This window comes from Microtus oregoni, unplaced genomic scaffold (assembly GCF_018167655.1).
Source record: "Microtus oregoni isolate MIOR12 unplaced genomic scaffold, Mior012 000056F_ref0000123, whole genome shotgun sequence".
In the NCBI taxonomy this organism is placed as follows: domain Eukaryota; kingdom Metazoa; phylum Chordata; class Mammalia; order Rodentia; family Cricetidae; genus Microtus; species Microtus oregoni.
In genome coordinates this window covers 10,730,353-10,800,941 of record NW_024543832.1, presented here as the reverse complement: position 1 = coordinate 10,800,941, position 70,589 = coordinate 10,730,353, and the positions used below count along the sequence as shown (strand labels likewise).

At 48.3% G+C, this 70,589-nt stretch overlaps 1 protein-coding gene and 1 long non-coding RNA gene across 3 annotated transcripts; one reads left to right on the top strand and one right to left on the bottom strand.

The window, feature by feature from the left end:
- The first annotated feature begins 12,251 nt into the window (after positions 1 to 12,251).
- Kcnk5 (potassium two pore domain channel subfamily K member 5) lies at positions 12,252 to 54,060 on the top strand. 2 transcript variants are annotated; one of them, XM_041638974.1, is made up of 6 exons: positions 45,625 to 46,080; positions 46,206 to 46,248; positions 47,189 to 47,300; positions 48,810 to 48,976; positions 49,133 to 49,301; positions 51,578 to 54,060. In XM_041638974.1, the coding sequence occupies exons 1-6, from the start codon at positions 46,031 to 46,033 to the stop codon at positions 52,441 to 52,443; spliced, it is 1,407 nt and encodes a 468-aa protein (XP_041494908.1). In that variant the 5' UTR covers positions 45,625 to 46,030; the 3' UTR covers positions 52,444 to 54,060. The 2 variants fall into 2 exon arrangements, with proteins under 2 accessions (XP_041494907.1, XP_041494908.1); XM_041638973.1 differs by lacking the exons at positions 45,625 to 46,080; positions 46,206 to 46,248 and adding an exon at positions 12,252 to 12,765.
- On the bottom strand, positions 40,778 to 43,750 carry LOC121438638. The gene is made up of 3 exons (XR_005973102.1): positions 43,552 to 43,750; positions 43,168 to 43,388; positions 40,778 to 41,557 (listed from the first exon to the last, which is right to left on the bottom strand). It is a non-coding gene; the product is annotated as an uncharacterized LOC121438638 (long non-coding RNA).
- Positions 54,061 to 70,589: the final 16,529 nt, after the last annotated feature.

Here is a 70,589-nt window from a genome sequence, read left to right as displayed (position 1 = left end):
TCCAACACTGAACATCCCCTGTAGTAGCAAGCTTCTCTTGTAAGCTCTTGCAAAGAAAGGCACTTCTGCTCAGAGGGTTTCACGCGTCCCGGGACTCCAGGGCCAAAGTCCTATGCGTGCCAAGTTCTGTTTATTGCCCTGCTTCTTCATGGATGTTGGCAAAGGAGGCAGAAATTCCAGAAATCTCAATTCCTCTTTCCTCTTGGCACCTCTTCATCCTCCTCCCTTCCCCACCTTCATCTTAACCCGTTCTCAGGCCTTTGCCCTGCTGGTAGACAAGTGGCCAATTGTCTCCAGGATCTTCTGCACTAGGCCAGAAGAGGCTGCCACAGGCTTTGAATGTGGAACTCAGTGAGGCTTGCTGGGTGCTGGTTGTAGCCAGGAACCCGCAGGGCAGGAGAGGCAAACTGAGGGAGAGACCCAGGTATGAGCAGAAGGTTCTGCAGAGGGGTAGAGGCACATGGCCATTGCCACTACACTCCAGAAGGCAGTTGGTTCTGCACCACAGCACAAAGCTACAAAGCGAAAACAAGAAGGCCCCAAAGCAGAAACCCCACAATCTTCTCAGCAGCCTCCAAGTGACTTTGTCTCATGCCTTCCTTCTGGGGTTCTGCATGTTGCTCCTGATCCGTTGTCACCCATTCTAAAGGACCTTTGCTGGCTGGAAGCTACCGTGATCAGAACACTTGCCTGCTTAAACTCTTCCAGGCAGAATTTTTAAAATTAGTTTTCTTATGTGCTCCCCATCTGGCAGTCTTGGTGAAACTACAGATTTCTCCTGGGTATCATGGTTTTAAAGACATGAAATAAAAGACACCAGCATTAGAAAGGCTACCAGTTATGCTAAGCTACAAATTAAGCTATCACAAATTTCCAGGCTGGACATAGGGATGTAGCTCAGTTGGTAGAGAGCTTGCCCTGTGTGCAGGAAGCACTGGGCTTGATTTCCAACACTGCATAAACCAGTGTGCCTCTGGTGAATGCCTGTAATCCCAAAACTCAAGTGGAGGCTGCAGAATTGGAAGTTCAAGGTTATCCCCAGCTACATAGTGAGGCCAGCCTGGGATACAGGAAATCCTGTCTCAAAACATTTTTTTCAGAGTTTATGCTTCAGTTGATAAAGCATTTGTTTAGTACATGCAGAGCACAATGTTAAATGACTGGTACTGGCAAAACGTTTTCTTACATACTTTATTTCTGATTTTCTAAAGGAGACAAGAAGAAACTGGCCTCAAATAGAGGGCAGTGTGAAAACGCATTCTGAAAAGTTGTCCTCTGCTGGGTGTGCTGGTGTATACTTTAATACCAGGACTGGAGAGGCAGAGGCAAGAGGATTTTTGTGAGTTTGAAGTCAGCCTATTTCAATAAAAAATTAAAAATAAAAAAGTATTTCTCTGACCTCCACACTTACACCATGGTATGTGTGCATCTCATACACGTAAAATAAATTTTAAAAATTGAAATATACAATGCACCATAAACAGTTGTTACCAAAGAACGGTTCTCCTTACAGAATGCCTTCTTGTCCTTAGCACATCTATTCTCACTGATGGCTACTGCCAAAGAGACTCAATTGACAGGGACAGGCGGGACAGGCTATCTTTAAAAGAGATGGCTCGTGTTACAGAAAAAAACTGCTCTCAGCAGGGCAGGGAGCCAAGAAAGATGTTCCTAAGAACTGCCACCCCACCTGATACTGAAAGGAGGAGGGGCGGGGCCAGTGTGTTGCAGGAAACAGGAGGCTTCCAGGGAGTAGAGAGGCCACAGGGAAGGACAGTAGAGACGGTGGATGATCCACGGCAGAGAAGAGCCAAGGGCTTTGTGCTCGCCACAAATACCTTGAGCAAGCTGTTTCCTCTTCCTAAACCTCAGTTTCCTTATCTGTAAAATATCTTATGATAGGAACAGACAAATTGTGTTCATTTGAATTCACCCCCATAGTCAACCCTTTTCTTCATTTCCGTTTCTTCCATCTGAGGCAGTACATTCCACTGTCTTCCCTGCCAAAGGTCTCTGTAGAATCTTCCAGTTAGAACCAATCTTGCAAGGGCTCAGAGTGGGAGAAGAGAATAGGAATCTTGTGGACTTCAGAAACGGTGTGAAATTCTAACGTGCAGGCTCACAGGTACACTGCCCTCCCTGGAGCAGTGGCTGTAGATTCACGAAGTACTCATGAAAACAGACAGAGCACAGACATACAACTTATCATGTCTTATTGTTACATCCTTGTCTGGGTTTGAAGTCTTAGTGGGGAGGCAATATTTCAAAGAAATTACTTTTAAATGGATGGGATTCAGGAATCAGTGGCCCCTGGGGACAGAGGCTTTGGGTTGGGGGCTCCAGCCATGCCCTGTCAGGTACAGAACCTTCTTCAGGTGCTTCTGAATCCGTCATACTGGAGTGGGGTGCTCTTGGAACTGAGCTGCTTCTTCCTGTTGGTAGAAATTGTAGGTGAAATTCTGCTATTTTCTGTCTAAGGGACAGACTTTGAGGGACTGGGAGATGGTTTAGTGGATAAGGTTGAGGATGAGGGTTCAAATCCCTAGAGCTATTTATTATAAAACCAGTGGGCATAGTAGTCAACCTGTAATCGCAGCTCTTGCAGGGCAGAGATGGGATTCTTAGGGCTAGCTGGACTATCCAAATTTGGCAAGTTCTGGGTTCGAGAGCCCTTGCCTCAATAAACAAAGTGAAGAGAGAATGAGGAAGACAGCCAGTGTCAGGCTCTGACCTCCACACCCACATCCACACTCGTGGACCCACACGTGAATGTGTATATGTATATATGTATATGTATATATGTATGTATGTATGTATGCTTATATGTAGACATGCACACCACATAAATGGACACACAAAAAAAAGGGGTGGTGGGGACCTACGTGAAGTCTTCAAACACCAATCCTTCTGGACTGGTGCTTGGCTCTCCTTTGGACTGCAGTAGCTTGAGTTGCTCTCAGAGCAAAGGGCATGTAGCTTTGCCACTCAGAGCAGCTGAAACCCTGCCAAGACAATGCTTACTTCATTTAATCACTGCCCCTTAGCCACATTGTTCTCCTCTATGCCTGACTGATTCTTGAAACTTCCAATGTCTTACAGCGAATTTGTAATGTCTATTATTCCTGGCTTTGAAGTCTTGTGGGTATTGAACAGGAACGCAGAAAGTGGGCATCCTTGTCTTGATGCTGGTTTATGTGGGCTTGTTGCATATTGCCTTCTTTATGTTGATATAAGTCTCCCTTTCTCCCTAGATTCCTCAGGACTTTATCATGAAGGGGTATTAGATTTTGTCAAAGGCCTCTTCTGCATCGAATGAGAGAATCATGTGGTTCCCGCCTTTGAACCTGTTTATATGGTGATTTACATTTACTGATTTACATCCATTAACTTGTCTCTGTATTTCCCTGATAAAGCCTGGTTGACCGCAGTAGATCTTTTTGATGTGTTTTTGAGTCAGTTTGCAAGTATTTTATTGAGAACTTTTGCTTCTATGTTCATTTGAGAGATCGGCCAATAATTTTCTCCTTTCTCCTTCCTTCCTTCCTTCCTTCCTTCCTTCCTCCCTCCCTCCCTCCCTCCCTCCCTTCCTCCTCCCTCCCTCCATCCTTCCTAGCTTCTTTCTTCCTCTTTCCTTCCTTCTTTTGGGTTGGATCTTTGTCTGGTTTTGGTGTCAGGGTAATATTAGCTTCATAAACAGAGCGCTCCTTTCTTTCCTATTTTATAAAATGGTTTGAGGAGTATTGGTGTTCAAACATTTTTTTTAAATGTATGTATATGGATGGTTTGTGTGTGCTGAATATATGTCTGTGCAACATGTGCATTTAGTGTCCTCAGAGGTCAGAAGAGAGTGTCGGGTCCCTTGGAACTGGAGTTTCAGATGTCTGAGAGCCATCATATGGAATCATTTGGGATTCAAACTTAGGTCCATTGGAAGAGCAATCAATATTCTTAATTACTGAACCATCTCTCCAGCCCAGTTTTTCTTTGAAGATCTTCAGATTCTAAAACACCTAAACATGAACTGGGGAGATGGTTTAGTGGGTAAAGTGCTTGCTGTTCAAACATGAAGAGCTGAGTTCATATGAGAATCTGTATAAAGGCCTGGGCATGTTGGCATGTGACTGTAATCACAACACAGGGTGGGAAGGTGATGCAGGAGGGTCCTCAAGAGCTGATCCAGCTCCTCCGGCTGAAACAGTGAGGTACAATGAGAGACCCTTGTCTCAAAAACCACGGCAGAGAAAGATAGAGGAAGACACCACATATTGAGCTCTGGTCTCCACAGAAACACGTGTATGTATGTATATTCATGAACGTGTACACAGGTATACAACATACACACACAAATACATAACAGAAAAATTAGCATAGCGGGTTAGGGGTGTGGCTTAGTGATAGAACATTTGCTTAGTACATGAGAAGCCCTGGGTTTGATTCCCAAGTGCACACACACACACACACACACACACACACACTATCATCGCCACCAGTGGCTTTCTGTGTTTTGTGATGCTCAGGAGCTCTAGGTCTTTAGAATTTTATCACATTGTAAGAAGCCTTATTCTCACTCACATTCACCACGTCGCAGTCACCGCTCTCTCTGCTCAGCCCTAGATGACCACTTTTTACTTTCTAAGTGCTTGGTTACTTTTAAAAAAATCCAAAAAACATTCATATGATTGGAGTTGTGCAGGATTTGTTTCTGGATTGGCTTATTTCACTTGATATAGCATTATCAAGGTCAGGATCTCCCTTTTGGAAAACTTGATAATATTCCATATGTGTGCATAACATTGTTTTTCTACTTATATTGCTTGTTGATGCTGTTGGAGACAAGATTTCCCTGTGAGACCAAGCTGGCCTCAAACTCGCCATCTTCTTGCCTCAACCTTCCCAGATTATAGGCATGCATCCCATGTGTGGTTGCTATTTTGTTTGTCTTTGACGCAGGATCTCTGGAGGTCAGGTTATCTGCGAACTCTTTCTACAGACAAAGGTGACCTCAACTTATTGCCATCCTCTTGCTTCTGCTTCCCATGTGCCAGGTTACAAGTAGGTGCCACCATGCCTGTCTAACTTTTCTTTCTTTCTTTCCTTCTCCCCCTCCTTTCTAAAAACTGTAACTTTATTGCTATTTGTGAGTTTTGTAATGGTGAATCTAAAACAAGAAGTGTGCCACTTGGTCCTGAACTCACAGCTGAAAAGTGATTCTAATTGACAAAGGGGGTGGGGAAAAGAATATTTTGCAGGAGCCCTCGGCCACAAGGTTTTTCAGTGATCTATGAGAAACAGAGTAAGTTCGTCACTGATAATTTCACAACGTGAGTGATTTCATAAGTCATTGATATTGCTCCAATCCAACAAGAACGAAAGTAAGATAAATGTATTGCTTATTGACCTTCTGAACTGAGAGCAATGGGGTCATTGTTTTCCTTGTCTGTTTGAGACATGGCCTCTTTCTCGCCCAGCTATCCTGAACTATCTGCACAGCCCAAGCTAGTTTAAACTTTGCAACTTTCCTGCCTCAGTTGAGCAGCTGCCCTGTTTGTTTTTTGCTTTCTGTGATAAAACACTGACCAAAAGCACCCTGGAGAGGAGAGGGCTTATTTCATCTTAGAACTAATAGTCCATTGTGAAGGGAAGTCCGAGAAAGAACCTGGGACAGAACCAATGCAGGAACACTGCTCACTGGCTTGTTTTCATGAGTTGCTCAGCCTGCTTCTTTTAAACAGCCCTGGACCACTTGCCCAAGGAGGTCATCATGCATGGTAATCTGGGCCCTCCACACCAATCAATAATCCAAGAAAATGCCCCCCCCCCAGACTTGCCTACAGGCCAATCTGTAGAGGCATTATCTCAGTTAAGCCTCTCCTTCCCAGAATAATCTAGCTTGTGTCAAATTGACAAAAACAAAGGTACAGGCCAACAGACACAAAGCAAGTGTGGGTTTTTATCTTTCTGCAGGAGCAGTTGTTGTTTATTATGTTTATTTGTGTCTGGGGTGTGGGTTTGTTTGCTGTGGCCTGCTCCTCTCACTGTATGGGACCTAGGAACTGAGTTTAGACTGTCAGGCTTGGCAGTAACTCTTTGATCCACTGGTCTGTCTTTCTGTACTTGTTTGTTTGTTTGTTGCTTGTTTTTTAGGACATAAGTTTTTGGTGATATAATTTCTTTTTTTAAGGTAAAGTAAACATGTTACTGAATCATTTTACATTTTTCATGACTTTTTCTACATCTATTTTGGTCAGACTTGCTTCTCAGTGGGAAATTAGTAGACACACCAATCTTAAATAAATAGGTGGTTGGACTTGCTGGTTCTTTCACTTGACAGCAGTGTAGAAGCAGCAAGTGCTTTATTACTTTTATTATAATGTAATAAAATACAACAAATATAAATTATTCTTATTTAGCAAGTGTTACATTTCCAGTTTAGATCCACAGTCCTCTCCTTGGTTCTGACTTGCAGCTAGCCACAGCTCCTTTTATCAACACTGGGGCCCGATGGGAAACCACAGATCCATCCTGGTGCTCAGGACTACCGTGTTCCGTTCCTGTGCTCTGCAGGCGAAGGGCTGTAAATGTACCTTTAGACATCTTCAGGCCACAGTGGGCTCCTTAGTGGTTGTGGGCAGAGAAGGGGGAGCCGGAGAACAGTAATAAAAGGATTATCAAGTGTTTGTTTTTATCCAGTTGCCTAATTGTAATGAGGAAAAAAACAAAACTGGGAGTAGATACTTCTGTGGCCAGAGCCTGCCACGACCATAGGCTGTGCAACTGTTCACTCTGCCAACTCCTCCAAGGGGGACTCGGGCACATCTTGTGGTCTGAATTGCTGTCATCTCGACTCCATTCTCAAAGCCCATCTGCATTTTAGGAGATGGTACTCTCAAGTGACGATTAGTATAATAAGGGCCAGCAAGATGGCTCAGTGGATGAAGCTTCTTGCCGCCAAGCCTGACAACCTGAGTTCAGTCTCTGGGATTCACATGGTGGAAGGCAAGAACCAACTTCCGGAAGCTGTCTCTTGAACTCTTCATGAGCGTGCGATGGCTAAAGAAACTGCATTTTGTGTTGGTCATCCATCTAATAGCGGTTTATCTCTGATTCAAGTTCCTAAAAGATGAGTTTCCTATAACTTTGATTTCTTGACAATCACCCAGAATATACAGCCATGACCATTTGCTTGTTAGGACGTGACTAACTACTGATTTGGGCTTTTGTAACCTCTTTATGCAGATACTCAAAGTCTTCTTGTGAAATGTACAAGTGGAGACTGTGGGTAGATGGGCTATAATAAAATGAAACTTTTATAAAAAAAAAAGTCTTCTTGTGGTTTTTTCCTTTAAAAACCCTTCCCTCATTTCTCTTCTCAAGGCACATCTTGGCTTAGAGACTGTACCCCTGCTGGCAGTTTTAATAAATTAATATGTAAGAGTCAGCCAATAAGAAGCTAGAGCTAATGGGCCGAGCAGTGATACACTTAATACAATTTCTGTGTGATTATTTTGGGTCTAAATGGCTGGGAACCAACAAGTGCTCTCTCCTTCTACAATCACATCTTTATAACTTGCAAGTACTCATCTTAATAACTTGTACTTGTATTTTGTTGAAATTTATTTGGTGAGGCTGTCCTTTTAAACTTGCAAAACCTCTCAGCTATCAAACTGCATCAGAGATCTTTGAGAAGGATAAAATTTTACTTGAGTTATTGATTTAAAAATGACAGAGAACTTACTTGGTTGGCACCTAGAGCTACTCCTCATGGTCCTCCATGGTTGATAAGGATTTTATTTTTCTTTTCCTGTTTAGCGCAGGGCCTGCCAGGCTCCAGAAGATCCTGTGGGCTGAGAGATCTGTAGGAAGACAAGCCTACCTTCACCTGAGGAGCTAGGCTGTCGATTTTACTGATTCTGTCCACGTCTGGAGACCTTCAGTTTAGATGAAAGGCAGTTTTTTCAGTGGTCAGTGCTTGGCAGGTGAAGCAAACTGAGGATGGATGTTTTGTGCCCATTTTTCTTCTGTCTTCTTTGGAGGAAGTAGAGTGCTGCTGCTAGGAGCCAACTTGTCTCTTTTTATTATAAAAACGTTTTTAATAATTAAGCATTTAAATGCCATATTCCCCAGATCTCTGAGTAGATGAAGGCTGTTTGCCGGGTATAGATAAGTTATAACTATAGCATAGAATCTGCCTGGAGAGCTGAGACGGAGCTTGACCTTACTGGCTCTCAACTTAACAGGTAAAGCAGGGTTGGATTAAACATATAGTATTTTATGTAAGAGACTTAAAAGCACATACCAATTTAAAACATGAGACCCATAGCCATGAAGGCTGTTGTTGGGGGCTGGAAGGGGAGAACTCACCACCAAAGCTGCTGGTGTGTGGAGAGGTCACTGTTGAGGCAGATAGAATGCAGAGCTGTTGTAAAGAAACCTGGTTCCCCAGCCCAGGGTTCCACGAGTCCTCAGCTGGCCCATCTGTGGGCGAGAGGGAACATGGAGAGCCTAGCCGAGTCACCAAGTACCAATGTTACAGTTTAAATTAAAACTCTGCACTGTACCCGAGTGGCAGCAGTGGGCAGTGGGCAGCGGGTCCCAAGACCATGGCAGGCTACAAAGGCAGCTGGGTCCCAGGAAGGGAGCCCCCGAGTGGCCCACAGGCCATGAGGGCCAGCAGGTCATAGGCATGAGCTGCATGGTAGGTAAGAGACTGAGACAGATAGACATGCCATGTAGAATGAGGTTGGATATTTATTTAGTGGGTTATGGAAGAGAGAGAGAGAGAGACACTGAGGGGGGGGGAAAGGCGCCACAGCAACAGTTACCTTTTTCGGGGGAGAGAAGGAAAGGAAGAAGCTTGAGCTGCAAGCAGGAAGGAAGGAAGATTTGCAGTGGATGGGGGTGGTGGTGGGGGTGAGGAATGGGGGTGGAGGGGAGTAGGGGAACTTGTCTCTTAAAGGGACAGGACAGAACAGGTGCCCTACTGTTTAGAGAACAGACACAGCTCGTGTTAGCAGTGTCCATGCTCCTGGTATCCTGGGGAAAGCATGATATAAATGAGACCAGGAAGAGAAAAAAGAGCGGAAAAATACATTCAAGTGGGAAAGAGACAAACTAGAGAGCAAGAGGCAGGAGAAGAGAAGCCAAGAAGAGGAGTGTGGGGAGATACAGAAAGGTGAAGGCTGGAACCACAGAGGAAGATGGACAGATAACATCCTGGACACAGGGAAGGTCAGAGAGAAAAATGTAACAGGAGATGGCGGCGGGAGAGAAAGGGAAGAGAAACTCAAAATGAAAACATTTTGAATAATGGAGCTGGAGAAACAGCTTTCAGTTGGAGAGGCGTTTGCTGCATAAGCACGAGGCCCTGGTGTCAACACCCGGTACCTGCATCTAAAGGAGAAGCAGAGGGTGGCAGTGTGCTTGGATCCCAGTAAGAGAGGGTGATCTCCAGGGGGCTCCTAGGCCAGTCAGTCTAACCTAATTGGCCAGCTTCAGGTCAGTGAGAGAGACTGTCTCAAAAAAGTGAAACTGGGGGCTGGAGTGATGGTTCAAAGGTTGAGAGTGCACGCTGCTCTAGCAGAGGACCTGAGTTCAGTTCCCAGCACTTATATGGGGGCTTAGGGTTGCTTGTTCCAGGGGATCCAATGCACTTTCTGGCCTCTGCGGGCTCCTGCATCCACGTGGTACATATAAATTCATAAAGGTTCTCACTGACATATAAATAAAAAATAAGCAATATTAAAAATCTAGAAAGTAGCTAAGGAATTACACTTGAGGCTGACATCTTACCTCCATGCATGTATGTGCCCTCCGAGAGGGAGGGAGGGAGGGAGAGAGAGAGAGAGAGAGAGAGAGAGAGAGAGAGAACTTTGAATAAAGATCAGTTCGACCCAGTGTATGCAGCAGCGTTTTTGTAAGGCAGTGAAGTGGAAATAAGAGAGGCCCCTTTCCTTCCCAGGAGGAGAGTACAGCTGCCAGGGCAGACAGAAATGGTAGATAATTTTCTGGAGGGTCAGGTGACCTGTGCTTACCATAAACTGGTTGAAGTGTTCACATCCCACGCAGCTCCTGACTTTATCACAATGAGGGTGAGCTCTAGCCCTGGAGAGTTCTGGGCACACCTGCGACAGACATCTGGTCTCCATAGCCAGTTGAGGTCTGGAGAGTGAGGCTGTGAGATTGGGGTTCAGACTACATGAGGGATGTTGGAGGGTTCGGTGTTAGAAAGAGTAGAGAAGAGAAACCTGCTTAGGATAGGAAGGGGTCCTCTGGAGAAGTGTCTCCCTAAGGCCAGGTCCAGGGTTAGCCTAGTTCAAAGGAAACAGACAGGCACTGTAGGTCTCTGGGATGCAAAATTATGAAGCCTGGGTTTTCCTTTTTTTTTATTTACTTAATTTATTTATTCAATGTGTGTGTGTGTGTGTGTGTGTGTGTGTGTGTGTGTGTGTATGAAACCACCCAGGTCAGAGGAGAACATTGGACCCCCTGGAACTGGAGTTACAGGCTGTTGTGAACTGCAACTTATTTGCTAGAAACTGAGTCTGGGTCCTCTGTAGTAGCAATAAATCTCTTAACTGCAAAGTCATGTCTCCTGCCCTGGAAGCCTGGGTTTTCTCTATTTCCTGTTTAGGCTTCTCCCTCAGGACATGCCCTGAATCTACAAACAAGATCTAAAAACGCCAGGGCCTCCATGCCAGGCATGGTGGCAACATCTTTAATCCCAGCTTTTGGGAAGCAGAGGCAGGTGGATCTTTGTGAGTTTGAGTCTAGCTTGGTCTACATGGTGAGTTCCAGGACAGCAAGAGCTACATACTGAGACTCTGTCTTAACAAAACAAAACAGAACAAAACAAAAGTTAATGATTGATCAGCAATGTAGATATATCCTTAGTCCTTCAGCAGCAGCAAGATTTGGAGATCCACATATAAACCTCCTTGCAACTCTTGCCTGTGAAGATTAATCATCTGTCTCCACAAAAAGAAAAGGACAGTGCTAGGGAGGTTGGCCTCTGCTGCAACTGCCTCCACAGAGGTCTGAGGTGAGACAGTTTGTGGTTCCAGCACTTCCAACCTCTGACTTGTCCTTATGGGGACTGCACAAACTATTCTGCCAGGGCTTCTATTTCTTTACTGGGAAGTGGCTCTAACAACAAACCCAAACATGAAATCTGTCCAGAAAAGCAAGCAAAGTGAGAAATAACCCAGATTTTTTTTTGACATATGTTCTCACACCTTTATTGTACTTATTATCAAGTGTTTATTATTTCTGAGGCAAGGGTTTACTGTGTAGCCCTGGTTGGCCCGGACCTTTCTTTGTAGACCAGGCTAGCCAAGAACTCGTAGAAATATGCTTGCGTCTGCCTCCTGAGTGCTGGGATTAAAGGTGAGAACCGCCACGATTGTTGTTTATTTTTGAGCTAGGGTTTCACTATGTAGCTCTGGCTGGCCTGGAACTGGCTGTGTAGACAAAGTTGGCCTCAAGTGCACAGAGATTCACCTGCCTCTAGTTGGGACTAAAGGTGCACGCCATCACTACATCTGACTGAGTGTTTATTACTAGTTGTTACCTGTTGGTTTGTGGATAGACGCATCATTGAGCAGAAGACATTTCTAGCCTCTCCGAGAGTTGGTATTTCAGTTGTGGTAGGGAGGTGGGGCGCGGAGTCGGGGGGGGGGGGGGGGGGAGGTGTTGTAATTTTAAGTAGACTTGGGGGTAAGGCGCTAGCAATGTGGGTGTGGCTGCCTGCTGTCTTTCTCAGATGCTGAGAGAACACAGACCATCTGGTCGGGTTCTTCGCCTGTCTGTAGTTGAGATTAGTTTCCGGTAATCCTAATTTAAATAGGTTCCCTTTACTCTAGACTGGTAGGTAAGTGTGTGAGCCCCAGGAATAGGTGAGGAACTTAAGATCTCTGGGAAGAGATATCTGTACATGAGAGTAACACTAGCAATGTATTTCTGACCGCGGCAGTAAGGTGCACGGCCGTTTTAGCTAATTATATCAATTGCTAATACACAACTGGACTCCTGTAGACCGTAAACTGTGCGACGATACGGGTCGTGGAGGTCTGGGCGAACCACTCAGCCTTGACCTGCACACAGGCGCCTGGAGCTTGGAGAGCTCGGTGCCTGGGGCAGGGACTTCAGGCGTTCTCTGGGCGGGGAGAAGGGCGGGGCCTGAGCTGGGCCACACCCACTTCAGGGTCTGGCGCGGGCGGGCTGAGCACTGCTTAAAGAGCGGTGCGGAGGCGCGCTCACCATACTGTCGCGCGCACAGGGCAGCACACGTGTCTACCGGTGTGGGTCCTGAGTTTCACCCTGTCGCTCAGAATCGAGAGATTGTGGGTGGCCCCAGACCCCTTTTGGTGTACGCTCACCCTGGCTTGCGTGAGCGTGATCCACGCAGTTCACTGCGCTCACGGAGCCAACTTGGTCAAGCAATTGTCCCGGGAGCGGCGCGCGGGGGGCACCGGGCACTGCGCATGCGGAGCTCCAAATTCAAACAGCTGTGTCAGGGCTGTTGGACTGGTGGACCGCTGTAACTAGGGGACTCGTTCACTAGGAGGTGGCCACTGAAGAGCCATGGTGGACCGGGGTCCCCTGCTCACCTCGGCCATCATTTTCTACCTGGCCATCGGGGCGGCGATCTTCGAAGTGCTGGAGGAGCCGCACTGGAAGGAGGCCAAGAAAAACTACTATACACAGAAACTGCTTCTACTGAAAGAGTTTCCGTGCCTGAGCCAGGAAGGCCTGGACAAGATCCTACAGGTGAGCCGTCGGTCGCCTGAATCCCCCACATGCCCCTGAAACATTTGGGGCTACAGCGGCGTTTTAGTGGAGATTCCCCCTCCTACGACTTCAGATGACACCCTCCCAGCCCCAACGAGAGGTCCCGGGTGGTGAGAAAATTCCCCATTAGGTGTCTGGTTGAAAAGATCTGTGTCTCTAGGCTAGAGACAAGGGGATTCCCCACGCGCGTAGACTTGGTCAGAACCTAGTACGTTCCGAGAAATTTTGGGGTTGAATCCAGGGTGAACTGGGCCCTGTGGTGGCTCTGTGGGTGTGCGGGTGCCTCCCTCTACGGAGGGAGGCTGTGGGACGGATAAAGGCGTTTATCTTTCCTTGGAGACTCTCCCGGAGTACGGGAGCACGGCCGGGTGCCACCCCTCGCGTCTCCACCTCCTGCTTCAGGGCGGTTGCCGCTCCCGCTCCTTTCTTAAGAAGCCCCCAGAGCCGTCGCGGGCAAAGACTTAAACCCGCGGGTCGCTGTTCTCAAGAGTTGGGCAGGGGGCTCTGACTTGTCCTGAGTGCCCCGGAGGAAGGTCTGTGGCTGGAATGCTGCGGACGCTCCCAGTCTTCCGGGAAGTCTTCTCAAGTTAAGACGTCCCACGAAGACGCGGAGTTAAACTTTGTCAAAGTAGCAGGTTGCACAAACGAACACAAACCCAGGGAGTCCCTTTTCTGGGAGGGAGAAGAGTGCGGGTGAGAGGAAGTTTCTTCAGTGTTGGTTTGTGGAGTCTTTTATCTGAAAATGCACACACCCAGGAAGGAAGGCATTGACCTTACCGTGGTAAACTTGGCTGACCATCTCAACCAGAACGTTGAGCCAACTTGGGGTCAGAGGTCTCTCAGTACCTGTTTCTTGAGGGCTCAGCCCTACCATCCATTCCTGTGTGGATGGCCCCCTATCAGTAATGGTAGGATTAGATTGGAGCAGGGATAGATTGTCTAAGCTATTGTAGATCTGATCAGACATCACCTCCCGAATTATTTCCACCTGCCCTGTCTCTCACTTTCTGGGCTCAGTTTCCTGTTTTGTCAAATGAGAACAAACACAACTTCATCATTGTCCTACCCTGGACTGTTGAAAACTTTTGAGAAAACCTGAACACATCTTACTGGTATTAACCTCCTTTTTTATCTCCAGTTTGCAGATAGACATTCACAGAGATAGACTTGTAGGCTGGTTTACACTACCAGGTGGGGTGTTGCGTTTGAATAAGGTCATCTGTCCCACACACAGTTTCTGGGGGTGAGTTTTAAAAGACGTTTGGTCTTTCAAGGGGTTCTGGAAAGACCCAAGTACTCCCTGCTGGGGGCCTGCTGTGTCTGGGTGTGTTGAAGGAAGAGGGTGGTCAGTTTATGGTTTCCCTGGAGGAAACAATATCTCTGGGGGAGACTTTTTGTGTAGTTTGCCCTTAGGGCTTTGTTTAGAGGGGGGAGGGGCAGGGGAGGATTAAGGGGCTTGAGCTGCCTTTAAAGTGCCCCCCTCCCTGTTGCTCCCTTGCCGTGGCGGGGGGAAGGAAGGAAAGAATTCAAGGCTAAATGTGGGAAAATAAACTTCAAAACACAAGGAGAAGGGAGGGGAGTAGGGTTTGCGCAGCCGGGTACATCTGGTGGTGGTAGCTTTACAAGCTGGGCGGCTTCCGTAGGGTGTTTGATAAAACAAAATGCCCTTTATTTTGAGGTCTGTCAGTGGTACCTCCACCCCCAAAGTGGACAGGTAACTTTCAGAAGAAAGGATTTGAGCAACATCAGGCCAGTGTGATTTGGAACAGATTCTAGATGCTTGCTTAAATGAATGAAGACAGCCCTGTCACCAGCCCCCAAAAAGCCTTGTCAACTCCAACTGGGCAAGTCCCTCCTTTGAAAGGAAAAACCCAAGATATGAAGGATCAGTGAAAGCATTTGCCAGCCTCTCACGGCTTTCTGATCTGTGAGTTGGGGTGCTGCCCTCAGGCCTCAGGAAATTGGTTTAAGGAAAAAACGAAAACTCGAAAATCTTCCTTCCCATCTGGCTGCCTATGGCTGCCTGGGTATTTTCCACCTGAATTACTGGGTTTAGCTGGTCTGAGTTGCCCTGGTCATCACAAAGCCCCTTAGTTGACAATTCCTGGGGTGGGAGCAGGAGGTAGCTATGCTTGGGTGGGGTTGTTACCGGGGTCAGACCTTCCCTTCCCTGCTCCTGCTGAGGGTGAGCTGTGCCTTCCAAGTGCCCTGCACCCACCACCAGCCTGGACCCTGTGGCTGCTCTCTTTGCCTTCCTACTTTCTGGACTCTCACTCTAGTGATAATGGCACCTCATTATTATTGTTATTTTTTAAGGCAGAGTCTAAGAAGCTCGCGCTGGCCTAGACCTTCTCCGCAGCTGAGGATGACCTTGAATTCAATCCCCCTGCCTTCACCTCTCATACTTACTAAACCACTTGTGTGCTGCAGGTGCGGGATGGGGTAGAGCTCGTGGCAATTGTACCCTGTGCAAGCACTCTACCCACTGAGACGGATCTCCAGCTCTGGTTTTAGTTTATTGGCTTCCTGATTGGTTGAGTAGGATCTTACTAGGTAGCTCTGGCTGTCCTGTTCATTATGTAGAGCAGGCTGGCATCAAAATTGGTTCATTTATATGGTCTTATTTATTTATTTTTTATTTGAGACAGGGTTTCTCTGTGTAGCTTTGGAACTTGCTTTGTAGACCAGGCTGACCTCAAACTCACAGAGATCCCCCTGCCTCTGCCTCCCAAGTGCTGGGATTAAAGGTGTGAGCCAACACCGTCCAGCTAGTTTTTTGAGATATAGGGTCCTGGTTTGTTAGTCCAGGTTGCCCGTGGATCATCCTGCCTGATCCCCTTGGATACTGAGATTATAAGCATGGACCTCCGTGTTTTTTTTCTAGCTGTTTGTTAAGTGTAATCTTTTCCTTTTTTTTTTTTTTTAAAACCCAGCAAGGGGAATTAGCATTGATAGTACATCTACTGTATTGGAGACTGGACACTGGTTAAAATCGTCCTCATTGGAAAGGCACAAGCTGGTATTGCCTCCTGGCTAAGCCGTTTCCTCATCAAACCAGTTAACTTACTTTAGTCTCAATTTCCTCACCTTCAAAATGAGCAGTTTGGTGAGGCTCCAGGAAAGAAGGGAGGACTGGAAGTAAGCAGGCTCTTGCCGCTAACATTTATTGAGTTTTATGGAGCTCTCCCTGAGTAGGGCATCCTGCCAAGTACTTTACCTGCTTGCTTCAGGTGCTTATAGTGACCTCATGCATTAAGATAAGGCAACCGACACTCATTTAGGGTGGAAGTTAAAGTGGTCACAAGGACAGAACCTTGGGATCATCCCCAGGCAGTACCACCTTTGCCAGCCCACCTCAGGGGTGTTGCTTTAAGTGAGCTGAGTTAATTGGTTCAGCTTGACTTTGGACAGCTGGGAAGTTCTATTTTGTGTTTCCTCTGGAACAGGCATTGGCACACAGGCTTCTCCGGTGTGGCTGCCTGGCTGACCTGGCACTTGTGCTTTGGTTTGCCCTTCGCTTGGCACGGCTTAATTGGGAAGCCCCTCTTCCCTTTCCCTCCCCCAAAGTAGAAAACTGGGTTGAATAGGCAGGCTGACAATCCATCTCAGTCTTTAGGGAGAAGGTTAAACAAGCCATCAGGCATCCCTGCAGAGGGTTCTCAGAGGCGACTTAATATGGAATCTAGTCAGGGATTATAGGAGGGAAGCTCAAGCCAGAGTGGGACCTGGACTAGGGGGAGAGAGAGCTCTAACTCTGTGTGTGTGTGTGTGTGTGTCCCCGTCCATCCGTCCGTGTCCGTGCGTGTCCCCCTCCTAGCAAGGAAGGGTCACCAGGCTTCTTGCTGGCAATCTCATGTCTCCTGGGACTGGGATAGAGTGGCAATTGGTCTTGTTTTCTGCTCTGGTATTCCAGACTGAGCCCTGGGTTTCCTTGGACAGCTGATATGACTGACCCATTGTGAAAAAGTTGTAGATCTTTCCCACCTAAATTTCAAAATTTGCTTTTTGGTTTTTGTTTGTTATGGCACTTGAGATGGACCAGAAGGCCACCTGCATGCTGTGCACGTTCTCCCCAACCCCTCCAAGCTTATCATATTCTAGGGATTTCCATGTACACTCCCTTTTCATTTCTAAACCCTTGAATTCTCCACACATATTCAACAGAAGTAACATATCCTAGTCTTGGAATTCTGACACCATTATTAACACCTGCCCTCCCCAAATTATAAAAAACAAAACTGTGGACTCTGTCATAATGACTTCTGACCAAAATGTTTAAAATGAGGCGTATTGTGGGGCTTGAAGAAAAAGTTCTCTGGGCTCAGTTTAGGGGAACAGAGGGCTAAAATGAATGCAGGTGGACACTGAGGCTCATGACTGTCTTCACCCACCTTTGCTAGAGAAACACAGTAAGTCTTTTGAGTCTTGGTTTTGGAGGTCTCCACATCCTCTAGCTCTGCTCGAATTCTCACAGCCTGGGGCTGCAGAGGTGGAAAGTGGGTACATTTCTTCCTCCCTCCCTCCCTCCCTCCCTCCCTCCTTCCCTCCCTCCCTTTATTTACTTACTGGTTTTCCGAGACTGGATTTCTCTGTGTAGTCCTTGCTGTCCTGGAACTCACTCTGTAGGTCAGCTTGGTCTCCCAGAGATTCGACTGTTGGCGTTAAAGGTGTGAGCCACCAATGCTCGGCAGCCAATCCTTTCTGATGGCTTGCTTTCTCAAGTTGCATTTAAGTTAAAGACTGAAAACAAAACAAAAAACCAAAACCACTACCTCAAATACCTAAGTCTGCCTTAGTTAACGGTACAGGTTAGAGTTTTACCAGTTAAAGTAAGTTTTTATTAGCTGCCTTGAGAGTTTTAATGGAGCCTTTGGGATGCTCATATGACACTGTCATGGAGAACCGTCCCGGGGTAGACATTTATTTGCACGTGTTGAAAGGTTGAACGTGGGGTAGCAGAAGCTTCCAGGAGGGGCCTAGAGGAGGTGATGATTGTCACTTCTAAGTATTTTTTCTGGGACTTTGCCCTATTTATAGACTGGTGTTTAAAAGAAACACGATCCCCTGGTTTTGGGTGCTGCGCTTGGCTAACCCTGACCTGGGGCCAAAGGCTTTCATATTGAATTTGACTGTTTGCTGTTAAATTGAGCTCAGCCTCTGAACTCTGTGTGAGGTTGTGCTTGGAGAGGGGTACGTGGGAGGGAAGAGAAACGTGGAAGTTTTGGGGAGCAGAAGAGCCAGGCTTCTGAGAAAGAACCCATCGAGAAGTGAGGTGGGTGACCCGCCAGGAAGCATGGGAACAGCTATCTCTTTCCATTGTTTGCTGAGTCCAGTCCCCAGTTTCTCTGACTTGTCTGTGTCCATCCCTCCCTGGCCCTGCTCCTGTCTCACCTCCTCCCCGCTCCTAGAATAAGGTGGAGAAGGTAGGTAGACTGAGTCTAAGCTGCCCTAATCAGAGATCTTTCTCTGCGTCATCATAGGCAGCTGGCTGCTTGCACACGTTAGAGCGTAGCCTATAGTACATTCTTGCTCAGAGCTGGCCTCAGTCACAGATGTCATTGCCCAACCAGGGTGTTTGGGATCAAAAGTGATTTGGATTTTCACAGATTTGGAGTGTCTGCAGCTATATGACCAGCTCGAGAAAAGGGCCCAAGTCAAAACATGAAACTTGTTTCTTGTGCAAGCTGTACACGTGCTCCACACAAGCTGCACACGTGCTCCACACAGGCTCAGTGTGCTCCACACAGGCTGCACGCATGCTCCACACAAGCTGCACACGTGCTCCACACAAGCTGTACGCATGCTCCACAAGGCTGTATGTGTGCTCCACACAAGCTGTACACGTGCTCCACACAGGCTCAGTGTGCTCCACACAAGCTGCACACGTGCTCCACACAGGCTGCGCCCGTGCTCCACACAGGCTGTACACGTGCTCCACACAGGCTGTATGCGTGCTCCACACAAGCTGCACACGTGCTCCACACAGGCTGCGCGCATGCTCCACACAAGCTGTGCACGTGCTCCACACAAGCTGCACACGTGCTCCACACAAGCTGTTCCAAACAGGCTGCGCCCGTGCTCCACACAGGCTGCTCCACACAGGCTGCGCGTGTGCTCCACACAAGCTGCACACGTGCTCCACACAGGCTGTTCCATACAGGCTGTACACGTGCTCCACACAGGCTGCACGCATGCTCCACACAGGCTGCGCACGTGCTCCACACAGGCTGCGCGCATGCTCCACACAAGCTGCACACGTGCTCCACACAGGCTGCGCACGTGTTCCACACAAGCTGTGCACGTGCTCCACACAAGCTGCACACGTGCTCCACACAAGCTGTTCCAAACAGGCTGCGCCCGTGCTCCACACAGGCTGCTCCACACAGGCTGCGCGTGTGCTCCACACAGGCTGCACACGTGCTCCACACAGGCTGCTCCACACAGGCTGCTCCACACAGGCTGCTCCACACAGGCTGCTCCACACAGGCTGCGCGTGTGCTCCACACAAGCTGCACACGTGCAAGCTGCACATGTGCTCTACACAGGCTGTGCACGCAGCCGGAGGGTGATTTTTATGGACTGTAGAGCATCTGTGTTTTGATTCAACCTATAAAGTTGGGTATAGGACTTTCCACTTGTACTTTTAGTACTCAAAGTTTTGAATTTAGATTTTCAGAGGGAGGGTAGCCAGCCTATTCAGGACAAAAACTCCCAGATCTTCTGCCATGGAGTGTTCCATGCACAGACATAGTGAACTTCTAAATGGTATTTTAAAGAATCAAAAGGTCTTGTACATTATTTTATGTGTATGTATGTGGGTGCACACGAGTATGTATGCTATGACCACATGGCTGAGGTCAGAGGGCAGCTGATCCCATTTGTCTACCATGTGCATCCCAGGGATCAAGCCAAGGTTGTCAGGCTTGGCAGCAAGGTATCTGTACCCACGGAGCCATCTCACTGACCCAAGACTTCCTAGAGCACACAGGAGGACCTCATGCATCTTAGGCACACATGCCGTGCCACTGAGCAGCTTCCTCAGTCCTGAATTTTTATAATTTTAATTATAAAATTTTAATAATTTAAATTAAAAGAAAAAAATAGGGTCTGAAGAGATGACTCAGCAGTTAAGAGCAAGAATTGTTCTGGTAGAAGACCCACGTTCAGTTCTCAGCACACATGGAGCTTACAACAAACTATAAACTGTAACTCCAGTTCCAGGGAATCCTTGCTTTTTCTAGCTCCCAAGGGTTACTGCACTCATGTGCACCCGACCCCCTGGGATGTAATCAAAACACTATAAGTAAATATTAAAAAAATAAACAGATATCAGATTGTACTATCTTCACAGGTTTTTGTGTATTATTCAGTGATGATAGCTAGGTTCACACTGCTGGGATTCAGATCTGTGTTAATAACCTTCTTTTCTTTTTGTAGAACTGAAACTTCCTACCTAATGTATTTTCCCACCTTTTCTACCCTGCCACAGTAACCACCATTATGCTTTCTGTTTCTGTGGATTCGCGGCCCTCAGATGTGTTGGGTAGACTGGATGGTGCGGTGTTTGTCTTTTGGTGTGGAATATGGCACAGCCATCAGAAAACAGTAGGGAGGCTCTTTAAGGAGTTAAAGATAGCCCTGCCATATAACGTGGTCTGAACTGCCACTGAGCCGCATCCCAACTGTCAACTGAGTATTTTATTTTATTGTTATTTTGTGTGGGTGTGCAGGTGTTTTAACTGCTTGTATATCTGTGCACTGTGTGTGTGAGTGGTGAATGAGGAGACCAGGAGAGGACCTTGGGTTCCTTGGAACTGAGATGGTTGTGAGGTGCTGTGTGGCTGCCGGGAGTTGAATCCTGGTCTTCAGGGCTCTCAGTTGAATGTTAAAGAGCTGGATGAGAGGCTGTGGAGAGGGGATGGTGGATCTCCCTTTCCATATCCCCTAGAGGATAGTGCTTGGGCTGCAGCCACAGCCTAGGGAGGTGAGGGTCAGATGACAAAGCCTTGTGAGCTTAGCCCAAGAATTTGAACTCCATCAAATGTTTGCTGTTTTCAAGGAGGGGAGTGGACAATGTTACAAAAAGTTCTTTCCTTCACAGCCATTTACAACTTGCAAATAGTGGAATATTCTGACTGAAATTAAATTTCCGTAGGCCGAGCCATTCACCTCGTGAGTATTCTGATAAGGACGCCTCCTCCTTCCTTTCCACTTGTGGTGAGATGGAGTGTGGTTTTTCCCAGAAAGCCACACTTCAGCCTTTTTTTTCAGCCTCCAGTTAAGGTGCCTCTTACCCTGCTATGGGCCTGTCCCTGTGGAAGTCCAGGTCTGGGATAGTCTACCCAGACATGCCACTTTCTGCACGTGCCCTTTGTGTTCTTGAGAGGAGGGAATATTGAGCTCTGCACTGCTTCTTGAAGTCTATAGGCTTTTGTGGGGCTTAACCCCAAGCCACCGGAAACCTTAAAGGGACAGAGAAGGTGCCCTCTCTTGCTGGTCAGTATTTCTGTGCAGAGGAACCTCAGAATCTGGAGGGTCTTTGAGCCCTTGAGCTCAATCTTGCTGGGGAGAGGAAATTTACTGGGGTGTTGAAGTGAGGGGAAATGCAGGCTGAGGTGCTGAGTGATGGGTAGCACATGGTGGAGGCTGGAGCAGGGGTTAGGGTTGCGGGGCCTTGGAGATTTCGGTTCCCATGTCCAGAACCCTGTAAAAGAACCCCTTCTCTGGGAGAATCAGGCTCTGAGCAAAACCCAGCCTCTTTCCTCAGAGACATCCTGGTCTGTAGGAGGAAGAGCAAGGAGCCTCTGGGAGGCTGGTGTTGTTGGTGAGTGTGCCTGGAGCATCCAGTTGAGGATTGTGGACACATGGGTTTATTCTCTGATTCAAGAAGAGAGAGTGGTGAGTTGGTGTGTTGGCTAACAGGACTTTGAGTGTTCCGTGTGCTCTTACCATCTATGCCGGGCACGGGACTGGCACACTTTCTATATTTCCAGAACTGGCCTAGGAGTTACTGCTCTTTTCCTTGCCCAAACGGATAGAGCAAGGGAAAAGGCTGAGGTTCTCTCTCCTGTCAACTGAACCTTGGTCTCGCCCATGCATGGGAGAGCCAGTGGCTGCAGCATGGGCAGGGGCCAGGAGGAGACCTTTACTGTCCTTTGTCTATGAACTGAGAGAACCACGGCCTTGCAGAGTCTCACTGAGTCTTTGTCCTGTGGCTTTCTGACAACAGGAACAGAATAGATCACTGATGGCCTTCATGTCAACTTGGCTGGCTTTAGAGTCACCATGGAAATATACCTCTAGGTATGTCTGAAAGAGTGTTTCCAGAAAGGCCTAACTGATCAGGGAAGACACACCTTGATAAAGTCGGTATCATCATGCTGGGGCCCAGACTGATGGAAAAGGAAAAAGTGAGCTGGACCCCAGCCTTCGTCTCTGCTTCCTGACAAAGGACAAAATAGGAACAGCTGCTTCATGCTTCCGCTGTCCTGTTTCCCTTGCTGTGTACCCTCAAACTGAGCTACAGTGAGCCCCTTTAAAGTTATCTCTATTTTTATATGGGCACAATTTTTTATTTGCATGTATAGTATGTGCACCACATGACTGTCTGGTGCCCTGTCCACAGAGGTCAGAAGAGGGCTTCAGATCCCCTAGAACCATGGCTGCGAGCCACCATGTCAGTGCTTGGAACTGAGCCTGGGTCCTCTGTACAAGCAACAATTGCTCTTAACCACTGAGCCATCTCTCCAGCCCCGACCCTTCCTTTTTCAAGTTGTTTTATTGGACACAGCGGTGAGAAAGATAAATGGGTACCAGGAATTGAGGGTAGTTTCTGGAGGTCTTTGAAACTGGTATGTGTGAGAAGCCCCAGAACACTGGCTGTAATAGAGCTTATGGGCCAGAGTGCACACGCCTTCCCCACCATGACAGCCTCCTGTTGCTCGCGACCTGTGGCAAGAAGAGTAACCAAGACAACTACAGAGGCTGTAGTTTATCTATGGCCTCGCAATAAGAATGAGGAAGACTGACACCTAGCCCTCAAGCTTGGAACATTCGCTGTACATTCTGTTGTGTTGATAGTGGAAGAAACAAGGAGGAAGGTTAAGAAATGGAGAAATGCCACGTTTGCCTGGGTGGGGTCTTCAGAATCTTTCAGTGCTGGGGCTAGGCATCCAGGGTGTTGATGGCTATGAGTGTGAGCAAGTTGTCTCCTCCTTAGACGGGACCATAGCGCATCACTGTCTTCAGGCTCAGCCACTGTATCAAGGTACTTATACTAAACAGCAGGTGACCTAAGTATCAGCTGCTCTCCCTACCCCCTTTCTCTGGGCATCTTGTCTCTGATCCCGCCCCACAGGCCTCACCATACACTGGGTTCTGAATGTAGAGATTGGTAGCAAGGAGGATGGTGAAACCCAACCAGCCCGTGTTCTTTGTGTCACCCACCATTTCCCATTCCTTTCAAATTAACTCACAGTTTACTCCATGATGGGTATAATCAATGCTTGAAAGTGTGGTTTCTCCCTTCCAGTCTCAAGCCTTGGTTAAATCTTTCCTCCCAGAGAATCCTGGGTCCAGGTGACCTCAGGACTGTCTTTCCTAGGTGTTGGCCATGCAGGGTTGGAGGCTACATTGAGCCCTCCCTAGAGGCAAAACAGTACCAACACTTCTGGGGCTCTCTTGGTGGCCAGGGCTCTTTGATTAGCTTTGCAATATGCCTTTTTTTTTCCTCTCATCCATCTAAATATTTAGGCTTCCTGCTGAAATATTTAGGAAGGAATGTGTACTTCCCTGGCTATTGTCACCCACTCCCACATGCCCTACTGTAATCTAACTGCAGCTGTTTAACCAGTTCCTTCCTGCAAGGGGGATACTTGTCCGGAGTCCAGGAGAACCTGTGTAACTTGGAGGCTGGCCTGTGGGCCACCAGGAATCATCAGCCTTGTCTGGAGGACTGTGCACCCCATGGCTCCTCCACTTGTCTGAGCCAGCCTATACTTGGGGATGGTGAAAGGAAACCATTTGAGCCGTTGTGAAGACAAAAACCAGTCATAACTGGAGTCTTAATCTTGCCTACATACTCGTTTGTTCTGTGTGACCCCCATCAGATTTTATTTACCACTCCATGTTCACCCATTTATTGAAGGATTGGAGTGCCTTTAAATTTGACCATATAAGAGCTGAACATTTTTCTGTCTCCAGTCTTGTGCGACCAGGTCCAGTTCTCAAGATGTCCAGCATGAAGGTAAGTACTCGCTTCAAGTTCTGTCATGCCCAGGTGCCCAGTGGCATACACCTTCCCATGAAAGTCTGATGAGGATCTTGCCTCTTGCAAGATCAAAGCCAGGTAATTCCAGCCAGATAAAGCTGTACTCCTTGCCTTGGTCTCACAAGTGTGGAGGGATGTGATCGATGTTTATGGGTAGTGAGATGGCCCAGCAATGAAGGTGCTTACTCCTGAAAGTTGTCCTCTGACCTCTACATGTGTGTCGTGACTTGCACATATACACAATAAAAAAATTTAAAGGCAATAAAAAGTTTATTTCTGTGCTGGATAGTTTTATGTTAACTTGATATAATCTAGAACCATTTGGGAAGAGGGAACTTCAACTGGAAAAAATGTCCCCACCAGACTGGCCTGGGAGCGAGTCTTTGACGCATTGTCTTGATTGATGGTTGATGTGGGAAGGCACTGTGGATGGTGCCACCCCTGGCCTGGTGGTACTATGTTCTATAAGAAAGCAGGCTGATCCAGCCGTGGAACAAGCTAGTAAGCAGTGCTCCTTTGCATCAGCTCCTGCTTCCAGGTCCTCCCTCTCCAACTTCCTTCAATGATCAACAGTGGTGTAGAAGTATAAACCAAGTAACCTTTCATCCCCAGATTGTTTTTGATTGCGGTGTTTTATCACAGCAGTATAAACCCTAACTAAGACAATTCCCACCCCACCCTGCTCCTTCAAACTACATCTGGGGGCACTGGGTAAGAACAGACTCATTTTTTTTAAGTTGTATATGTGTGTGCATACAGTATGATAATTCAGTAAGGGTGCGTGATGTGGGATAGCAAAGAAGGGTAACAATGCTTCATACCCTTTGCGTTTCTTTCCACTTGGAGCCTTCAGTAATAAATTGTAAATTCTAGTCACACATGAGCCATGCAACCTAGACCACTATTCTACTTTTTTGTTGTTGGTTGGTTGGTTTTGGTTTTTTGAGACAGGGTTTCTCTGTGGCTTTGGAGTCTCACTCTGTAGACCAGGCTGGCCTTGAACTCACAGATGCACCCGCCTCTAACCCCCCCCCCCCAAAGCTGGGATTAAAGGCCTGTGCCACCACCGCTGGCTGTGGTTTCTACTCAAGAAACTTGAGAGCACGTGTGTCCAGACCCTCCTGCAGCAGTTAAGAAGCACACAGGGGTGTGTGACTGGATCTCTTTAAGGAAGTAATGCCTAGTCCTGATCCTTCCTGCAATTTCGGTACTGCCTTTAAGGCTGTATTGTGGGGAAATTGGGATGGGCTGGGGTGGGCCAACTGTCTGTGTGCATGCCCCTGCCCTTGTTTAATCTTCAGAGCCTTGCAAGGAGGGGCTCTGAGAAGGCCAGGACTGTTTGCCTGGGAGGAGGAGGCTCTCTAGCTGATAGTCTGGTGTGACAGAGTTGAGCAGCCACACTGGGCTTTTCCACCCCCTGGCCTACCTACACAGGGAGGGAGTAGAAGTGTTTGCAGGGTGTTTCCTTACCTTTTCCAAGGGTCTGCAGAACCATTCATTTGATTCTTCCATTCTGCCTCCTTCATGGGCCTTACACTGGCAGGGAATCTCTTTCCCCATAGCTAAATATTCTATCCCATTTGTTGGATTGGAAACCAGGGCCTGGGAAGGAGTAACTAAAGGTGGTGGCAAAACTGTCTTGCATGGTGTCTAGCATGTTCACATTACATGGCATTATAATCTGCAGCTGTATTGGGCTGTATGCGTAGCTATACTGGGATGTGTGTGACCTGTGGGCTGAAGGTTGATGTTTTGGGTAGAGAGGCAAGTTCAGGTTAGTCATGCAGTACTGATTGTGGGCCTTTCTTCATAGAGATAACTCTTATCCCTGTTTTTTCTCTCTCTCTCTCTCTCTCTCTCTCTCACACACACACACACACACACACACACACACACACACACACACGCCCGTTTATGTCTGCATGCTTGTGTGTGCGCGGGTGTGTGCCTGCCATGGTGCAGCACGGACGGTCAGTCCTCTCATTGTTTCACCTGACTTGAGACCCGGTCTCTGCTGCTTCGCACAGGAGGCTAGCCTAGCTTGACCCTGGATTTCTGTCTCTGCCTCCCATCTCACTTCAGAGAGTGTTGAGATTAGGGTGGCCTTGTCAGGCGTGACTTGGTTACTGGGGATCTGAACTGAGGTCTTTACACTGCAACAGCCATTTTTGTAGCCCACCCACATCCTTATAGCATTGCCTGGAAGTCGCAAACGCAAAGGTGTTGATTGTATTTGGGGGTGCAGAGCCTGCTTCACTTCTTGTCCTAACCTGCCCAGCACACCCTTCCCTGAGATGCGGGGGGGGGGGGGGGGGGGGGTGGGGGGTGGGGGTGGGGGGGTGGCTAGCTTCCCTGCTGATGGGAGGAAAGGTAACTGTTGCTCCTGTGGGAAGCTCCCAGAGGTGTAGAGGAGACAGAGTCTGGGGCAGAAGGGACCTGTCTGAAACCTACTCCCAGCCTCTACCCTACTCTCCTGGGGACTTCTCCAGCATGGGACTCTGCATCCCAGGAGCTATGGACTGGTGTTTCCAGCCCGTCCTAGAGGTTGCAGGAGGTGATTCACATTGAGGGCACCAGGCTGGAGGAACCTAGGAGTTATTTAACCAGCCTCCTGGAGCCAAGGCCCAACCCTTTAGGGAAAGTTACACAACTTGGTCTAAGACAACTGCTTACCCGGGGGTGGGGACCTGCAATGAGGAGCAATTAGAGCTGGGGGGCAGGCAATTAAGGAAGGGCTTCTTGGGAACAGCGGCCTCAGAGGGCAGGTCAGGCAGTCAAAGGTGATGACCACACCTGCTCTCCTGGTCACCGCCCCAGCAGCCTGGTGGTATTTTGGCCCCCAAACTGGAAAAGCCTTAGGCCACTCCTCCCTCACAGTGGCCTGGGGCCTGGGTGGAGTAAGGAGGTGGACTGTTGATCTTGAGATTTCAGAATTCTTTCTGCTGATCCTGGTGGGCTTTGGTGCAGACAGGAGTGGAAATTGACCTTCCGTGGGAGGAGAGGTTTTCTGCAGCCCTGCACGCCTGTGGCACGAGGCCCCTCAATTGGCAAAGACCTTTGAGGTTTGTGTTGTTGTTATTCCTTTTTAAGACACTGTGTAGCCCTGGCTGGCCTGGAACTCACTGAGATCCTTCTGCCTCTGCCTCAGGAGTTCTGGAGTTAAAAGGCCTGTGCCACAAGGCCTGGTGGTGACCTTTGGTGACCTTGAGATCCACTGTTAACTACAGGTGACTTGAGGGAGGCGTGTGCAGAGAGGCGTGGCGTGGTTTGAGGTGAGATAAGGATTCTTGCACACGAGTTGAATAATTGAGCCAGGATCGTCCAGCTAATTATCTGCTCTGCACACAGGCTGGAGTCTGGAGCCAGAGCACTGCTGCAAAGCTGCGCTGTATTTTTAGAGACTCGCTCCTCTTTCTCTTCTCTTCTCTTCTCTCTCTCTCTCTCTCTCTCTCTCCTTTCTCTCTCTCTCTCCTTTCTCTCTCTCCTCTCTCCTTTGTCTCTCTCTCTTTCTTTCTTTCTTTCTTTCTTTCTTTTCCCTCCCTTTCTTCCCTTCCTCCTTCCCTCCCTCCCTCCCTCCCTCCCTCCCTCCCTCCCTCCCTCCCCCTTCCTTCCAAAGAGTCTCTGGTAGCCCAGGCTGACCTTTAACTAAGGATGACCTTGAGTCTCTACCTCCAGAGTGCTGGCAGCGCAGACAAGTAAACCACCACGACCATTCTCATTCAGTGCTGGTCATGGAGCCCAAAGCTTCATACATGCTAGGCAAGCATTCTAACTGAACTGCATCCCCAGTTCTCAGACCCTTGTGTTCTCCACACTTCCTAGATGCTCCTGGCTTTAGGAATTGCGCTGAGCATTGCTGTTGGTAGCCTTTGGGGTTCTGATATCCCAGGTACAACTTTGTTATGCCCAAATAGACCATATATGCAGGCTTGTTTACCATATTAGGCATAAAAACTTTTAAATCAGGAAAACTTAGGTTATACCAGAGCTGTCAACAGTGCCCCTGCCTCCAGCCTGTTCCCCACCCCTCTTACCAATGTCCTTAAGGGGCCCTTGGACTCAGTGCACTACCTCGGCCTCCTATCCTTTGGCCAGACTATGGGCCAGGGGACCCCCAGAAAGGACCCCACAAGAGAGAATTAAGGAGTTGGAGGAGAGATGTACTCGCTTAGTTGTAAGATGTCACCTGTTACCTCTCTGTCAGCTAGAGCCACACTTGTGATAGGCACCTCCACTTGACTTCCCCGGGGTTAGTGATGCCCACCCTCACGCTGCTTAGCACTTGGTAGAGAATCTTGTCTTTCCTTCCTCCGATGGTTCACATGCCACCCAGACACAGCTCTGCTAGGGACAGCTAGGTTGCTTGTTGTATGCTGAGGGCTGGGTAGGGGAAGAAGAGAGCTGATGGGTGTTTGTTTTGCCCAGGGTGGCCTTTGTATCCTTACTGCTCCTGTGCCCCTTTCCTCGTGCAGGATAGAAGTAGGCACCTGTCCATGGACCTTGGAGTAGAAGGAACGTCAGACCCATTCCTCCCTATCACTGCTGTTCAAATAAAACTCATGTCCCCTGGGCTGTGGAATGCATTCTGCCAATGTTGGCTTTGGAAAGATGCCTTTCCTCTCCCGGCATCCCTGCCCCCTCCAGAGCTGCCAAGTGAGCAGGCTAAGTGGAGCAGGCTGGTGCGGGAGTGTCTTGTCAGCACCCCCAGTGTAGGTAACAGGAAGAAGGAAGGTGTCCTGATGAATAGCTTTTCAACACACCCCCTGCCCAACTTCTAAACTCTGGTCCCAGCCCTATGTCCCTTGGAATGACTGGCCCAGTGAGTGGGACTAGCTAAACTATAATGGGGAGCCTCAGAAGATTCAGTGTGTGACGGGGCTGTTGCACCTTTCTGAGCCAAAGGTTTGTTCACCAAGGCCATTTGAACAGGGGGTTCCAGTTGTAGACTCAGTACTGGTTTGAAGGGCAGTGGGAATGAAGAGAAATACTATATGCCATGTATCTCCCTTTGAAGTGGGTGGGGTTAGTGTGTGTTGTGGTGGTGCTATACAGTGCTCAGAGGTAGGTACAAGCATAGCATATTGTCACCACCCTAGGTTCTCCCAGTAAGCAAATGAATGTAGGTCGGGATGCTATGGTATGCCCTGATTGATGCTGAGTCTGGGGGTTGGCTTTCTTTGAACCTCATCTCTCAGTACACTGCTCTGGGGTTTGTCATGTCCACTCTTTCTTTCTCACTGCTCTACACGGGACTCTTGACTTGTGCCCTGTTGCATCCAAAACTGAGGACCCTATAGGAGGGTAATCATTCATGAACAATCATCAATGAATGGCTGGAGCCAAGCGAATTTGGTCTCCTGCCTCTTCACTGCCTGCAGCCTCCAGGCCTAGAGGCAGCACTGTCCCAGGCTTCCCTTGGCAAATTTCACTGTGCCCACCTCCAACCCAGAAGATGGTTTAAGCAGGCCCTTCCATCCAGCAAACTCCCTGGGGGGCTGCCAGCACTCTTGGCCAGGACACCAGTCCATGAGGCAGGTCCACAGGTTGCTGGAGAGAGGACTTCAGCACCTCCCTAAGAGTTTGCCTGGCTGTGCCCTCCCACCCCTACCAGGGCAAGTGCAGCTCTAGAGTTGTGGAGGGCACTTCTGGGTACTATTCTAGAAAGTTCCTATTGCTACACAGTATACTGAAGACTAACAGAGATGTGTTTTGACAGTCTTGTCTTTAGAGTGCCAGGGACTGAAGCTTCATGTCATCAGTTCCCCTGCTTGTTCTGTTGGGGGTCCTTATGTATCCTTGGGTATCCTGTCCCCCAGCTGTCCCCCAGCCCTTTGTTCCTGTACCTTAAAATTTCTCAGGACACTAAGCTTCCTGAAACCAGTTTATCTGTCCTCATACTATTGTACATCCCGCCCTGGTGGCTCTGCTTTTGCAGGTTGCCTTTGTTGATCAGAGTGGTGTGTTTCAGCCCGGGGCGTAGGTGGCCCCTACCCAGATGGTATGGAAACCCTGATGCCTGAGCTGCTTGGTCCATGGTGGTTTTCACTGAGAGGTTTTAAAAGCAGGTTTGAGGTTCTAGGCATACTTGAGATTTTCAAAAACAAGCCAGGGGGTGTAAAGTTTAGCACTGAGTCACAGAAATTCAATTTAAAAAACAGAAGCTAGGCTGGGCCAAGCTTTAGAGACTGGATTGTTGATGACTTTTTCTCTTTCTGCCTCGTGCATTTTCTGTAATGCAGTTGTATTGTGTTTATAACAAAGAACTTAATTTTTTTATGGCATGAAATGCATGCATGTGCTGTTCACCAGTTGCACATTGGTTGTTCTTAATGTGTGGGGAACACAAAGCCAGTGTTCTTTAGTAGTCAGTGGACAGTGGGCATGAGTGTAACCTGCTGGGGAGTCAGTGCTCAGGATGACAAGAACTTTCTAGAAAGCCTGATGAATAATAGTGCCAGGGACTGGAGGAAACAGGTGTGGAGGTTTGAGATCAGGCTGTAGAGGTGGCTCCGTCATCTTACCTGAGTTTAGATTTTCACACTATGTAAAAAGCCGGCCATAGCAGTGTGTGCCTCTAATTCCAGGACTGAGGAAGTAGACAAGAGAATACATGGGGTTTGTTGACCATCCCTACTAGCCAGTCATTGAGCTCTGGGTTTATTGAGAGAACCATCTGAACAAATAAAGAGAAAATGATTGAGGAAGACACCCCAAATCAACTTTGACATGTGTGCTCGTGTACACATACATACATACCCCCCACGCACACACACTCACAAGGTGTAAGACTGGTCAACTGGCCTGACATGGGCCAAGAAAGGCGTATAATTTCATCCATTGTACTTCCAGGTGGCTGTTCCCCGGGGTTGGTTGGTGTCTTGGAGGAGTGGGTGTGGGGAGCACTCTTCTGGAGGAGTGGGTGTGGGGAGCACTCTTCTGGAGGTCTATGAACAAGTGAAGTCCTGACCTCTATACAACTCCAACCCTGCCACCTTCCTTGGGGCCCAAGGAGTCTCATCCTGTGTTTGAGATTAACAGGAAACAAGATCCCAGGCAAGGCATGAATTAGATTACGATGGACAGTCCAGGGGAGATGCAGGTCAGGTATGCTTGATATAGATTCTATGAATGGGATATGCCAAGATGTGCTTTTATTTCTTAATATGATATTGCTCATTGAAGGTGTTTAAACGAATAAAAGATCACATTACTGAGGCATTGACAAGTTTCAGGTGCTCAGTAGCCACACCAGACCGCACAGATGAGAGGATCTCAACGTGCAGAGTTCTGTTGGACTGCACGCTGGGCTGTTTTCTGTTGCTCATAGTGCAATATCACAGATGACTTCGTAAGTTGCGAAGAAAAGAGGTTTATTTTGGCCCGCCACCAAGGGCCTCTATCTGAAGATGGGTTTCTTGCTGGCAGTATTCTGAAGTGGTGCATTATAGCACGTGTTTAAAACAAGTACCAGAGTGCGAGACTGATGTGGAGTGTGTGCGTGCACACTCTTATAAAGCTACTAGGATTCAGTCATAGGGCTCCACCCTGATGACCTTATCCAGTCCTGATCCCCTCCCTAAGGCCCAACTCAGAACACCGAATTGGATTAAATTTCCACAATTTCTACCCTCTTAACAATTCACCACGGGGATTAAATTTCATCCCATAATCCCTTGGGGGCTCCCACATCATATCTAAGCCACAGGAGTACAATACGAAGGTGCTAGCAATCCCACATACCTGTGTGTGCCTAGTCATCCTGTGTTCCTGCTCTAAGGAGGGCTGGCAGCATGTGCAAGATTAGAAGACCCTAAAGTGGGGAGAGAAAAAGGGAGGCGAGATTAGTTTATTCCTGTCTGGTTTGCTTTGTTTTATTTTTGAGACAAATTCTTACCATGTAGCCGAGGCTAGCTTTGGACTTGTGAACCTCCTGGAGGCTTTGGCCTCTTGAGTGTTAGGATACCAGGTGTGTGCTGCTTTGCCTAGTTGCCTTTGCTGTCTTTGTACTTTTTGCTTATTCTTTAAGGGGCCAGTGTGGGCCCTAGGAACTGTCCTAGCCTCAGTGTTCATGTTCTCTGTCCTCTCAAGGAACCTTTTTGCATAACTCTTCCATCCACCAGCTTGGCCTCTGCTTAGGCTACTGATCCTCCTAGGCAGGCAGTAGCTTGCCCTGCCTTTGTTTTGCCCCTTTCTGGGCACATGGCTGTGGCTCAGCAAAAACTTAAATGAATCAGTTGGCTCTGTTCCAAGCTTCACGGAACAGGGAATGTCCAGTCATGGCTCTGGTCCCACCTTCTTGGGTTAAATGGATTGAGTGACCGCCCTACACATGGGTGGGGTGCTGGTCCTTGGCTGTACGTGGCCTTTGCAGCAGCCAGACACAGCCCCCTTTGTCCCTCCATAGAGGCGAATGGCTCAGAGGCCCCTGGGGAGATTGAAGGCAAAAATAAATAAAAAATAAAAAAATCCTTGTTCTTCCATCTTTCCCTTTGGTCTCATGCTGTTTTTCACAGGATTGGCCAGAAGCCTCATGTTAGAATGGGGAGGGCTAAGGGCCATGAAGACAGTAGGCCATGTCCTGATGTCTGATGCTGGACTAATTTTAAATTAATAACATTTTATGTGTACGGGGGTTTTGCCTGCATGTTCACCACCTGCATGCTTGATTCCCCCAGAAAACAGAAGAGGGGATTGCATCCTTTGGACTGGAGTTAACAAATGATTGTGAACTGCCACATGGGCATGTGGATCGAATTCGGGTCTTCTGGAAGAGTAGCAAATGCTCCGAGCCATCTCCAGCTTCTGGGTTAGTTTTTAAGTGACCATTGGCCCAGCTCAGGAGCCTCTGCTTCAGTAGATGTGCGAATAGATGGACCCTCTGGCAGTTCCCAGAAAGCCCTTCCTGCTGCTGTCAGGGAAACTAAACTCATGGAAGGATTTCTTCTTCTGCTCGAGTCTCGGGTGACTTGGGAGCACAGTGCATTTGTTCATTTATCCGTCTCCCATGCCCACACCTAGCCCACCTTTCCCCACAATCCCTCATATCTGGATTTTGTAAGCTTGTGGCTCAGGAGCCTCTTCCTGGCTTCGTGCTTGCTGTGGCCCCTTTTGCTGTAACACTGAGGACTATTTCCGGAACTAGTGGGCAGGTGGTAGTGTTTGTGGGGACCAGACAGTAGCTGACATTGGGCAGACTTGTCAGCTGAGTGTTCACCACTCAGTAGGAAACTCAGGGAGTTAAGGATTTAAACATTCTAAGGTCTCTTTGCTTGTGATAGTTGTTTGGGGGAAAAAAAGGACTTATTATGTGGCCTGGTCTGGCCTTGAACTTAGGGTCCTTTTGCTTCAGTCTCCTGAGTGCTAAGATGTGGCACGTGCTTGGTATGGAGGAATGTTCTTGCTTAAGAACACAGCATACACTCTGTAGGCTGAGACAAGAAGACCACAGAATTCGAGGCCAGCCTGGACCTACACAGTAAATTGCAGGCCAGTCTGGGCTTCTAGTGAGACCCTGTTTAAAACAAAACAAAACAAAACTACTGAGTCCTGGGGTGGGATGGGGTGGGGAGGCATGTGAGCAGGGTAGGGTCCTGCTTACTTCTGTCTGGCCTCTAGTTTTGGCAGTGGGCCATTGTCTCTGGTAAGATTCTTGTGCTATGCTAGCAGCAGAGTTTCCATTTCCTGTTGCCTAGCTTGTCCCTGGTCCTGGGCCCCAGGTTAGTGAGAGTGGGAGGTTTCTTCAGCTCCTACCGCAACCCTCACCTCAGCCTGGCCCCACTGTCCTGGAAGAATGCGGGCTGGGTTTTTCTGTCATATCAGTACCAAATGGCTTATGCTTCCTAACCTGGTCACATCCCACACTGTGTTTGGTAGTGATGATAGGTAGGCGGAGGAGCTATTTTGGGTGGCCCCTCTTTCTTCACATGCCTGAGGGGTCACTTTTCCCCACACACTATATGTCATCCCTGTGGTCACTAAATGTGTGTGTGTGTGGGGGGGGGGGAGTCCTATGGACAGGACTCCGGGTGTGAGATTTGAGAGGGAGAGCCTATATTACAGATAGTCACAGTCCTCCTTGTTTCTGCAGTAGCTTTGGGGTTGTGGGGTGTCATAGTCTCAGTTGTGACTCAGTCTTCTTCCTCAGAAGCCATTGAGGCAGAGAAAGCATTCCTGCACTGCCCCCCTTCCCCTGACCCTCAGAGTACGTCTGTGCCGAGATGCCTGTGCCCGGTTCCTGGCAGTTTCTTGTACAATTTATTCCAGGGAGGATGGAGGCCAGCTGTTGTCTGTCTCCAGCCAGTGACTAAAGTAGAGGAAATGGGCTTGGACTACAGCCGGGGGCTGGTGGGGAGGTTAGGTTAGAGTCGGGCAATAAGGGAAGGGTTTTGTGACAGGTGGCTTTCAGAAGGAGCAGGCAGAGAGCTTTGTAGAGACGATGGGGCAAGATCATGTTTGGAGCATGGTTGAATGACAGCCTCTCAGACAGGATCTGGAGGCGAGATTTGGGTGAGAGGGGTACAAGCAACCAGGTAGGTTGTTTTCCTGGAGTTAATACCACCACCTAGCACCCTGTAGGCTTTGATTTTCTAATTAGTGAAGAGGTTTACAGTTTAACCACTTGGTCATCTTAAATGAATTATAATCAATGGGGCTCTTCATAACCCTTTATCATCAGAACCCCCCCCCCCCCCGCGCGCCTTTAAGGATGGGTAGTTAGTTACTCATTATTATCCAGGCTGCCAGCCACAGTGGAAGGAGGGATGTGTAGGTGGGGTTGGGACGCTTGCTACATTGTCTGTAACATCTTGAAGGACACAATGGGACAGAGCCCATCAAACTCCTAAGGGTACAGGTATAACCTAAAAGAAACATGTGGCAGGATTTAGGGGCAGGCATCCTATTGGGGAGGCAGGAGCTGGGAGTTGTGCACAGTGGAGTAGAACTAACAGCTGCTGGGATTGGGATGCTGCACAATCTGAAAGGGCTCTCTCTCCTTCCAGGAGAGCCTGAGGTATGGCATGCACCAGAAGACCAGTGGACCTTCAACAGCTTTGAACATCCCTCACTCAGCCTTACCCTCCCATCTCCACCCAGTCTCTTTCCCCTAAAATCTAGTTCCAAAGTCCACAAGGACTAGGCTAGGACCTCTGGGGATGGGGAAAGCCAGTGGAACCTGGAAGTAGTCACCACCACTTGCACTGGTAGTGCACCTCACACCCCCCTGAGCCATAGGGTGCTCACATCATGCCCCAGCAAGCAGATGTCTTAGAGACCCCATCATTTCATTGGCTAATATGGAGTGTTCTCCAGTGGAGGCCCTGCTTTGGGTTTAGTGGTGTGAGTGGAGTCTGCCTTATAAGCTCTGTCTGACCCATTTGGGCAGTATACATAGTGAGTCAGATAAACAGATGCCCGAAGCATGATGAAGTGTGATGAAACCCTGGAGCATGGCCCTCAGAGAAGGAGAGGGTGGAGATGAGACCTGATTGAAGGGAGATCATGAGCCGTGGCTGGTGCCTACGGGAGCGTGGGTGGAAATGTGCCAAGCTCAAACCACTGTCCCAGTCTCTGATTTTCAGGGTGGTGATAGGTGGCCAAAGGCAGTGCCACACACAGCAGTCATAGACACTCAGAATAGAAGGCCCCTTGTTCCGTGTGTAAAACAGCCATGGCCACACCCACTTACCAGGATCCACTTCTAGAACATGCTATTTGTCCAGAACCATGATTCCCAGCCTAGCCTAAATGGAACCATGGTCCTCCTGTTTTATAGACATGAATAAGTAAGCCAGGCATGGTATTAGGTCATGCTGCACCTGCTTGTGTGCTTAAGCCTGGGTCCATCTGCTCCAAAGCCAGGATCTCTTCTCTGGAGTTGCTCCCAAAGGAAGACTCCACACTGGACACTTGGAACTTTGAAGTTATCTTATTGGGCCATCTGGACATGTGTGTTCTGTATAGACCTGGGTTATAGAGGCCGGGATGCAAGCAGCCATGAGGCAGGGCAGCTCAGCTGCAGGCAAACCAGCTTTTTCCCAGATGTCTGCTATGGATGGGGAGATGGCCAGTCAGCGGTTCCCACGGTGGCCTCCTTTGTAGCCTACTCAAGGTGCTGTTTTTAGAAACCTTGAGGATGGCTTCCTGTGGTCACTCCTTCCATTTCTCTTCAAGGTCATGCTGAATTGAATAAAGTAGGGAGCCTAAGTATGTGTGCACCCTAAAGATATGGTCAAGATTAGATCAGCGTGTGTGACCATGCTCCTACCATGCTGTCATGTCTATCTAGAGTCTTTTTCAACTTTACAAAGAAACTTTCTTTGACAATTCCATATATGCATACAATGTTCTTGATCATATCCACCATAATTCTCCCACATTCTCCATGAGCCACCCACCCCTGCCAACATGTGCCCCTCCTGCCATCATGCCCCCCTAACTAGTGCTATCTATGATGTGCACATGGGTAACCTACCAGGAACCCCAGTCACTAAGAAAACAAATCCCCCTTCCATCATCATCAGGTCTAGATTCTGGCGGTGGAAAGGGATGACGTCATAAACTCAAGGCCCAGCATCTCAGATGGACACACATACTAGTACAGAGCAGGGACTTGGACCGCTTGGGAGGGCAGTGGTGGTGAACTGGGGGCTCAGATGCTGCAGTGCCATGAAAGATGCCTGTCCTGTCTTCCAGCAGCTCGGCTCCAGAGGGGCCTGCTGGAGTGCTGGGGGGGAGGGGGGCTTTCTAGCTCCCCACGGCCTGTTCTTGGGCAAGCAGCTGTGCTCTGTGACTCTATCCATGCGCAGGGATTTCCAGCTCTCCGGGTGCCTCAGGGTCCTTGCTGACATTCCATCCTGAGTTCAGACCCCTGCAGTCTTTCCCTGTACTCCTGGCTCGGTCAGTCCATGCCAAACTTTGCCCTCTCTGCACTGATGGGAGGAGGGCCGGCTGCCTGCCGGGAACAGGGCAGGTGACTATCCCAGGGTGAGAACAATGGGGACAGGGCCACCTGCTTTGTTTTCTTTGTCCCTTCCAAGTGCGGACAGGGTTCCCAGGCCTGTGAAAGTCGGAAACCCAGACGTAACTGCTAAAAACCCTGCTGCTCCCTTTTGGCACAAGTCTGCTCCCAGGAGTTCTGGAGTTCGAGAGAGCGTGAGACCTTGCGGGTGGTGTCTCTGAGCTCCACAGAGGCTGCTGAGATAGGGCGGGGAGGGCAGCAGGGGAATCCCAAAGCTGGATGGGAAGATAGTCACAAACAGACCTTGGGTCCAGGGTAGCTGTTTTTGAAAATTGGTTGAGGGGATGGGGGGCTAGTTCAACCGTTAAAAATGCTTGCCATGCAAACACGAGAACCTGGGTTCACAGCCAGTGCCCAAATCCAGGTGCAGAAACATGTGTCTGTAATTCCAGCCCTCAGGAGGCACAGACAAATGGGTTCCTGGAGCCCTCTAGCTAGCCAGTCTAACTGAATCTGAGTTCCAGGTTCAGTGAGAGACCTTGCCTAGAAAAATGAAGGTGGAGAGGAGCTGAGGAAGATAGCAGAGGACAGTCTCTGGCCTTCCATATCGACACATGGGTGTAAGACTAACTGCTTCCCCTCCTCTATGTTAGGTACTGTCCAGGTCAAGAAGCCACAGCACAGTAATCTTCCTTTGTGGTTTCACTTTCTATAAATTTCTGATTACTTATGGTCAACTGTGGTCCAAAAGTATTCAACATAAAATTCCAGAAGTAATTCATGAACTTTAACTCACTTTCCTGAGTCACATGGTAGAATTTCGTGCCCTTTGCTACTTCCTGCCTAGGATGTGAATCATCCCCACTCTTCATCCAGTGTATCCACACTGTATCCCCTACCTACCCATTACTTACTTGTCACTATGCTGTGGCTCCCTGCTTCTTGGAGGATAAGTGGGTCCCCTAAAGCCTGCCATTTTCTACCTTGCCTCATGGGCTGCCTGGGTTTCTGGGCTTGGAGTATGAATCTGGTGTGAGGCACTGCAGGGCTACCATGGCCGTGTGTGGGGTGGAGCCTCGCCTGTACTCTGTGAGGTCTTCTATAGATGGTTGCTTTTTCAGTGGGTGGGCGCTGGACACTTTTCTTCAAGAATGAAACATGAGTATAGACAGGAAGGGCCTTCTCTCCGGTCTAAGAGAGTATGGGAAAAAGACAGAAAACTGGGCCTGGCAGTGGGGCTCCTGACCTGGGAGTATAGACAGGAAGGGCCTTCTCTCCGGTCTAAGAGAGTATAGGAAGAAGACAGAAAACTGTGGGCCTGGCAGTGGGGCTCCTGACCTGGGAGTAATAATTTTCCATGCTGAAAGCAATATATATTTTGAACATGCCAAAGAAGAGGAAGGGTAGGGTGAGGAAAGGCGCTAGTCTGGGCGGTAGAAAACTGGAATTTTAGGAGGTCATGGTCAGATCTTCTTTTGTAGAGAAGATGTAGTTAGAGAGGCTAAAGGTTCCTGGAAAGTCTCCAGGTCTTGGTAGAGAGGATGCTATGACATCTAGCCTGTTGAAACTGCAGCGACTGCTCCCCCAAGCCCCCCACCATCTGCCCCAAAGGAGACCTGCCCTTTCTTGGGTAAGACGAGACGTTGTGAGCTGGGCCTCCTGCTGGCACGGGGAGGAAGGTGGTACGACTGGACTCTTGATCTGAGCTGTGGCTGCCCTCTGAGACACACCCCAGTCACCCTGCGCTGGGGAGAAGGCAGTGAAGAAAATACCAGGAATTCCTCCCTGCCCTATGTTCTCCGCTCAGATAGAAAGATAGAAGGCCCTAGTTCTCCACTCCCACTCCCTGCACTAAAGGCAGCTGCAAAAGTTTTTCATTTGTTTTTAGTTTGCTTTGAAAGAAATGTGTTTTCTTGTTGGTTTGGTTTGGTGTGTCTGTTTTTGATAGCCCAGGCTGGCCATGAGCGTGTGATTCTCCCCTACCTCCTGGAGTGTCAGGATTGCAAGCGTGCATCACCGTGCCTCACTTTTGGGGACTTCCCCCCCCCCCCCCCCCCCCCGCAAAGTAACAGGGTTTCACTGTGTATCCATGGCGGCCCTGGAACTCACTCTGTAGACCAGGCTGGCCTCAAACTCACAGAGATCCGCCTGCCTTTGCCTCCCGAGTGCTGGGATTAAAGATGTTCACCACCACCTCCAGGTAACCTTTGGGAGAAATTTTAAAAATCTGCGAACAGGCTGGGCGGTGGTGGCCAGGGGAGGCAGTGGTACCACTAGCTCTTCCAAGATAGTTTTTGTATGTCCCCAGCCTCAGTGGGGATTATCAGATTGAGTGGGGGCCCACTGCTCAGCTGGGCATACTAACACTCCCCATTGACTCCTCACTTCCCACCCCGATTCCTAAACTGCTTTGAGGGATGAAGGATGGTTTGGGGTCTCCCTTCTTTGACCTATGCCTGTCTGTAGCTTTAAAAAAAAAAAAAAAAAGACAGTTGCTATACTCAGTAGGCTGAAACAACTGTGACTTCTGTGCAGAGAACTCCTCCATTCCTGTTGGGCCTGCTTCCCCCTGGCTTCTTGTCTGGAAGGGATCATATTAGAGACCAGTGGGCATGGACAGTGAGTGAGTGTGAGGTCAGTGGCAGGCAGACTTTTGTTGATTGTGACGCTGGGGACAGTTAGGAACTAAGTTCAGAGAAGTAGCCATCTGTCCCTGCTGGCCTTGACCTCACCTGTTTGCTTAGTTGGCTGGCTCACGGTGAGGATGACTCAAAACTAGAGGCAGCTGATAAGGTTCCCTTTTGAAGGATGGTGAGCCTTGGTTTCTCCCTGCCCAGCTATGGAGACACTGATTTCTTCTTGTGCCCCGAGGAAACTAAGAGATGAGAAGATAGAGGAAGAAAAAGGAAGAGACAGTTGCCACCTCTTCTCACAGACCCTGCCTTCTAGGCATAGGCTGAACTTCTCGCCCTGTCCAGGATTTGACACTTCTCCCAGTTTGTTTTTTTTTTTTTTGTGGGGGAGTGGCTTTTACTTGGATCTGACTTGTCTACAGCTCTTACTTTAGACAGAGAAAGACAGATGAGCCTGTCATGCTGATGACAGACACACTTGGCCAACTGGGTCCTGGATGCTCCTCGTGTGTTCAGAAAATATAGGCCTAGAGCAGCCAAGTAGTTTACCCAAGGCTGCTGGCCTTTGAGAGACCCTGTCCAGCTCACTCCCAAGTGAGATGACTCAGTCTGTCATCGCTACGGTGGACTGTCTGTGACTAGGGGTGAGTGTATGTGGAGCGAGGTGCTGGCAAGGAGTCAGTGAAGTGCCAGGTTGGTAGTAAATACATCAGTCTTCATTGACTTCTATATTCCTTCCTTTTCCTGGTCTTTCCATAGCCACCGCCTTTGTGAGGGTTTCCGGAGGTGTCAGGTGTCTTTCCTGCAGGAAGGACAATCTGGTCACCCCATGGGTATTCCCCTACCCATAGCTCACTCACTGCTTGCTCTGCTGTCTTGTAGCCTTTCCTTTGCTCTGTCTCTGCCCCCCCATCCCCTCTCCAGCTGACTCCTTTCCCTTCCCTTAGATTGGGGGAACCACTGTCCCTCAGTGAGAGGTTGTCATCAGTCTTCCCCACCCCAGTATTCAGCCTTATCCTGAACACCCTACCATTTCTGGGGCTTGCATCTCCCCTTTTATAATGGACAAAAATCTCTACTTTGTTGTAGATAAAATTGTTTAAAACGCAATTATAGCCGGGCATGATGGTGCAAGCCTTTAATCCTAGCACAGAGATGCAGGGGCCAGCCTGGTCTATATAGCAAATTCCAAGCCAGCCAGGGCCACACAATGAGTTCCTACCTAAAAGCAAAGCAAACTACTTTAGAACAATCCTCAAAGATGTTGGGTGTGTAGGCATCAGAAGACAAATGAACCCCATTCTGTATCCATACTCACTTAACAGTATTTAATTGTGCAGCTACATTATGCTAGGCAGAGCCTAAGCTCCAGGAATACAAAATCTCTCCCTTCTTGGGGCTTATACGGCAGGGGACCCGCCTTTTCTGGTGACATTTAATGTTGTCTTAGTTATTACCTGGGGTGATGTGTTATAAGCCTGGTGTCATCGTACCGAACAACTTAACACGTGTCCTGCCCACTCCCTCTGTACTATAATGGTACTACCTGGGTTCGAATCCCAGCTCCACCACTGACCTTGGGCTGGAGCCTGCTTCTCATCTTAACAATAGACTAATAGTGGTTCCTGCTTTTCAAGGCCTAGCCACTCACTGAACAAAGTGTTTTAAGTACTTTGATGAGCACCTGTCCCCATATGTGCCCAAATATCAACATAAGAGTGACACAGTTAGGAGATGGTGTCTGGAGGAGCCACCGAGAGGAGACTGAATGGTTTCAGCATCTGCAGTCTGGGCAGGTGAGGTGGCTTTCCAGGCCAGTGGGACCATGCGAACGTGGGAAGGGATCCAGCAGCAGCCAAGGAGAGTGCAAAGATTCTGGTTCTTACTTGGAGAGCACCATAGGTTGTAGTTCTGCAGGGGCAAGAAGAGAGGCCAGTTACTTGGGTTGTATCTTACACAGTAGAGGAGGGTTCTATGTTTGGGAAGCCATAGTGGCCATAGGAGTTGCAGGCAAGACTGCATAACTGCATGGTTGCTGGTTAGATGGATGTGGCTCATGCCTTAGCCACAGTTTCCCCTGCCCTATGCAAAGAAACGTCCTAAACTGTGTGATGGTGTGCATGGCTGGTGTCCGTAATTCATAGTCGGGGCATAGATGTTGGCTTACTGGAGGCCTGGATGGGAGTGGCCGCGCTGGGTTTAGGGCACTGTTTTTTCGGCTGATGGGAAGGAGTGGAACTGTGCATAGTCCTTCCTGCATCCTCTGTTGGGGATGGGATTAGGATCATCGTGACTAGAACCCTGGGTTCTAGTCCCAGCCTTGTAGCTTTTAGTACCACGACCTCTGGTTACTACTTCCTTGCTGTCTCAGCCTTGGTTTCTCATTTGCAATGTGGAAAAAATGATAGTGTCTTTCCCAGCAGAATTCTGTCCTCATTAAATGAGCTAAAAGGCATGTAAAATGCTGAGCACAACCTTTGGCATGTAGTAAGACCTCAATAAATCACACTGGCTTTATGATGAAGGTGACAAGTGGGGAACTCAATTCCGTCTCCAAACAGGAGCCTGGCCTGGATTGTGCAGGCTCAGCCCCTTCTCTCTATCGTCCTCCAGGCTTAGGCGGAAAATGAAAATATTGTCTCTTGTGAATTTAGGAGCCAAGTTAAAGAGTATTGCGAATGGACAGGGGCCACCTCCTCCGGCGAAAGCTGTTTCCCTAACCCTGAGAACAGGACGCCTTGTCTAACAGGGTTTGTCTGACTCCCCCATGGCCCTCCCCTGACCCAGGGATGACCTCCATCCTGGGTCAGCCCTTCTGTTCTGGGAGACTGGTTCAGGCCTTCTCCTTACCCCGTGGAATCCCAGCCATGGCCAGCCATGTGTCTCCACCAGAACCGTGGCTCTGCACAGTGGGAACATGGGTAGCTGGCCCTCCCCAAGTTCACATCTAGACTCAGCTCTGTGCCAAGTGATGACTGGCAGAATTGGGAAGAGTCAGGCGGGTGCTCTATGTGTCAAAGTCCAAGCAAATGGGTGTCTGGTCACAGCAACACTCTGTCCCATTCTGTGATCATCCCCTCCCCACCCCCATCTTTGTTCCAGCTTTGGCACGGAGCCATGCAGATTCCAAACCAGCCACATTTGAGAAGGGTGCATAGAGAAGTAACAGAGAGGGGGCACTGGAGAGCCCCAGGTCTGTTAAAGCAGTGGAGGGAGGGAAGCTTGGAGTTGCCACAGATTCTAAACACAGATGTCCAAGTCTTTACCTTGTGTGCCCATCTACTCCTTTTGCCACCCTTCTACAGCACAGTGTCTTCCCACCATTGCAAGGCTTCATGAAGGTTAATGGGGTTAGGGACTCTGAGTCAGAAGAGGCCTACCTTCCATATCTTCCATATCTGTCCTTGGTAGATGACTCAGGAGAACTCAGGCAAGTCACAGGGAAAGCAGGTGAGCCGTGGCTCTTGTTAACCCAGGGAGGGAGAGGCTGAAGCTGCAAGTTCTTATTCAGAAAGACTTACCACCAGTGGGGTGAGGGCAGGAAGGCCAGCATTGCCATTCTTCATGTCTTCTTCCTGTATTCTTCAACTCTGTGTTGGGTGGCTGTTTAGTTCTTTCTCAAGACTTCGAAATCCCAGGTGGCCTTTGAGTGGGGAGGCATCTTGGGTAGGGCTGTCCGTGAATCCTGAAGCCTGCCGTCCGTGTCATGACAGCCTCATCTCTGTCAGCCATGAGAGAAGACCTGTGAGAAGACAGATCCTGTCTGTTGACAACTGTATCCCCCTCCTGACATGCAATGCACCCCGGGAAGACCGTCTCTCAACCTTCCAGAAAGCAGAGCTTTCTTCATATGTGTGTGTGTGTGTGTGTGTGTGTGTGTAATTCCCTGGTGGACTTCTCAGTACCAGGAGCTGATAACTGCAGCGGCAGATTGTTCTGCAAAAGCTTCCCTGGTGGCTCTTCTCAACTGTCAGCTCTTGGTTACATGATGTGTGTAGTCTAGCACAGAGTGGAACTGACCCTGAAACGCAATGAACTTGGTATCTCCAACCCTGGGTAGATAATCCATTTCGGGGTTTACTTTTCACCCTGGTGTTTGCTGATCTGTGGTCAGCTGAGACCAGGGACTCTCCCCTTTGTCCTATGCTAACTTTTTCAGTTTTTTTTTTCTTTTTCGCACATATGTATGTGTGGTGGTGGTATATGAATGTACGTGTAGAAGCCAGAGTTCTGCACTGAGTGTCTTTCTCTGTCTCTGCCTCATTGTTTGAGACAGGGTCAATTAATGGACCTGGAACTTACTGTTTCAGCTAGACTGGAACAACAGCCCCCACCCCCCACCTGGCAAACACAGAACCATCACTCCAGTCCTCTCCACTTCTCCACTGGCCTTTTCTGATTCAAAGTGTGAAGACTGAAAATAAACTCATTTTGTATTAATTCTGACTGTGGTATTGTGGTCATCTTCCCTTTCTGCACTGGTTCTTAATTTTGCATCTTCCGCCCAAGGGAGTGGTAAGTTGTTGATGACTTGGCTGTGCCATTGAGTAAATGAAAGGAACCATTGTAGAGGCCAGGCCTTGGCATGACCCTGGGGTCCTCTGTTGGCTGGTGATGAGAGTCCTGTTTAGGGATGTTGAGCTGCCTGTGAATGGGCTGAGACACTCTTCCTCTCTCCAGTTTGCACTGTTGAAGGTGATTGCAGATCAATCGCCTTGCTGGCTCTGGAGCCTTACACATGACATCGAGGCTCTGCACCCTTCAGTGAAGGAAGTGTACTCAACTTCTTCCAAATGTTCAGATCTCCCAGAAGGTTTCAGGAGTCAGAGTTGGTGGTACACACTTGGAAGCCCAGCATTCAGGAGACTGAAGTAGGAAAACTGAGTTTGAGATCAGCCTGGGCTTCATAGAGAGATGGTTTCAAAAACAAAATATCTAGAATTTACCCTTTTTTCTTTTTGTAAACACACAGACAGCTTGCTTTCTGACATCTTTCAATGGGAATGATCAGAGGTGGTAACCCAATGTCATTTTAGATCCAAATCAAAGGCATTCTATTGATTGATTTGCTTGTTTGGGTTTTTGTTTGTTTGTTTGTTCGAGATAGGGTATTATTATATAACTCTAACTAGTCTGGAACTTGTGATATAGATCAGGCTGGCCTCAAACTCAGAAACCCACCTCCCTTTATTTCCTGAGTGCTATTATTTATTTATCTAAACCTAATTTTTATAAATTTTAATTCTATGTATGTGTGTGCATTTGGGTATGTGCAAATGCATGAAGGTGCCCCTGGAGGCCAAAAACACTGGATCTCCCTGAATCTGGTGTTACAGGCAGATGTGAGCAGCCTGATGTGAGGACTGGGAACCAAACTTGGATCCTCCGTGAGTAGACGTGCTGTTAACTTCTGAGCCCTCTCTCTAGCTCCTTGCTTATTTGTTTTTGAGACAGAGTCTCTACCGTAGGCTGGCTTTAAGCTCCTAATGCTGCTTCCACCTTCCAAGTGCTGGGATGGCAAGTGTGCCACCTGGGCAAGGTGAGCACTCTACAGTCAAGTCACACCCCCATTCCTGCACACTTTGTTTTATTTCGGGCTGTCTGGCTTAAGATTTCTATCTGAGGTAACAGGTGGGGGCTGAAATGGCTCTGCCTTTTTTCCTCATCTGTTTAATGTCAACACGTGGGGCTCTAGAATTTCCTCATTCTCTTGTTCAGATAGATTTTTAAAGTTAAAAATTGGATGCTGAGGTATGGCTTGTTACCAGAGCTATCTTCCAGCAGGTGTGAGCCCCTGGGCTCAATCCCCCAGAATTGAAGAAAGAACCTGTTGGATGGTCCTACAGGTCTGTTAGCATCTAAGATGCCCTTATATATAGACTGCTTACACCTCCAAGTGCCCTGGGTAATGTCACTGTGAGAGCCCCTGTTTGCCATGTCTCCTAGGCTTGGGAATGACAGTGGGAGGTAGAACAGCAAGCGGCCTGTGGTCTGATGGGGTGTCGGGCAGGCATGTCATCATGGAAAATTCTTCACTGAGTACGCAGATCCATTTACACGGCCTCTGCTGCTTCTGCAAACCGTGCATTCCTTCGAAGCCATCCATGCGTTCCCTCCTTCCCTCCAAACCTCAGTCATGCTTCGGGCGGCTTAGAAATGATGGCTTCTCCACTTTGCCTTTGTTTCCAGCTCTCGCTGTTCCCTGCTGTCCTTGGCTTGGATTTTATAGGAAATTTGACTGAGTTTCTGGTCTCTAGTCTGATGGGTCAACCCTGGGGCTGACCTTGAATGACAGAACTTGAAACCCCCCATTCCCCATAAAGGACTCTCGGGTGCCAGCTCTGGCAGCTGGTACAGCTCCATGGGTTGGATGAGAACTGAGTGATGGGCAGAGCGGAAGTTTGGAGTAAGGCGGATAGAGGTTTGTGGAGCAGGTGAGGTGCTTTGAGAATGCCTGTCCTGGGGCCCCCTGCCTACTGGGACTCTGTGGGACTGGTAACACAGTTTTGATCACCTTGAAGGGTACTCAGCACCAGTTTATCTGTCTCTGCCCCAACAGTTGCTTATCCCAGGGCAGAGAGAAGAAAGGATCTTCGGGGAAGGTCACGTGAGCATCATCCCCGCCCCCCCCCCCCCCCCGTGTGTGTGTGTGTGTGTGTGTGTGTGTGTGTGTGTGTGTGTGTAGGGGGAAGGATGGTTAGCTGGTTTGCATATCCCCAAGGACAAGGACACACATCGTTGGCCAAGAGCTGAACTCAGTGGCTGTCCCACAGGGAAAACGGTTGGAGTTCCTTCCCAGGCCATAGAGGACTTAGGTATAGGAGACTTCCAAGGCAATTGCATTGCATACGGAGCTCTTGGAGTTCAGTCCTGGGACCAGCACCACCAGGGAACTCTTTCGAAAAGCCCTCTTCCTGGCAGCCTGTGGTAAAAGCTTTCTTAGCTTTGTGGGTGATTTGGAAACACGTTTCTGTCAAATTTTGGAGCCAAGTGCCTAGTTCACATCTCTCCCTAGCTACGTGGACCTGGGTAGATCATTCAACCTTCCTTGTCCTCTCTATAAAGTGTTTCAGCTGTACAGCAACGGCACTGCTAGGAACTTTGATATTGGTTAAGTGACGATACTCTGAGGTGTGTTGTTGCTGGGTCTCAGATAGCCTAGGCTGACTTCAAAGGATGGTCTTGATCCTGATAGTTCATTCCCTTCTTTTTTGTTTTTTTGAGACAGGGTTTCTCTGTGTAGTCCTGGCTGTCCTGGAACTCGCTCTGTAGACCAGGCTGGCCTTGAACTCAGAGATCTGCCTGCCTCTGTCCCGAGTGCTGGGATTAAAGGCGTGCGCCACCACTGCCGGCTCCTCCTGCTCCCTCTTCAGTATCAGCTTTTATAAGAGTGTGCCACGGTGCCAGGTTTATGCTGTGCTGGGAATGGAGCTCAGAGTATGTATGCATGCCAGGCAAGGAGGACTCTCACTGAGCTGCCTCTCTAGCACCCAGAAATCATTTCAGCCCTGACCTTCCCCGTGTTTTTTTGTTTATTTTTAGGTGGTGTCTGATGCTGCAGATCAGGGTGTGGCCATTACAGGTAACCAGACTTTCAACAACTGGAACTGGCCTAATGCGATGATTTTTGCAGCCACGGTCATCACCACCATTGGTGAGTCCCCTTAGACCTTCAGTATACCCATGTCCACATCCTCACTCCTCAGAACCTCGGAGGAATCCAGCTTAGGTGACTGAAGCCATGTTGGCTATCAAGTACACACACAGTTTTACCCTGTCCTGATTAGGAAGGACTTAGGAAGTCCTGGGTAATTGGTTATACCTGTACAACTACTTCCATAGGTCCTGATTTGAACTTGGTATTTGTATTATTTCTGCATATGTATGTATGCGTAGTGTGTGCATGCATGTGAGTGCATGTGTGTTTGTATGTGTGGGAGTCCAAGGTTGACATTGGCATCTTCTTTGATTGCTCTCTATGTATTAAGGCATGGTCTCTACCAAACCAAAAGTTCACCATTTGGCTAATCTAGCTAGTCACTTTGCTCCAGGGATCCCATGTCTTTGCCACCTGTGTGCTGGGATGTTATAGGCAGGCCACCACACCCACCCAGCCCTTACTTGGATTCTGAATTCTGCTGGGTCTCTTTAGGTAGCAATATTGGCATGGTCCGGTGGCCAGAGCCACACAGGTTAGCTAGACTGCTCACCGCCCAAAGCTCCAATATTATCTGACTATGTGGCTGGCCACTCTAGAAGTCAGTGGCTTAAAGCAGTTACAGTCTTCCACCTTTGGGGGGTTGGCTAGTTTCAGCTGACAGTTATTGTGTGGGCTCTCCAGTATATGGCAATCAAATAGTGACTGCCCCACCGGCCTGGAGTTCATGCTGTCTTCTCCGACCCATTGTTTGACTGTTGGCTGAGGCTGGACACTTAGGGCCTCTGCATGTGGCTCTGCAGCTAGACTCTAAAGGAAGAATCTCTGAAGTGCCTAAAGGCAGGAAGTAGCAGTGGGCTTTTCCAGCCTCAGCTGCCATATCATTTCTTCCTCTCTGGCCAACCAAGTCACTGATACTCAGATTCATAGACTCTGCTCCTTGACATGAGCATTTGCATAAAGGCAGAGGGATTAGGAGTGGCCCTCTTTGGAGTCTGTTCTCCACACTGCTTCTTGGTGTCTAATCATTGAAGGCAGGCCATCTCTGTCTCATTTGCATAACAGTACCAAAAGAGCCAGTGGAGTACCTAATGATGGTGGGCCTAGTGCCTGTCCACAGGGAGCTCCCAGGATAATAGAGGACACAAAGCCCTTAGTGTAGAAATAGTTGTAAAAATGACCAGGGTCAGAGCTTGATCAAGGGAAATAGTGCATAAATATCTATGTTACTAGAACAGGATCAGGTTATCTTAAAGTGTGTATCCTTCTGAAGCTGGTGTGGGGCCTGGGAGTGCATGCACGCAGGAGACAAGAACCCAGCTGTGGTGGTGGTGGTGGTGGTGGTGTGTGTGTGTAGGTGCATGCACGCAGGAGGCAAGAACCCAGCTGTGGTGGTGGTGGTGGTGTGTGTGTGTGTAGGTACATGCACGCAGGAGGCAAGAACCCAGCTGTGGTTCCATAATCATGGCTGTGATGTGTCCCTTACTTGACTCTATCTTCCCTCAGGTTATGGCAATGTGGCTCCCAAGACCCCAGCTGGGCGCCTCTTCTGTGTCTTCTATGGTCTCTTTGGGGTGCCGCTGTGCTTGACATGGATCAGTGCCCTGGGCAAGTTCTTCGGGGGACGTGCCAAGAGGCTGGGCCAGTTTCTTACGAGGAGAGGAGTGAGCCTGGTATGTCTCAAACCCTAGATACAGTTAAGGGGAGGAAGGTGTTGGTACAGAAGACGGCCGTCCTGTTGGGTCTGCTGGAGCACCTTGGGCTCTGTGTCCCAGCCGGGATCCTAGAGTCTTTCCCATGGCTGACATGCTTTCCCATCACTCCACCAGCGGAAGGCTCAGATCACATGCACAGCCATCTTCATCGTGTGGGGCGTCCTGGTCCACCTGGTGATCCCGCCCTTTGTGTTCATGGTGACAGAAGAATGGAACTATATCGAGGGCCTCTACTATTCCTTCATCACCATCTCCACCATTGGCTTTGGGGATTTTGTGGCTGGTGAGTCCCTGCCTCCTTCCCCCGACCTCTGCCACATCCCCATCTCCAGTTTCAGTCTGACAACGGTACCTTATAAGTATCCTTATCTCTCTCCTGCCCTGCCCCCCCCCCCCCGCCAGCACAGGCACGTGTGTGCACGCACACACACACACAAGCCACAGCTGGATTCTTGCCTTCTGCATGTATGCAACCACACACACACACCACCAGCTGAACCAGGGTGGCTCCCAGACAAGGGAGGCCTTCTCCCCACTGCCCTGCCCCCTCAGCCTTGCCCTCCTCCTCTGCTTAATCCCCACAGGCAGTGAAGAGGTTCTTTGTCCCCTTTGTGGGAGGGTTTGCGCCTGTCCCAGCCACCCATGCTCAGTTCCTTGTGCCTATGTCCTGCACAGCCTCCTGATTCCTAATTATGTCAGTCTGTGCCCCTCCCTCTTGACCTCCACCTCTGCTCCCAGAGGTCATGGCGCCAGCTGCTTTACCCAGAGGGCAAGTGGAGGTCATGCCTGTGCCCCATTTTGTGTGGAATGCTGCGAGGGGGCAGCTGAGTGGGTGGAGGGAACAAGACGCTTGCTACAGTGAACACTTCTGACCCCAGCTTCCTGGGACCCGCCTGCTGTCTGAACACAAAGTTACAGGCACAACCCTATCATTGTTTAGTTCAGGGCCCCAGAGCCTGCTGAGGATGAGCCTGTGGTACCTTTAGCCATGCTTCTGAGCTCCAGTGAGACACTAGACCCATCCTCCTTTCTTTAGTGGTCCGTAAGAAAAGTTACACACTTGAATCTGCTTTGGTTCCTGGGCGCTGAGAGTAGAAATCAGCCATGTGAGGTTGGGGCTGAATTGCTGCCATTATCCGACTCCACTTGTAATCAGAAGCCCTGTGCAAGATTGCCTTCAGATCAGGGTGCCTCCTCAGTCAGGGGCTCTAGCTCCTGCTCCAGGAAAGACCCTAATAAGGGCTGGAGGTTGAGGTTGCCTCTTCTAGGCCCTTCAGTTCAGTTACTTCCCTCTTTAGAAGGCAGGATGCAGGTCAAGCTAGCTGCTAATAGAAAGTCACAAAGACTGTGGCGCATGTGGTGGTCAGGGGACAGTTTCAGGAGTTGGTTCTCTCCTTCTACCAAGTGTCCTGGGGTGCAAACTCGGGTCCTCAGGGAAGCACTTTTACCCAATGAGCCACGTCCCCTGACCATTGAAGGGAATCCTGACTAATTCTAGAAGAAAGGTGAACCTCTGGAGCCGTGAGGTGAAGGTGTTGCAGAGGAGTGTGCAGAATGGTGGAGCTGTCCAGGCCAATCAATCAAAGAGCTACCCTGACAGAGCAGAGATAGGGAGGCTGACTCCACCTTGGAGGAGGGTAAAGATGGTTTGGAGTGGTTCTTGCCAGGTCAGTGCTTCCTGGGTCATCTTGACCCAACCATCAGCATCATTCACAGTAAATCAGTTAGTCCCTCACCATCTAAGGCTGCCAGCACCCCCAATGTTGAGTTTCCATTCTGTTTTTAACTGAGTTGAGATGTGCTCCCTGGCTGGGAGGAGCAGAAAAATGCATATGCGTGAGCTGGTTAGTTAACAGTCGCCCCAAGAGCCCCTTTAACTCCCCTCAACTCAAAAGTAGCCTCAGTTCCGACTTTTTGCAATTAGAGAAACTGGGGTTTAGAGTTGGGCTGTACTGGAACCACAGTCCTTCAGGAAGGAGATAGATGACGTAGTCTAGGCCTCTGTTGTGCACGTATGCCTGTGTGCACACTCAAGTGTGCCATTTGCTCAGAAGCCCTCCGATCTTGGGTCTTTTGAGACAGAATCTCATTAGCCTGGAGTTCATCTGTTAGACTCGGTGATTGGCCAGTCAGCCTCAGGGCCCTGCCTGGTGTCACAGCTGTGCTCCTTTACACCTGGCCTTTCACGTGGATTCTTTAAAAAAAAAAGCAAAAACTAAATGAATGAATAATTAAAAAAAAATACAGGGGGATTTTGCCTGTATGTATGTCTGTGTGCCTGACACCTGAAGAGGCCAGAAGAGAGTGTCAGAGCCCCTGGAACTAGAGTTACAAATGGTTGTAAGCAGCTCTGTTGGTGCTGGGAATTGAACATGGGTCCTCTAAGAGGACAACCAGCGCTCTTGTGCATACGTGGATTCTGATGTTGGAGCTCGGGTCCTTCTGGGCTGTCTCCCCAGGTCTTGTCTTTGACACTGTGCTTTGTGTGGTTTACTAGGACAGCACGGCGTCAGCCATTTTGGTAGGCTTCTGCTGACTCTGGGCTTCCTGTCTTCACAGGTGTGAATCCCAGTGCCAACTACCATGCCCTGTACCGCTACTTTGTGGAACTTTGGATCTACCTGGGATTGGCCTGGCTGTCCCTCTTTGTCAACTGGAAGGTCAGCATGTTTGTGGAAGTGCACAAAGCCATTAAGAAGAGGCGGCGGAGGCGAAAGGAATCTTTTGAGAGCTCCCCACACTCCCGGAAGGCCCTGCAGATGGCTGGAAGTACAGCCTCCAAAGACGTCAACATCTTTAGCTTCCTCTCCAAAAAAGAGGAGACCTACAATGACCTCATCAAACAGATTGGGAAGAAGGCAATGAAAACAAGTGGGGAGAGGGTTCCAGGATCTGGACATGGGCTGGGACCTCAAGGGGATGGACTATCTGACATCCCTGCATCCCTGGTACCTTTGGTGGTCTATTCCAAAAACCGAGTGCCCAGCTTAGAAGAGGTATCTCAGACTCTCAGAAGCAAAGGGCATGTGTCGAGGCCAGTTGGTGTGGAGGCTGAAGCGCAGGCTCCCAAAGATGGCTACCCAGGCTCTGAAGTATTTATTAACCAACTGGACCGTATCACTGAGGAGGCTGAGCCATGGGAAGCCCTGGACTATCATCCGCTCATCTTCCAAAATGCCAACATTACCTTTGAAAATGAGGAAACAGGCTTCTCAGATGAGGAAACCTCCAAGTCTTCCATGGAGGACAATTTGGCCTCAAAGGAGCAGCCTCAGCAAGAGGCTGTGCCTGAGGCACCCTTGAGCACGGGTGAATTCCCTTCATCAGATGAGTCCACCTTCACCAGCACCGAGTCAGAGCTCTCTGTGCCTTATGAGCAGCTGATGAACGAGTACAATAAGACAGATAGCCCTAGAGGCACGTGAGGCAGGCCAGGCTCCCCGCCTGCTCTCCAGTGGCTTCTTCCCCTCACCTGGGTTGTCCTGTGATGGCCAGATCCCTGGGGAGAGGGCCCTGGAAATGAGATGGGGAGCCAGGGCCCTGCTTTTCCAGCTGGTTGCTTGCTTCCATGGGATGTGGTGTCGGCCCAGGACAGGCCTCCATTCTACAGCCCCCATGGGGAGGCTGCTGTCCTGGGCCTGCCTTGTAGGTAGGTATATCTGCTGACTCGAGGCATGTAGGCTATAGCACTCACCCTGGAGGTCCTATGTCTGTTGGTTAAGTCTTCCCCCGTTGTTTGGTTGACTGTCACACGGTTCTCTGAGTTCACCAGTATTAACGAGCACCTCCTGCGTGCTAGGCACTGAGCTAGGCATTTGGAAGGAGGAGCTTGTAAGACCCAGAGTTGTCATGTTGAGTCTTCTGGGGAGGCACAGGTATGATGGGGTTTGGTAGTAGCAGGACCCATCTGTTCATCCACTCACTGCTCTGCCCAGCAAGCCCTTTACTGCAAACCTCAGGGCAGGGGCTGTGTGTGTGTGTGTGTGTGTTGGGGGGGGGGGGGGTCCACTATCTGTCCCAGAGCCTTGTCCCGTCTCAGATTCCCTTTGTAAGCAACAGCAATGCTGTACCCTGGGGGTGCAGGAGAAAGATGGGTGACTATGGAAATTAGTACTCCGGGCATGGTCAGGGAGCTTAGATGTGAAGTCCAGGTCCCTCAGCCCCTTCCTGATGGAAGTACAAGTCCCAGCCCCAGTCTGGGCACCCACACTCCCAACCCACCATCTCATTCCCTGAGGATTCCCTCACTGCCTCTCCCCCTCACCCCTCTTTTAGTGGGTCCTATGGGGTGAGGCCACATCTTGGCTTACAGAACTGTGAATTGAGCTCCCTTCTTAAACCACTGTGTGGTGGTAGTGTGTGTGGGGTGCCAGTGGGTGTGTGTGCGTGCATTTGGGCTGGGGAAAAAAGAAAATGTGAATTTTACTGGACCAGATATTCCTGGTGAGGTCTGGAAACTAGCTGCTGTATAAGTCCTTGATGCTCAACCTCCAGCTAGCCTGCTCTGGCCTAAATGGTTTTTGTTATTAATATTTCTTAATGAATTGTTCTTTTTATACCCAGAATCTGTCATTGACTTCAGAGCCAATAAAGAACAGGGTCCCTGCAAAGTGGGATGGATGTCTGTAGAGGGCACTCTGTTGTCCTTCCAACTCAGCTTGTTCATTTGTGGTAATGCCAGTCAAGGCCTTATGCAGAGCTGGGGGGGGGGGTGGACAACACCACTGCAGGTCACTGGGTGCTGGGGGCAGGAGATAATAACCTGCCTCAGCCCCTTCCCTTACCATGTATATTCTACCGAGGGGCATATAGGGCCAGAGCCCCATACATGATGTCAGTGAGAGGTGTGTGTTCATACCTCCACCATTCTCTAAGCGGTTGTAGAGGCCACATTGGCTTCAGGGTGGGAGGGACAGCCTGGCTCCTGTGAACAGTGTCCTAAGATGAATGTCCTGGAGCCACACTAACCACACTGTATACATGTCCTGGTGGTGAAGGCAGATGTAATTTATTTTAACATTTTTACAATAAAACACATGAACAAGCCCACTTACTGTGTGGTGTATGGGGCTGGGAGCAGGGTGGGGTGGGTGGGATGGGCCGGAAGACTCTGACAGTCTGATGTCAGACCTAGGACAATCTGATGTCTGTCAGTAGGTCAGAAGGATTGTTGTAGAGCAAAGGGTGCGGCCATCAAGAACTCAGGCTAGAGCATCAGGAGCACGGCCGAGGAGATAATCTGTTCTATCTGCTGCCGTCACAAATATCCTGCCCCAAAGCAATCTGAGAAAAAGTTTGGTTTACACACTTCCAGGCCATAGTCCATCATCAACAGAAGCTGGGCTAAAAACTTGGAGGCAGGAGCCATGGAAGAACATCATTTGTTGGCTTCACTTATACCTCACACTTAGCTGGGTTTCTTATACAGTCCAGAACCACCGAGGGATGGCTCTACCTACAGTGGGTTGAGCTCTCCTTCATGAATTATAATCAAAACAGTCCTCCACAGCTGTGCCCACAGGCCAATCTGATCTAGGCAATTCCTCAGTGGAAGCTCTCCTTTCAGATAGTGTCAAGTTGACAAGGCTCATCAGGACTGGTAAGGATGGTGGTAGCCAAGTCTGCCCCTCACTAGCTTCCAGATAACCTTTCCAGATTTAACACCCAACAAAGCACAAAGGACAAACCTTCACCTTGCAGTGGTTCAGTCCTAAAAGTGAATGGAGCAGGAAGCAGACAGGTGTTTGAGGCACAGTTGTGTAAACATTAGTAAAAATGGGGAGGTTGGCTTTGAACCCAGGCAGCACAGTTCCTGGCCTGTCCACAGCCATTGTGATGGGATGAGAAGATGGCTCATAGGTTTGTGGTAGGTCTGACATCACTGAAAGGACCTCCCACCACCAGGAGGTGAATCAGGACTTTTCCAACTCAAGGAGTGTGCATATAGCCAGGGCACTGTTTTTTTTTTATTTGTTTGTTTGTTTGAGAGATTACTCACAGGTAGAAACATTTGCCAGGTGGCCCTGACTGCAGTTTGATCCCCAGAGTACAGTTTAAAAAGCCAACTTTTAAAGGCTGGAGTCTAATTCTAACCCTAGCATCCTACTGGGATGGGAGCTGGAGACGGGAGAATCTGATGGAAGCTCCTATGCACAGCACAGTGGCAGAAATAGTGAGACCCTGCCTCAAACACTAGGGTGGAAGTGTTGGGGACTGTGGACCCCCAGACCCTGAATTTCTTGTAAACAACTTGTTTTCCTCTGCTCTGAGCAGTCTGCAGCTCAGAGCACAAGACCCTGATGGCAGGGGAGTGGATTCTGATGAGTCTGCAGCTCAAAGATCCCGAGAGCTGGGGTGTGGCCAGAGCCCTACATAAGCTGCTCCTGAGCACCTTAAGGTGGGCATTCTTGTGTCTAGGATGTTCCCATGGCCCCATCTGTCTGTCTCTGTCTGTGTGTGTGTGCATGATTTTAACTTTTCAGCCTAGTTCCCGTAGCGCCAAGTGAGTAGAGCACAGAACGGAACCGGTGTGGTTTTACATGGAAGAAGAGAACTACTCTGGAGAAGTCCTGACCAATCTGTACATACATGCTCACTTTCATAAACACACACAAATCTTAAAAAATTCACCAGGTTTGGGTGGTGGTCACATAGGACTTTAATCCCAGCACTCAGAGGCAGGCGAATTTCTTAAGTTCCAAGGCCAGCCTGGTCTTCAGAGTGAGTTCCAGGACAGCCAAGTCTTCACAGAAAAACCTTGTCTTGAAGAAACAAAAACTGCCTGGTATGGTTGCTCATACCTGTAATCCCAGTGCTCAGGAGGCCAAAGCAGGGGCATCCGGGAAGGAACATCTTTACGAAAGCATGGTCCACAGATGCAGCCAACTGCAACACTTTAACCCCGAGTCATCTTCACAGTCACCATGAGGTTTCTTTAAGAAACTTGTACAGCTGCATTGGAAATTATTTTGCTTGAGTTTGCTTCACATAATCCTTGGATAGCTGCCATTTAAAACCTAACATAACCCTTCTGCCCCAACAGCAGCAGTTCCTGTGCCCTGAGAAGTTGAACTGGGACTCAGGGAGTGACTTTCGGGGCCAGAGCTGAAACAGACACTGCAGAACATACACTTTAGAGGGTCAGGCTGTGTTCTTCCTGTGGTCAAACTTAATCTGGGGCTTTCTGAACAAGTAGGAGGGGCTGAACCGCAGCTACAGGAGAGCCCTACACTCCCTAGCTTCCTGAGTGGTCATGGACAGAAAGGGCATACTGTAAGGGCTGAGGCTGGGAGGGCCAGCCCCCACTGAAGCTCCTAGGCCAGTGTCTCAGATGAGTGAGACCCACAGACTCAGTGGAAGTCCTTGGTGTCTCTCCTATTCCAACAGGCTGCTTCCCTGCTGCCTCCAGAAGCTTTTCTGCCTGGCATAAGATAGTTCCCTTCTCTCCATCAGTATGGCTGCCCTCCCTGCTCTGCAGTCACTGTTAACTGGTCAACTGCTCTGTATTGGGTGAGGTACAGGCACTTTTAGCGCTGCTAGGTGGGATGGACAAATGCCCCTGCATGCAGGGAGTGAGAATATTGCTGGTCATTTTTCTGAGTGTGTGATGGGTATTGATACTCATTTGTTTTGGTAGTTCCTAGTCTTTTTGTCTTCCTCTCTAAGATTTATTTTCTAATTTTAAATTATGTGTGTCTAATTTTAGATATACGTATCTTGTGTGAATATGTGCATATGATTACAAGTATTTGTGCAGGCCAGAAGAGGGCATCACATCCCTTGTGGCTTTGAGCTGCCTGATGTGGGTGCTGGAAACTGGACTCAGGTTCTCTACAAAAGCAGTGCATTCTCATAACTGCCGAGCCTTCTTTACAGCTCCTGGAACTAAAAACAAAAACAAACCACAGCATTTCATCAATCCTTTGACTATCTCATGCATGCATTCAGCATGTTTTGATTTTATTTTCTCTATTATTTGCTTTAGGAATATTACCCTATTCCTTCCCTGAACTCGTCCCAGATTCATTTCTCACTCCCCTCCCTACTTCATATCCTCATTTTTGTCCCCCCTTTTTTGAGACAGGGTTTCTCTGTGTAGCCCTGGCTGTCCTGGAACTCTCTTTGTAGCCCAGGCTGGCCTTGAACTCACAGAGATCCACCTTTCTCTACCTCCTGAGTGCTGGGATTAAAAGTGTGCACACCACCACAGCCCCGTATAACCTCATTTAAAAAAATAACCCGCCGACTCCAATTTGTGCATCTGGGTGGGAGACCACCCACTGGAGCACGGTGGACCTACCAAGGGCCACTCCCCTTGTAGTCATCAGATGTCAATAGCTCCTCAGTGATGGAGGCTGGCGAGCCCCCACCCCATCCATGCTGGAATATTGACTGGGTTGATCTTGTGTGGGTCTTGTGCAGGCTGCCATCTTGTTGAGTTTATGCATGTAATGGCCCTGTCATGTCCAAAGGACACTGTTTGTTCCAGTTCTCCCTGACCTCTGGCTCTTAAAATCTTTCTGCCCCTCTTCCACAATGTTCCCTGAGCCTTGGGAACATGCTACAGATGTCTCGTTTGTGGCTGAGCACCGCACAGACACGTGTTTTCCACCATCCACCGTGATGGAAAGCTTCAAGATCTCTTTTATCTACACCTTTTAAGCCTAACGTATTATTAACTTCATTTTACAAATGAAGAAGCCGAAGAAAGTAATCTTCCCTAAGTTCAAACAGCTGTGAGGTGGCAGAAAACACCTGCCCAGGCTTGTGTTCCTGTTCCTCACACCACCCTCTGGCAGTCCCTGATCTGATAAGGAAAACACCTTAGCTTCTGATGGAGGTGACTGAGGCTCTGACTTCCAAGGAGGCCAGAAGTGGAGAGTTCTGTCTCAACTGCCTTTCTGCCTTCCTGTGAGACCCCAGAAGAGTCACTATGCCAGGGTGCAGAGAGGAGAGAACAACCTACTTGGGTGTCACCTCATCCTGGAAAACGCCTGGCAAAGGTGATTGCTTGGGGAGACAGTGGGCAGGTTGGGCAGATTGCCCAAGGAGAGGTCTCTGGAAAGACAACTTCTCTTTGGGGAACCCCCATGGTTTGGGGGACCCCCATGTTTAGTCTCAGCCCTGCCCATCTGCTCTCTATGCTTGAATAACAAGTTCCTGATTTAATCCCAGTACTGGGGAGGCAGAGGAATGTGGATCTCTCCGAGTTCAAGGCCAGCCTGGTCTACAGAGCGAGTTCTGGGACAGGCTCCAAAGCTACAGAGAAACCCTGTCTTGAAGAACTGACAAAACAAACAAAGCATTTATTTGGGGAAATACTTGTGGAAGTCAGAGGACAATTTACAGGACACAAATCTCTCATGTGTGTTCTGGGGGATTGAATTCAGGGCTTGACAGCAAGTGCCTGTTGAACTGTCTTGCTGGCCCCAGATTCCCGATTTTGAAAGCCAGGTCCAACTGACCCAGGCCCTAGGTGCTAGCTAGTCTGACTCTCCAGGGTGTCATCTTATTCACCGACTCACTTCTCCACCAGCCTGCGCTTCATGGAGCTATCTGCTGTCAACTTTCCATAGCCTCTAGTTACCCCTCCCTGAGTGTGGACTGGGTTTCTTTCCCTGTGTGGTAATGTCCCCTCAGGAAACCAACTCTGTTCAAACTGCTGTGACCTGTTCAAGTTTCCTGTCTCCTACTCTTGTGCCCTCTCCCCTGGCAGAGAGCCACTCGCTGGGGGTAGCCAGGACTGGATTGCTCATGTCCACATTCCCACCAGGGCCTGGCCGTGTGGAGAGGGGCTCTGCTTTCTGGTGTTTGGAAAATTCAGGGTGAATGTCCCACAAGTCCCTCTGTTCCTGGGGCAGAGGCCAAAGCAGGGACAAAGCTTGTTCCATGAGGGCGAGTCTCAACAAAGCCAGGTGGATGAACTTGAGGGACCTTGTGGCAGAATGAGGTGGCCTGATGAGTCACCTCATCTTATGCCAAGTCACCTGAGTCTAGAAGGCAGGAAGGACCAGGGCACAGCATACCTGATTTCTCCCCATCTGAGAGCACTGTTTGCTCCAAACCTCTTTTGTGCATCTCCCCATCTTTACTTTTCAGTGTTTCCAGATGATGGGAACAAAGCTCCGTTCCTCCACCACCCACCCCACTTCTGGTGTGTCTCCGGAATGCCCCTGCCTTCCTTGGCTATGCACAACTGTGCCTGGCCTCCTGGTTTATAAAGCCCTCTCACACCCATCCCTATGTGGATTGCTCAACAAGTTGAAGCAGACAGGTGCAGTATTTTACAGTCCGACTGAAGGGTATTTTTGCAAACAAGGAAATCTGGTGTCTTGGTTTGGGGTCCAGGAGAGCAAGGCCTCAGGCAAGATCTGGGGGATGGTCAGAAGTAGCAGAAATGGAGGTGGGATGATAATGGAGAAAGGAGAAGGGGCAATAGAGATACACTAAAAAAAATATTTTGAGCCAGGTGGAGGTGGTACACGCCTTTAATCCCAGCACTTGGGAGGCAGAGGCAGGTGAATCTTTTGAGTTCTAGACCAGCCTGGTCTACAGAGTGAGTTCCAGGACAACAAAGGCTATATATAAAAACCCTGTCTCAAAAAGCAAAACAAAACAAACAAAAAAACAAAAAATATTTTAAAGTTTGACTTATGTGCCCCTGCCCTTCTGTGTATATGTGTAAAGCACACCTGTGTGGATGGCCAAGAAGGCCAGAGGAGAATGTTGGAACCCCTGGAGCTGGAGTTCCAGGCAATAGCCAATTGCTCAACATGGTGCTAGAAAGAACTCAGATCCTCCCCAAGGGCTCTAAACTGCTGAGCCATCCCAGTCTGGGTGCACACTGGGTTTCCTGAGCTCCATCCTGCTGGGACACCTCTGTGAAGTCCCAGCAGGAATTCCCCTCAGGCTGATTTCTCTGGACAGGAGGGCTTCTTTCACCCACGAGTTCCCCCTTCAGTTGCCTACCTTCCTCCACTGTAAGGATGGAGCAGGCTTATTGGCCAGATGCCCCAGACAAATAAATATCTTTCCCTTGCTAACTTGATAGCAATGAGAACTGGCTACTTCCTCCAACAAGAGGAGCCTCCTTAAACGTGGCTAGCTTTTATTTGCTTGTTTGTCTTGCAGTTCTGGGAAGAGAAATTCTTTAGAACTGAGTTACATCTCCAGTCCACCTGGGCTGTTTTGATCTATAAAATAGAGAGGGGATTTCTGTCACTTTTGGACGTATGTTAGGCAAGCCTGACACTTCTGTGCTGGGTGTAGCGGAGGGGTGTGGGAGGAGTGATCACAATTTAAGAAATTCAAGCACCCTGGGACCTGAGACCCAAGCTATGAAGAAACCTACCTCCAACCATGTGGTGAGATTGGCCAAGCTGAGACGTCTTGAACGTCCCAGCCCTGGGTGATGTCACAAGGAACCTAGCCAGCTATGCTGTAAACTGAAGAATTATGAGCAAATACGTGATGGTTGTTGTGGTTTGTTTCGTGTTGCTATAACAAAATGTCTCAGATAGAGTATTCTTTAGAGACTGGGTTTCTCTGTGTAACAACCCTGGCTGTCCTGGAACTAGCTCTGTAAACCAGGCTGACCTCAAACTCACAGAGATCTGTCTGCCTCTGCTTCCCGAGTCCTGGGATTAAAGGCATGCGCCATCACCGCTCAGCTGAGATAGAGTACTTTATAAGGAAAAGAGGTTTGTTCGCCTCAGTGCTGGGAATCTCAGAGCATAGTAATGATATGGGCTTCTAGTGAGGGCTTCAACGTGGATAGCATCACATGGCAAGAGGGAGAGAGAAGGAAGGAGAGAGGGGGACTAAGAGAAAATGAGAGCAAGCCGAGAAAACAGAACTTGATTTTTATTTTATTTTTTGAAACAGGTCTCTAGCCAAGGCTGGCCTTGAACTCCCTTTGTAGACAAGGGTGACCTTGAACTACTGATTCTCCTACCTTTACCTTTCTCCCATGTGCTACCACAGTTTATAGGGTGCCTGGATTGAACCCCAGGGCTTTATGTATGTTAGGCAAGGACTCTTATCTACTGAGCTACATCCCCAGATTTTGAATTTGATTTTAATAGCTTGCCTTTGGAGTAACTAGTCCATGCTCACAAAACAGGCATGAATTCCTTCCAAGGATGGTGCCCCAAAGTCTAGTCATGTTCACTAGGTCCCACCTCTTAAACATCCTGTCACTTTTGATATAGTTATACTGGTGACCAAGCCGCCAGCTTGCCTTTGGTAGACAAATTGTGCAGTGATCTGTAGCTTTGGGGGCAATTTGTACACAGATAGAAATAAATGAAACACTTGCTGGGAATAGTGTCCTATTGCTGGGAAGAAACACTATGACCACAACAACTCTTTTTTTTTTCCTTCTTTTTTTTTAATTATTTATTTATTATGTATATAGTATTCTGTCTGCTTGGATGCCTACAGTCAGGAAGAGGGCACCAGATCTCATTACAGATGGTTGTGAGCCACCATGTGGTTGCTGGGAATTGAACTCAGGACCTCTGGAAGAGCAGCCAGTGCTCTTAACCTCTGAGCCATCTCCCCAACCCCACAACAACTCTTATAAATAACAGCATTTGATTGGCACTGGCCCACTGTTTTAGAGATTTAGTCCACTATTGTCATGGCACGGAGCATGGTAGCACGCAGGAAGACATGGTGCTGGAAAAGTAGTTGAGAGTTCTACATTTAGATCTGCAGGAAATAAAAAGAGAAACAGTAGGGCCTGCCCGTGGACTTCTGAGACCACAGAGCCCCAGTGACACAGTTCCTCCAGCAAGGCCACACCTCCTACTCCTGCTAAGCAGTGTCACTGCCTGATGACCAAGCATTCAAATATATATGAGACTATGAGGGTCATTCTTATTCAAACCCTACAGGGATGTTCCCTTGCTGGCAGGAATGAAGATAATTCAGAGATACATGCCAGTGACTATCAAAACAACAGTCCTCAAGAAACTGGGATTTTATCGGGAATTTCATGCTGGAAGAAGGAACAGGCTGGCACGAGCCAAGGAAAAAACAAAACAAAACAAAACAAAACAGTTTGAAGGGAAGAGATTTACAACTCGTCAGACTACAGTGCAGGGAGATGGAGAAGTTGCAGTGAGAATGGGCAGAGCAGCACCTTAGGCCTAGGTGACAATAGACAGTTAGCTCCTGCCTCCTACTGAAATCCAAACCTCATGTCAGGATGCGAAATGGGGGGTGATTGGTGGGAGGATGGGGTGTCACTGGATCTTTTTGTTTCTCTTCCCAGTGAATAAAATCACTTTTAAAAAATCCCTTCTTCTTTTCACTATTATTTTGTTTAGCTGATCTAATGAGGGCAGGAGGTTTTGCCTCAGCTATTAGAGTTGCCAAGCCCAGGCTGACTCCAACTGTGGGAGCCCCTACCTCTAGGTGGTGAACACCCAGCACACTGTATATGGTTGGTAATAACATCCTCAACTGGGAACTGAGGCTCGACATCACACAGGAAGAGGCAGAGCCCCGGTTCTCACCTGAGAACCCCGAGCTTGTAGTATTTGCTACTCTAAAAGCCTGCTGGGGGGCACAGCTCGCCCGCTCCAAGAGAAGGGTGCCCAGAGACAGTGTCCTGCGTGCACATCTCGGTCACAGCCCAGATAGTGTGCAAGACCAGTGAAGTGGAACGAGCAGAACTCAATCCTCACCAGGGGACTCATGGAGATGGCTCAGCTCATGAAGTGTAGGCTGTCCAAGAAAAGTCAGCAATGTGCCCATGCCATCCCAGCACTGGGCAGGTAGATGGCCAGCCACCATAGAAGAATCCATGAGCTCCAGGTTCAGTGAGAGACCCTGTCTCAAAAAACAAGGTGATTTGGGACTGGAGAATTGGCTCAGTTCCTGATCTTCTAGAGGTCCCAAGTTCAAATCCCAGCACCCACGTTTAGTGGTTCAGGATTGCCCATAATTCCAGCTCTAGGGGAGTCTGACACCCTCTTCTGGCCTCTGTGGACACACACACAGGTCCATGCACACAGGACACACACACACACAGAGGTCCATGCACACACAGTCACACCAGGGGTTTTCTGGCCTCTGGCTTAGAAAGGTCTTGATTCTGGAGCAGTAGGAGAAAGCCCAGAAACACCTAGGTCCTGGGAACACCTGGCTAAAGGGCTCAGAGGTTGGGGCTGTTGTGTTTCCCGCAGCCCTGCCAAAATGTCTTGTGTTTCTGCTCTGCCCTGACATCCGTGTTTACCTCTCCGTTCTCTGATTTCTTCACCTGCGGCTCTGGCCAGCTGAGCTGCTCTGTCAGGGCTGTTGACATCACATAGCTCAGAGCATATAACCTGTGTTCTTTGGTCTCAGGGAAGTTGCCTAGGACACCTGATGCTGGCGCCTTCGTAGGAAGGTCAGATTTTGTCCGCCTCTCTAGATGCTCAATTCTCTACCCTCAACAGTTCACTCTATGGAGAAAGATTCTAACTCGGGAGAAAGGTCCACTTATGCTATCTCGTAGGAGCCAAGTGGCTTGCTTTATAGAACTTTTACAAGCTGGAGATCAAACTAGCTGCTTAAAGAAAAAGAACAAAAGAAAATTACATCGCATGACTGAGAGGGAGCTCAGAAGGCAGGATCAGAGTTTAATCCCCAGCACCCCAATAAAAAGAAACCCAGACACTGTGGCTCATTCTTGTAATCCCAGGGCAAGGAAATGGAGATTTCTGAGATCTCTGGCAGATCAGTCAGGTCTAATGGAGGAGCTCCAGGTCAGAGACCTCGTCTCAAAAAACAAGGTAGCTAGCACCTGAGGAAAGATAGCTAGGGCTGATCTCTGTTTCCACATACATACATACCCTTGTGCTTGCACACTTACACACATATGTGTGTGTTCACACACACATACACACAAGCATAGTACAAAAATACTACCAAGATTGGACAGTGGGAAGCTGAGGCAGAAAGCTTTCTCTCTCTCTCTCTCTCTCTCTCTCTCTCTCTCTCTCTCTCTCTCTCTCTCTCACACACACACACACACACACACACACACACACACACGTATGATAGATGCAAAACCATCCTGGGATATATGTTTCAAGATCCTGTCTCAAAAGAATTAAGTTGAATTATACAAATGATGGAGGAAGGTCATTGATTAAAAAATAAAGAAACTGCTTGGCCCTGATAGGTAGAAAATTAGGTAGGCGGAGTAAACAGAACAGAATGCTGGGAGGAAGAGGAAGGAGCTCAGAGGCCATGCTCCCCTCTCCTGCGCAGACAAGATGAAGCAAGCCGCCAGGTCAGACATGCTGAATCTTTCCCTGTAAGACTGGTGCTACACAGTTTATTAGAGATGGGTTGATCTGGATATCAGAATTAGCCAGTAAGGGCTAGAGCTAATGGGCCAAGCAGTGTTTAAAAGAATACAGTTTCCGTGTAATTATTTCGGGTAAAGCTAGCCAGGAGGCCGGGAGCTGGGGCAGCAATAACGCAGCCCGCAGCTCCCACAACATACAAATATGTAATTAAACTGTCCCAGCTGCCTCTCTTCCACCAGGCTCTAGTAATGCTATGATAGGCAAAAGGCAATGCCACACACCTGTGTTCCCTGATGAGTCCACGGAGGACGTTCTGGTTGGCATCCAACAACTTAGTCACAAAGGGGTTCATAGCTGTGGTATGACAGGTTATCATGGCCCTGGGCAGACATGGCCACAGCAAAAGCTCAGGCTCCTCAGCCCCACCCCAGAATCCTGCAGCCTCTGTTCCACCCGAACCAGACAGTACCACCAGCATGGTAGTAGGCGTTCTGCTGCATACCCGCTTGCCATGTCCACGCATCTGGAGTCTCATGCAAATCTGTATCCCTAGTAGGTGCAGCTACTCGGATACATCTCAGGACTGGATCCTTAGAGAATTTTCTTGTGTAAAACTCATTAAGGATCCTCAGGTAAACCTAGGCTGCTATAGTTCAACCAGAGGCCGTGGCTCCTTACAAGGGGTCTTAGGGGAAAGATCTCTTTTACTTTCTTTACCAGTGGATGCAAATTATGCCTGTGTGTGTGTGTGTGTGTGTGTGTGTGTGTGTCTGTCTGTCTGTCTGTCTGTCTGTCTATGTCCATAGTGGGAGGTGGAGGTGGAGAGAGAAATTGGAATTACAGACTGTGGTGGTTTGAAAGGAAGTAGCCCCCAAAGTGTGTGACACTATTAGGATTGTGGACATGTTAGAGTGAGTGTGACCTGTTGGAGGAAGTGTGTCACTGTGGAGGCAGGCTTTAAGGTCTCATATATGCTCAAGCCATGCCAAATATCTTAGACCACTTCCTGATGTCTGATGATCAAAACAAAGCCGTCACCATGTCTGCCTGCACATTGCCATGTTTCACAATGATGAGACCAGATTAAACCTCTGAAAATGTTAGTCACCCCAATTAAAAAAAATTTTTTTTTTATAAAAGTTGCCATGGCTGTGGTGTTTCTTCACAGCAATAGAAACCCTAAGACACAGATCTTCACATTTTATTTATTTATTTGTATATGTGGGAGGCAACACACATGGGCCACACAGATGAGTGGATGTCCGAGGACAGTAGGGTGACTGGAGTCATCAGGCTTGGCTGCAAGTGCCTGATCTGCCAAGTCATCCTGACAGCCCACAAAATCATGGATTTTTAATGACTTGTTGGAAGTGCTACATTTTAATTCTGGTTCTCCAAGAAGAAGATGCCATGATGGGGCTACGCCGGAAAGCATCAGAAGTGATCCTGGGTATGTCACTGTTTGATTGCATTGCAGGCTGAACTCTACGTGTCTGTGGAAGCATCCTAGTGTTCTGTGCAGACAAAGGAAGGCAAATAGCCCATGAATGCTGCGATGTCCTGGGGGCGGGGGTGGGGGAGTTTGCACTTTGCTCCTCCCCTTTGTGTATTCAGTCCCTTGCTGACAGTCACCAATGACCTGAGCACAAACCTGGTGGTGGGTTTAAGAGACTTTGGCTAGTAGCTGGAGATCTTTGGGGAGTCTTTTAATCCCCACTGAGTTATAGTGAGCAGAAGTCATGGAAGGGGTTGGGGAGATGGCCCAATAAAGCGTGTGTGCCATTCACACAAGAGGACCTAGCATACACAAAGGTCTTGCCCCAGAGGGAATACCACAAATTTATCATTGTAAAGAACCCTGGTGCACTTTTCAGTCTTCTGTCATTAAAATTACTCAGCTTAAGAGTAGATGTTTACCTATTGCAGATGTTGACAAGCTGGTCTCAAAGGTCACACTCAACCATGTGATCCGAGTTTCCACAGTGGGTGGGGAGGGGGTATTTTAAGATTGTTTTTGCTCCTTCTTGGCAGTCAGTGCCTCAAGCCTGACACTTGGCAAGGAAGCCTGTACCTCTGGGGACTGCTGTGGAGCAGCACAGCAAACAAAGGGTACCAGAGAGTTCGTGCTGCCCCCTTCCCACCTGGGCACATGCACATCCCACAGTAGGAGAGTGGCAGGGTTATGGAACAATGGGAGCCTGTGAGTCATGAGGTAAGGCCGGATGGAGTTTCTCCAGCAGGCGGCAACTGGAATAACTGCTGGTTCCTAGTCTTGCCCTGTATGATCTGGACTTTCTTTTTTATCTTTTAAAGTCAACTTTTATTTTAGCAAAGTGATAGGTATAAACATTTTCAGAAAGTCAGTTTATGCTACACAATGGGAAATAGGAACTGCTTTCCTCACCTTTATGATTCGAAGGGTTTTTTTCTTCCTAGTCCCCCCTTACTTTTTTAAGCAACATCTAGCTTCTATAAAAATTTCCCATGATAATTTTTAAATATTTATTTATTTAGTGTATCTATGTGTGTGTGTGTGTGCCTGAGTGCAGGTATGTATACCGTGTGCATTCAGGTACCTGTAGAGCTCAAAAGAGGACATTAGATCTGAAGTTACAGGCAGTTGTGATATGGGTGCTTGGAACCAAACCTGGGACCTCTGAAAGAGTAGCAAGTGCTCTTAATTACTGAACCTTCTCTGCAGCCCTTCCTATAATTCTCTTTTGTCATTGTACTTTAGTCAGTATAGATTCTCTTCTTATGACAAGACTGAATATGTAGCTCAGTAACAGAGCACTTACCTAGTGTTGTGAAGTCCTAAATTCATTCCCCAACATTAAAAATACACAACCACTTTCCAATTAGATCTAAGGCCCACTACATAAGATGAAGTCCATACCTACCATCATTCTAGAGCTGACCACCCAGGGTAGACAGGTCATAGACCCTAGGGAAGAACATACTATGGTTATTCTGCTAAATTACTACAATATTAAGCCAACTCCTAATGACCTTCATTATAGTCATAGATTAAGTCATCTCTCAGGCCTCATCTGAGAAGCTTCGATTTGCAGTAGGTGGTGATATAGTGGCCTCCAACTGGCCAAGACACAGAGAATAAGACACTGCAGAATGCTCAGCCCTAAACGAAACATCTCTTCCTCTAAAGGCACAGTGATTATTGCAGAAGAGGGGAAGGGAAGGGGGCAAGAGTCAGAAGAGGCAGACAACTACAATGTCTTCTAGACACAACGGTGCAGATGCTCTTGGGAACATGCAGCAGTTGTGACAGCATGCTCAAAGTCCATGCAAACCCAAGACACACCCCAGCATGGAGAAGGAAGTTGGTCACAAAATCCCATCCATAGACAAGGAGCTATTGACAATTCTTAGTCGCTGGGAAAGGGAAGGGTCAGTTTTCTTCAAGAGTGTAGTCCCTGGTAAGCTGGCCGTGCTCCAGTGGAAGGTCACACATAACAAGGATATTTGGATAGCACAAATTGACATTGATGGGAGGAAAAAGACATAAAACTGGGCGAGAAGTCAAGGGGTGGATCTGGGATGAGGTGGTTGAAGGAGAGTAAATATGAATAAAGCTTATTGTGAGAAATTCCTAAAGAACAATTAAACTATTTAAACAAAAGAAAATATAGCTAGGGCTGGTGAGAACCTAATTAAAGGTTTTTGTTGACAAGCCTGAGGACCTAAGTTCAGTTCAGTCTTCAGGACCCATATGGAGGGAGGCAAAAACTGATTCCTACAAGCTGTCATCTGATACACACACACAGGTGTGCATACACACCAGCACACAACACCCAAAATAAATAACAGTATAATAAAAAATACAAACAAGGTAAAACAAATAGAATATAGAATAGCCCTATTCTATATCTTATATATACACTCATAACTTCTTTAGCCAATATAGTAAGATGCTAATTTATGGTTAGATCATAATTCGGCGTTTACATTATTATGAATATGTACATTACAAAAACAACTTCTGAAGTTCCGCTGTCTTCCTTCTTCCAGGACATTTTCTTCTCCTTGTTTTTCTATTTACTTGGATCTGTATGTTCCTGCTATTCATTCACTCCCCAAGTCCTTGTTAGTTGTAAAGCTCTCAAAATGATTATCTATCAGTCCTGTTCATTTTTTCCATATAAACATCTCTTCTAGCCTCTGTGATCTTTCTGCTCTTAGCTGATTGGTTACTATCAGGGTCTGTTTTGTACCTAATTTCCCCAGAACATCCTTTCACCACTAACTAGGAATTTCCTTCGTCGCTTTCTTCCATTATAATCTGTCTTCAAAACTCAATGTTTTTGTTTTTCTTTCTCTCTTCCTTAAACAGTTTTCTGAACAATGATGTAGGGGGTAAAATTAACTTTTTTTTTTTTTTGGTTTTTCGAGACAGGGTTTTTAATTACATTGTTACATTGTGTGTGTGTGTGTGTGTGTGTGTGTGTGTGTGTGTGTGTAGGCTGGAGCTGGAGTTACAGGTGGCTATGAACCACCTGGCATGGGTGCTGAGAACTGAAGGAACTCAGGTCCTCTGGAAGAGCAGTAAGTGCTCTTAACTTCTGATCCATCATTTTAGCCTCAAAATTTATTTTACTTTTTTTTTATTGTTGATTGTTTGTTTTGTTTTTTTCAAGACAAGGTTTCTCTGAGTATCCCTGGCTGTCCTGGAACTCACCCTGTAGACCAAGCTAGCCTCAAACTCTGAGAACTGCCTGCCTCTGCCTCCCAAGTGCTGAGATTTATTTTACTTGTGTGTGTATCAGCGCATACACACACGAGCACACATGCCTAGGTCTGTGTATGTGTGACTTGACATTCACAAAGAATGCCTTATTCCCTGTTGCTGGTGATGCAGGTTCCAGAAACTGAACTTGGATTCTCTCAAAGAGCAGCAAGGGCTTCAAACCTTTGAGCCTTCTCTCTCGTTCTTGACCCTAAATCTTTGTGATAGTTTGGCTCGGTATCTAATTATGTTGGAGTTCTGAGGCCTTTTCTTTTTGTTTTCCAGCCTCTGATGTAGCTGTGAAGTTCAGAGACACTGTTAGTCCTGGGTTTCATGTGTGCTGCATCCTCCAGTCTTGCTATTTGTGATGATTCAATTAGCAGATTTTTACATTCAGAATCATATACCTGTCACTCCTTTCTGTATAAAAGTTTTTAAAAAGGTGGCACATCTACCATCATTTCCCCCTCCATCTAGGTCAGTGCTATTTACATAAATGAGCCATTTATGAAACTTACTATTATGTTTTGATGGAGGTGGGAATTGAATTTAGGGCTTCTTGCATGATAGGCAAGAGTGCTACCAATCAGTTATACCCTGGTTCTTAGTTAAAAAAAAAATATTCTAGCAGCCACATTAGAAAGATAAATGGAAACAGAAAATAGTAACCTTAAAGGACTTGGGAGGTGCTCAGTTGGTAAAATACTCTCTTTCCATGTAAGTTCAAGGACCTGAGTTTGATGCCCCAGAACTCACATAAAAATAATGACTGATCATAATGGTGTACACTTGAGTCCCAGCACTAGAAAGGTGAGATAAGGGAATGCTTGGGACTCATCTAATTGTGGAGTACCAGGCAAAGAGAAACCTTGTTTCAAAATAAGGTGGTGCATGGGGGTGTTCCCGAGGAACAGCATCTGAAGTTATCATCCTTTGGCCTCTACGTGAATGTGCACACACAAGCATGTGCACCTGAGCACAAACACAAACACCCACCTACACATGTGTTGGAGGGAGGCCTCTTGTTTTGTTCCTGGCCGCTTGGCCCTGAAATAATCACACAGAAACCATATGATTTAAATCACTGCTTGGCCCATTAGCTCTAGCTTCCTATTGGCTAACTCTTACATATTAATTTAACTCTTTTCTATTAATCTGTGTATCACCACGTGACAGTGGCTTATTGGCTAACGTTCCTAGTGTCTGTCTCCAGAGGATCCATGGCTTCTCTCTGAATCTGCCCTTCTTTTCCCCAGCATTCCGTTTAGTTTTCCCTGCCTACCTAAGTTCTTCCCTGTCAACAGGCCAAGGCAGTTTCTTTGGTATTCACAGCATACAAAGGGAAATTCCATATCACTTCCCCTTTTCTGTTTAAATAAAAAAGGAAGGTTTTAACTTTAACACAGTAAAATCACATATAATAAAACAGGTATCAAGTAAGAAATATAGTCATAATATTTAAAACTATAATTATAAATTCTTCAACTCCATCGAAGACTCCAGAAGGATATATTACCTAAGTAAA

Bases quoted from the DNA above. Each gene is read 5' to 3' on its own strand.
- Kcnk5 (XM_041638973.1), top strand. From the start codon at position 12,580: ATGGTGGACCGGGGTCCCCTGCTCACCTCGGCCATCATTTTCTACCTG. The intron at 12,766-47,188 runs GTGAGCCGTCGG...GTTTATTTTTAG, and splicing joins GCCTGGACAAGATCCTACAG to GTGGTGTCTGATGCTGCAGA. The intron at 48,977-49,132 runs GTATGTCTCAAA...TCACTCCACCAG, and splicing joins CGAGGAGAGGAGTGAGCCTG to CGGAAGGCTCAGATCACATG.